This window comes from Nicotiana tomentosiformis, chromosome 2 (genome assembly GCF_000390325.3).
Source record: "Nicotiana tomentosiformis chromosome 2, ASM39032v3, whole genome shotgun sequence".
Classification (NCBI taxonomy): domain Eukaryota; kingdom Viridiplantae; phylum Streptophyta; class Magnoliopsida; order Solanales; family Solanaceae; genus Nicotiana; species Nicotiana tomentosiformis.
Genome location: NC_090813.1, coordinates 23338248 through 23410336, shown reverse-complemented (window position 1 = coordinate 23410336; position 72089 = coordinate 23338248). Strand labels below are relative to the sequence as shown.

Genomic DNA, 72089 nt, shown 5'->3' with positions numbered 1-72089 from the left:
ACATGTTCACCATAACCCTCGAACTACTAGTGGGATAACCACTTCATTGGCTAGAAACCTTTCACTTAGCTCGTTACGTGAGAACCAATGCAACACGTAATTGAATTCTCAACCCATAGAAAATACAAACCTCAAGTCGTGATCTAAGCCGCCATAACTCTTCCGGGATCCATTTACACAACAAAGCCATTCGAATCAAATACCTCCCAAATCAACCAAGTGGCAGTGGTGCTCAAGCCCAAGTGTACAACCACAAACTACATGTATAACTTCACGCTAAAGAAACTGATCATTGCCATAACCATGCTAATTCAACCGTTACTAACTGACCCAGCTTCTTCCAATTTATTCTCTACTTGCCTTAGAAATAATAATAATAATAGCTTCATTCAAACGTAACGAACCAAATCCGCACTCGTCCTGAGTGACCCCATTTCATGAGACCACATTATCTCAAAACCCAGGAACCATCTCATACACTCCTTGTGTGCACGTTCGCATCTTCAGCTGGTACACCTATTTTGATAATTTCTTAATGAATCCGAAGTTATTTTCTCTCATTCCTCTAATGCTACACCACAGACCGAAGATAACATAGAACACTCCAAACCCCTTTCATAATTCGCTGCAAAAGCTCGATACTTAACCATACTACAGACTCAAAATCCTTAGGCACCGCACTTTAACTTTTGAATCCACTAGGACCGTTGTTGAGAGTCACCCACTCCGACCTGGACCCGAATATAATCAACTCTAAAGCTCTACTAGCACATGAACACTCTCTCAAAGAATCACCCGGCTGAATCACTTTCCTTGTACATCACATCTACACGAAGCATAAACTCTAAGTCTTCCCAAAGCCTGAACATGAATTGATAAGGCCAAATATAACATACATTTCCCAAATCCTTTGCTCAAATTACCACTGATGTTTTCTTTCCTTAGTCGTAATAACCCACCAATATGCTGATAACCAGAAACCTTACAAGTAGACAACCATGCAATCCAATCGTAGACGGTGGGGCTCTCCCACTTAGCTTGGAGCTACAATTACATAACCCTGGATACCTCCAAGATTCCTTCTTCCTCATTGACGCGATCTCGCACAATCGACCCGCCAAATTCCTTAAAATCTTCCTGTTAACCATTTCATGAACGCTCTGAATCACTAGCCACATTCATAGGTTCGACCTTTTACTGGATAGCCAATCGAATTCTTCGTAGAAGCTTCGTCAACACCGCGCAATAGCTAACTTGCTCCTAGGAAATAATTCGCCTGTGGAAATTCCATGCCGACACCTTCCAACGACGCTGTGCTGAGTACAATTACTACGAAATCAATAAACCATCCTAGCACGTGTTTATTCACCAGTTGTACAAATCCGTTCACTCCCCATTGACATCAACTACAGGTGCGACAATACATTCCAACCAGAAGTCATATTGCATTCCTCTTCATATCAAGCAACTCATTTCTGTCGTATCCAATCTTCCTTAGTATAGTAGCCAATATTCCAAATTAAGTCCGTAGACCTAGTCACTGTCCACTATGATTCCCAAATTGCCCTAAACTTCTCTTCAGGCATGTAGCTATCCTACCACAGAACCCATATGTTGCTATGCCACTCTCCCACTTTGGTTAAACCCTCTCCTTTAGGCAACTTCCCGACTTCCATTTTTCATACTTAACCTACTAGTAATTCAACCACCGTGAGACTCCCTTTCGCCATGTCCTTCCTCATCCTTCGCTGCCCAATTATTGCCTTAAATCAAAATCCATCTCTGTAGCACTTGGATCAATAGATCGCTACCAACTTTAAACCTCTCCGAAGATCATCTTTCTCGAACTATCAACAATAGGAACATCGATTCGATTCTGAATCACTGCCCCAAAGGCGAATTGAAGAAGACCATAACACCGGTGAACTTAAAACCTTCAACAAGGACAATGACGCCACATTACAGATAAAAATTCCACCATGCTCGAAAATACCAAGTCTCGTTACTCCATCAACCCAAACCTGAACATTCATAGTTCGATTGCCTTTCCTCCGCTGGAAATAAAACACTGAACCTCTGAATCACGCACTGAGAAGAACCTCCTCTCAAGTCAATCACTACCCCGACACATAGGCAAACATCCTACCATTACATCATATTGTGCGATAACAAATTACAAACATCATGACAACCTGTACATAGCCTCAAAACCATCAGAAATACAGCTACTGAGCCGAAATAACAGAACACCCTTTGCAAGGAGACGATAATAACTTGCTCGAATGCGCAGGGAGAAATATCTTGCCCCACTTCTGTAGTACCATTTAAATTCCTCGATTCCCAATTGATGACAAACGCTTCACGTCGCATAAGATTGAGTAAGAAGGAAATCAAGGCATAAGCCTCAAAGGAATCAAATCGCACAATGAGGAATCAAGAAGGGAAGTGCTCCTAACAACCCTGTAGCCTCTCGAAGATAAGTACATACGTCTCCGTACCGATCCGCAAGACTCTACTAGACTTGTTCAGGACTCGTAAGAACTAAGTGAACCTAGTGCTCTGATACCATGTTGTCACGATCCAAAGTCCATTAAAAGTCATGATATCGTCTAACACCGTCGTCAGACAAGCCAACAATAAGTGATTAACTTCATTACTCATTTTAGTATTTTTGAAATAATTTTCTTCAAATAAATAGTATAAAATTTACAGAGTAAATGATAAAATATATATATATATATATATATATATATATATATATATATATATATATATATAAAACTTCATTACTGAACAACCCAAAATCACCCCCAAAACCTGGTGTCACGAGTGTATGAGCATCAACTAGAAAATACAGTAAAATACTACATATGTCTAGGATACAATTAGACAAGAGTGTATAAATAACTCGGATGGAGACTCTGTGCGTGTTGCGGACTCGTAACGTGGAATGCAGCTCACCTAAGTCCCCTCAATAACCGCGCCTATGCGCCCACAAGTACACTACACATATATAGCAAGTGTAGTATGAGTACGTAAATCAACGCGTACCCAGTAAGTATCCAGTCTAACTTCGAAGAAGTAGTGACGAGGAGTCGACTCCAATACTTACTATGGGCTAACAATAAAATACCGATAATATAATTAAGCATGGATTGTATAGAACGACTGTAAACTCAATAACATGAAGTAAGTAAACAATTCTTTTGTTAATAGGAAATTTTTAAATTTATCTTTCGTCATTTAACATTTCGTATCTGAGGCCAAAGAAGCAATAACAATTATTATTAATTCCAAAGATTTATCATGCGCAAATCATGCCCAGGTCATACGAACCGATCCAACATAAATATTTAAACTGTGCATTGCCGAGGGTCGAACGACGTGAACCATAAATGCATCTATATTCTACTGAGGCATTCGGCCCGCTCCACAAAAGAAAAATACTTTAAGAAACACAAATTCTCAATAACAGTCAAGTGTCTCATTCACAACTTCAAGTAAGTGAAATTTAACCCTTTGTGATTCTTTTATCAAATTTCAATATGACTTAAGCAATTAAGTTACCAAGTAGGGGCAAACATTGTAAGTATAACATGATATGAGTCCTAGACTACCCGGACAATAGCATAATTAGTAGCTACGTACGGACTCTCGTCACCTCGTGCGTACGTAGCCCCACAAAATAGTAGCACATATTAATCAAGTCACCTATGGGGTTAATTCCCTCTTACAAGGTTAGAAAAGAGACTTACCTCGCTCCGAAATTCCATAACTGGCTCCCAAGCCTTTCCAACACCTCAAACCGATGCCCAACACTCCAAAACTAGTCAATAAATGTGCAAATCCATAAATATATACTCTAATACTCATTACAATCCAATTTACAGCCATTTTCAACTCCGCTTGAAAAGTCGATAAAAATCACCCCGGGCCCACATGCCCGGATTCCGAAAATTTTTCGAAGGTAAACATTACCCATAACACCACGAACTTAAATATATAATTTATTCTTAATTTCATTTCCAAAATCGTGGTCAAAATCCAAAAATGCTAATTTTCTAGATTTATTACCAATAATCCTAATTTCTACAAATTTAAATGCTTAAATCCTTACAGAGTCTATGTATTTAACTTACAATAGGTGGGAATAACTTACCTTGCCATAGATGACGAAAACCTCCACTTGAAGCTCCTCAAAATCTCCCAACCAAGAAAGAATGAAAGAAAATGGGCCAAATCCCGTTCTTAAAGAAGCCTTTTGCTTAGCGACATCTCGCACCTGCGGTCACTTGATCGCTTCTGCTATTCCGTAGGTGCGGCCAAAATACTGCTTCTGCGGTCCTCCTTCATTCCCCTCATTTCCCGCATCTGCGGCCCGGCAGCGCTTCTGCGCTTTCGCTTCTGCATCTCTTCGTGCGCAGGTGCGGTCCCGCTTCTACGAAACTTGACCGTATCTACGGTCCCAGCCTCCCCCACCGAATTTCGCTTATGTGCCCCCTCTTGGCTGCTTTTGCGGCTTCGCACCTGCGGCCAAAACCTCATAGGTGTGGTTACATAAGATACCAACTGCCTCAGCATTTTCTTAGTCCAAAAATTGATCTGTTTACTATCCGAAAATTCACTCGAGGTCCTCGGAACCTCAACCAATTATACCAACACGTCCCAAAATATATTACGAACTTAGTCGAGCCTTCAAATCACATCAAACAACGCTAAAACCATGAATCGCACCCCAATTAGAGCTTAATGAACTTTGGAACTTCAAATTTCTACATCCGATACCAAAACTTATCAAATCACGTCTGATTGACCTCAAATTTTGCATACAAGTCGCATTTGACATTTCGGACCTACTCCAACTTCTGAAATCGGTATCCGAACTCGATATATAAAAAAATCCACTCTATTCAAACTTCCCAAAAACCTTCAAATTCCAACTTCCGCCAAATGACCCCCATAATGACCTACGGACTTCCAAATCCACATCCGGACGTGCTCCTAAGAGTAGAATCACCGTACGAAACTATTCCCAGGTTCAAAATCCAAAACGGACACCGATAGCATTAAGATACACTACAACCCAAATTTATGAAATCCTTCCAAAATGCCAACTTCCCACAATAGGCACCGAAATGCTCTCGGGTCATCCAAAACCCGATCCGGACATACGCCCAAGTCCAAAATCATCATACGAACCTATTGGAACCTTTAAATCCCGATTTCGAGGTCGTTTACCCAAAAGTCAAACATTAGTTAATTCCTCCAACTTAAAGCTTCTGAATTTAGAATTTTCGTTCCAAATCAACTCCAACTTTCCGAAATTCAATTCCGACTACACGTACAAGTCATAATACCTGAAGTGAAGCTACTCATAGCCTCAGACCACTGAACGACGCGCTAGAGCTCAAAACGACCGGTCGGATCGTTACAAGTATAGTCATATAGTTGGTGGGAATTAACGAATAAAACTGTATACCATGTTGGTATAGTTATATGCCATATTGGTATCATATGGTAGTTTGAACATGTTTTTGGTTGTTTTAGCTGCATTTTTAAGTGAATTCTATTATGAAATTATTTATATGAACATGATTTGCAGTGCTGAAATTTTTTTGTGCCGATGGACATAGATTATGTGTATTATGTAATAGTTTTTATAGTTATAGACAATTGTTGGAACGATCTCATACAAATATATACCCTATTAGTATACAGAATGAGCAAGTTGCTTTGCGAATATCTAGCTTGCAATATGAGCATGTAATTTTCTCATACTTTTATTGCATCCTTTTATGTTTTGGTACAGTAGTATAGTCGCATATAGTTGTAGCAATATTCTAGAGTAATCATATACTCTGTTGGTATACATGTATACCATATTGGTATCATATGGTACTACAAGTCTTTTTTGCTACAAGTATCATAAAAGTATACACGTATACTTTTATTGTATTTTTTAATATTTTATTATCATTTCTATTCTAACTAGTATATATATAGAGATTTGGTGGCCGTAGATTATGTTTTCTTGCTCCATAACTGGTTGTGTTACTACTAATGGTAGAGTGTGTACTGATATTTGTAGGGAAGGAGATCAAGGTTTGCATGAAAATCACGTGTTGATTCTTAGAATATGATTATGTAATTTATGGTGCTCAACATCAGTCAATGTGATATTCAGTGAATTAGATCAAGTGACAACTGATATTATTTCAGCTTAATAATTGAATTAAAAAATGAGAAAAATGACAAAAGGTATATTATACTAGTTATATTTTTTTTAAAAAGGTGAACAAATATTACTAATCAGTTATTTTTTATTATTGTATAAAAATAAGAATAATAAAAAATAGTGAAAACAGTAAATGAAATTAGATTATGAAGAGAAAAGGAATATAAAAAAAAGAAGTTGAATAAAATTAGAAAAGAAACAAGAAATAAAGAAAATAAAAGAAAAAAGGAGTTAAATTGAATTAGAAAAGGAACAGGAAAAAAAGAAAATAAAAAAAATAAAAAATTAAGGTGTCAAAATTGAGTGTGAAATAAGTTATAGTAAAAATAACAATAATACGATTTGGGAAAAAATAAATGAATAGAAAAAGAGAAAAAAGAAAAAAATAAGAAGAAAACAAGAAAAAAGAAAAGGAGAAAAGAAAGAAAAGAAGCATAGAAATAAAAAAGAATTGGAGAAAAAAGAGAAAATTCCCCACAAAAACTACTATGGGTAGGAAATATAATTAGTTTGATGGGTAGAAAAATAAATGAGTAGATAAAGGTAAATAGTTTTATTTTTGTGGGTAACCGTGTCATTCACCCTTTATTCTGAGCGAGATAAAAATGTTGATCTATGTAATATGACCAAACCTATACATTAAAATTGAAATAATTTATCATACATTCGCATAAATATTTTATTAAACTTTTCTTAAAAATTTCTATATGCCCCACAATTATCTCTTAATCCTTAATTTGGTGTAGATTAAGATCATTTGTTCAATAAGTTATCAAAGGACTTCTTAAATGAGTCAAATCGTAAATTTCTTGTTTTGTTACATCTATGACTTTATTAACTCTGGCTTGCGAAATGTTGTTCCTATGAATCAAGAGATAATCAAGAAATTATTTCTCTACTCATCAATTGTCGAGTTTGGACTTCTTAACCAGGGGCAAATTTAGGGGGCGGAAGGGGTCGAACCCCATTCGCTGAAAACTTATACTGTATATATAAGGCAAAATCTGTTTTTTACCTCTACATATTAAGTTTTGAATCCCCTTGACACAACCCAAAAGTGTAGCTTAGTGGTCAAGGGGGTTCAAAATCTTTGTAAGGTGTTCAATTCCCACTAGCTATAATTTTTTTAAAACTTTTTTCTTTTTGAACCCCCTTCACGGAGATCCTGTCATTGTTCTTAACAACAACACGAAAGGGGCTTCTCAACGTGTATCGTTCACTCGGAGTAGTATTACAGTTTGGCCCACCAAACTTCGGCCGAGTGCGTTCACTGTTTACTTTTTGGCCCTATATTTGAAAAATAGTTACTATCCTAAAGTTTTATTTCTCCAAATGAAACTCTAGAAAAACCCTAGAATATTATACTAAAATTTCACTAGCGGATCGTGGCAATTTTTCAATTTCAGAGGCTGAAAAATGGCTATTTGTGAATGTTTCCCCCAAACATCCGCAAGTCCTAGTTAGACAAGTCTTTTATGAGGTGCAATTTGCAGTGACAAGAAAGACGTTATAGTACAAAACACAGTGACTATACTAGGAATCTCAACGGCCTTCTTCGTTGATCAATAAGGTAGACTCTTGAGCTTAATTTAGGAGATCCATATGTGATATAATGCGATCTCTAACCCTTGCTTTCATTTTCTCCTCTAAATTAGAGTAAATTTTAAAATGGGGTAAAGTTACTCCAACCATTACTTCATTTTTTACTCCAGAAAAGAATATTCTATTTTATATTCTTCTCTTTCTTCAATATTATTGTATACGGGTAGAACCGAGCTCTATACTTGATTGAGGTATCTGGAACAATAGGTCAAGGCTCGGCACCTGCGTAAGAGATCGAAGTTACAGATGTGACTGAGCTCGATATCGAGGATCGAATTTCGAACGAGACCATCATATTTGCCCTCGAATTTATCGGGGCACGATCGACCCCGCTTCTAACGGCCTCGAACAAAATCTTTACCCACTCACACGACAAGTATCAGTGATTCTCGCCATGACCAATCATTATGGCGGAAATTATGGGATTAAGTCAAAAAGAGAGCCATCGGTCTACATAATTCCTTATAAAATAATGGCTTAAAGGTTTCATCTCCCAGTATATATATCTCTCCTAAATTCGAAGGAAGTTAATCCTACGAGGCTTAAGTTATTCAATCTGCATGGTTTGTGTTTATTTTTCTGTTTAGTTTTCCGTATTAAACCCGATTTTCTTTGTATCAAATTGGATCACGTATCCTTAAAACCCCATATAAATTCAATTATTATCTGATTTTTTGGGTAAAACAGTTTGGCGCCCACCGTGGGACTGAGGATAATAGTGGTTATTTGATAAAAATATTCATAACACACAGTACTTTACACTTGCTCTTTGAAGTATCTTTATTTTCAAGCCAAAAATGACAAACTCTCTATTAACGCCTCTACATATCGAAAACGAAGCCGGTCATCAAGGTGAGAATAACAACATGGCGTCCACTAATATGGGGCAACCCGCTGATATTGTTGGAATTCAGACTGCGGTTCCAGTTGATATAAATTCACATGTGGGCGTCGACACAAACTTGCGTATCGACCCTGAAAATAACGTACGTGGTGGAGCCCGATATACAGTTCGAAACATGCAAGACATTGAAGAATACGGGATTAGCCTACGCATGGTCTTCGAAATGCTGCAAGCTCAACAGGTGGCGATAACGCAATTGCAGAGCCAAACCCAGGCACCGAGCAGGGTTGAACCCGATCCGCCCCAAGAAGTCACCCCCAGGACAGAACCGGCCGTGGTAAGGTTGAATGAGCAAGAGCCGGGGACTAACTCCGAAATTATAAAAATGCTCGAGGATCTGACAAAGCGAATAAAGTCAGGGAAAAAGAAGATGGAAGCGAACGATAAAAAGGTCGAAACCTATCATTCCAGGGTAGATCAAATCCCAGGAGCACCCCCGATATTGAAAGGGTTGGATTCCAAGAAGTTCGTGCAAAGACCTTTTCCTCCAAGCGCGGCCCCAAAACCGATCCCCAAGAAATTTCGTATGCCTGAAATACCTAAATACAATGGAACGACCGACCCAAACGAGCATGTAACCTCTTATACATGTGCCATCAAAGGGAATGACTTAGAAGACGATGAAATCGAGTCTGTTTTGCTGAAAACATTTGGGGAGACGTTGTCAAAGGGAACCATGATATGGTATTGCAACTTAACTCCTAATTCTATTGATTCATTTTTTATGCTTGCAGACTCTTTCGTAAAAGTACATGCTGGTGCCATCAAGGTCGAAACTAGGAAATCAGACCTTTTCTAAGTCAAACAGAAGGAGAACGAGATGCTCAGGGAATTCGTGTCCCGTTTTCAGATGGAACAAATGGATCTTCTGTCGGTCGCTAATGATTGGGCTGTTCAAGCTTTCACTCAGGGACTTAATACTCGAAACTCGGTGGCTTCATAGCAATTAAAGCAAAGCCTGATAGAATACACTGTCGTTACCAGGACCGATGTACACAATCGGTATCAATCGAAAATCAGAGTCGAATATGATCAACTAAGGGCACCTTTGAAGCCCATATATCCAACCAAGACTCTCGATAGAGCCAAGAGGGACATCGATCGTGAACCAGGATCAAACGGGGATTGATATCGACCCTATAATGGAGATCGAAGAAGCAGTGGGTCGGGGCGGAACCCCGTAAAAAATGACAGGAGAAGTGTTCAAGGTCGAAGCAACCGGGGACTCATGGTCAAAAATAGCTTCGACACGTCTATCGGGCCTAAAGAAACACCGAGACTCTTAGAATACAACTTTAATATCGATGTTTCCACCATCGTATATGCTATCGGGCGCATAAGTGATACCGGATGGCCTAGACCTTTACAATCCGATCGATGTCAAAGGGAACCTAACCAGATGTGCAAATATCATGGCACCCACGGTCATAGAACGGAAGAAGATTATCGACAGCTGAGGGAAGAAGTAGCCCGTTTATTCAACAATGGGCACCTTCGAGAATTCAAGGAAGAGAGATGAGAAGTCATATGTAACGACCCGACTTGTTGTTTTAAGAATTTACATCCCGTTCAACGACTTAAGGTCTTGAGAAGCTTCGTAATATATATTATGACCCGTGTGTATGGTCGAGTTTGGTTTTCGGAAGATTCAAAATTTAATTTAAAGAACAATTCTCATTTTTTAAGCTTAAATGGAAAGAGTTGACTAGAGAGTTGACTATCGAGCAAACAACCCCGGAATGGAATTTTGATGATATCAATAGCTTCGTATGGTGATTTCGGACTTAGGCATATGTCTGGATTTGGATTTGGAAGTCCGTTGAACAATTCGACGCATTTTGGCGAAAATTGGAAAATTGAAGATTTTTTTAGAGTTCACCCGAAGGTTGAATTTTTGATAACGAGGTCGGATTTCAATTCCGAAAATTGGAACAGCTCCATTATGTCATTTATGACTCGTGTGAAAAAATTTGAAGTCATTCCTGATTGATTTGATATGTTTCAGCGTAAAATATAGAAGTTGGAAGATTTAAAAACTAATAATTCGAATCGATGCGCGATTTGTAATTTCGATGGTTTGACGTGGTTTGAAGCCTTGACTAAGTTCGTATTGTATTTTGGGACATGTTGGTATAATTGGTTAAGGTCCCAAGGGTCTCGGGTGGATTCCGGATGGTTAACAGATGGATTTGAACTTGAAAAAAGCTGCTGGAATTTTGCTGTTCTGGACAGCAACTGATGCAACCGCTTCTGCGAGAAGTTAATCGTAGAAGCGACCTCGCAAAAGCGAGCTTATTGTCGCAAAAGCGATGTGAATGAATTTGAGAAACGTTGATCGCAGAAGTAGAGTAGTGGAGCGTATCTGCGACATCGCAGGTGCGATGTTGGCAGCGCAGAAGCGAACAGCATCGCAGAAGCGCAACACTGGACGCACTTGCGGTTGCGCAGAAGCGAAGCTAGTGTCCGCAGGTGCGAGCCTAGGTTAAGTATATGTATTAAAAGTTCTTAGGGAGGTGTAGTTACTCTTATATCTAAATGTATCCTACCCGTCCCGTATCTTACATTACAACCAATTAAAATCCTACTTGATTCTTGACTGAATGAGCTCGATTAGTTGAGTAATACAATATGGGCAAGCCTATGGTTCATCTTTTATGGTATATGAATATTTTTCCGAGAGTGAGTGAATTCTTTCTATATTGAGTTCCTAGTTGTTCTTGATGTATATTGTGTGTGGAACTATTCTCGATTGTTGTGTGAGGGCACTTGATTCATGAATAAAAGGTAATGTCTTGGACCTCTATATTAGAGTAAGTGAGTAAGTTGTGAATAATGCGTGGTACTTGTGAGTCAATTCTTGAGGTGAAAATGTTACACTATTGTGCTTAGTCTATTTTAAATATTCTTGGTGTAATGAGTTAGGGGAGTTGTTTAAAAAAGGTCATGTCTATATAAAGTGTGGTTTGATTGATCGAGGATGAGGAATGGTTTAAGTATGGGGTATTGATGGTAGGCTATAATCTTGTGTTTTAATCACTTATTGCACTCTAATTTACTGCACTTTAATTGAGTTGGAGTTTTAATCGCTAGTGTTTTGCACTAATTGTGTGTTTTATACCTTGTAGGAGTGATTCCGATCTATGTAGATGTTGTGGAATGAATTCATGCTATTTTGGAGCTTTGAAGTCTGAGTAAAAGCCCAAGGATTAAGTTGGGATCATGTTCGGGGATCAACGGATGATAGTGCACTTTAAGAACGCAACGAAGAATCGAGCAGGCATACCGCGCATTGTTCGGTAAAATATACATAACTATTAGCTCCGAAATCCGTTAGGGCTCCACAATATATCGTTGGAAAGCTATTTAAACGGACTACAACTTTCATGTTTTACCCTTTTCCAAATTCCCAATGATATAATCCAGGTGCGCAACCAAGTGCGCGATCGCACACTTGGTTGCGCACGCACTTGGGGCAGAACGGTGTGCAAAATGCGCGACCAAGTGCGCGAGAAAGTCCCCAGGTGCGCGACCGTGCATTTCCTATCCGGGAAGAGTCCTATTTCTCTAAGAAAAGGTTAGTTTCATCCGTGTTTGTTTTGGGGGCGGATTAAATACCCTAAAATACCATTTTGAAGCACTTTTGGACAGATTTCGACCTAGGGAGGCCAAGGAGGCTAAGGAGGAGTTTGAAGAACACAAGCATAAGGATTTCATCATTCCTTCCTCACTCAAGATCCAGCTCTACTTTTATTTCATTTGTGAAGAACTTCTCCATGTCTATGGAGTAGAATCTTTTGGATTTTGATGGATTTGGTGTATTGATGGTTGTTTGTGGATTATAACTCTATTTTTATGTATTTGAATCATTTTTGGAAGATTTAATTGTTGCATCTATATTCACTTGTTCTTGTAATCGAAAGAGGCATAACTTATGATATCTTTGCATTATATTGTAGTTGAATTCATAGATTCTTCTAAGTAATCGAAAGATGCTAGTTGAATCCTTGATTAAACCTAGTTAGGAGGATAATCGAAAGAGGTTCTTCTAAAGACCAATCCATTACGAATTCTTGCATATCTTCACCGAGCTTGAATTGGTTCATATTGTGAGGTTGAGACTTAATCGAGAGAAGAGTTTCTACTAAACAATTGTGCTAATAATTAAGTGAATTCGAGAGACTCACTTGAACATTGGAAGTGAATTATCTAGAGTTAGATCCCGAATAATTATCTTGCACCTATCTTATCAACCCATATTTTCTCCCATTGATAACTCCCTTTCTTACCTTTGTTACGATTGTCATTAGTCAATAGCTGTAGATTTTAGATTATTAATTATATAAACCTCAACTGTTGATCTTCCTTTATAGCAATCTAGCTACAAACTACGATAATACTGTTTAAATTCAATCCTTGTGGACACGATATTATACTATACTATCTTTGACTAGCGAGCAAAATTTAAGTGTGTGTTTTGCGCTCGTCAATTACAAAGCAAAAAACACACAACAATATCATGGCAGTAGTCCTAAACAAGTGTTGGGCAGCAACAATAAAACAGGTATTTGATCAATTTTAACCAATTTGATGACATATCTTACATAGGTTAAACAAATTACTAAATTATCAACAAATAATCTACATTATACTTACAATTTTGTTTTAGATACAAGACACATGTCTGACATACAAAAAGAGGAGAATGTTCCTATATCATGTCCAGTTGGTGTTGACTTATCTTTCCAATTTCAAGAGGCATTCAAGAAAGAAACTGCAGGTATAATTTAGTACATTTTTCTACATAATTCACAATACATATTACATTCTGGATACAAGACAACATTTTAACAAATTAACTACAATTTAATAATAATTTATCTATATTTTCTTTCTGTTTATTATAAATGATCTACAATTCTCTTTCATTGTACACATTAGTTGTCACAGAGAAGGAAATTATGTATGTGCACTCTCCAAATCAAGATGCAAATGTTTCCATACAAGGAGAACATTTCAATGAGGTGAAAGAGCTTATGCATTTGCAATCTCCAATTTAAGAAGCAAATGTTTCACAACAAGGAGAGGATTGTAACGAAGATTTCGGTGGTATTAATTATTACAATATAATTGTAGATAAAAACAACAGATTTCGTATAATTTACAGTTTTCCTAACATTTCTGATGCAAGCAACATACAATGTTATTCTTTATTTTTAACTTTGTAGGTGAAACAATCGACTTCATCAACATAGCTAACTCGATCAATGATTTCAAGTCTGGAGAAAGGGCAATAACACTTGATGATTTTGAGCTGCCCGAGAACTTCTCACAGATAGTTAAGTTCGGCGAGGTTAATGAAGATGAAATAACCCATATGCAACAAGGAAGAACAAGGGTTCTTGGAAAGTATCCTAGATCCCCCTTTCTCCCTTATTTTAGTTCTGGTGGAAGCACTTCTATTGGACCTCCTCCAATATTTAACATCAAGCACCCATTTACTGGGGTTATTGGCTTGGTGATGATGTTGATCCTGATTTGTTGGAAGAATTCAATAAGTGATTATATTTAGGTACCGACAAGGTTTCAAAGAGCTTAAATTCTACACTTTTCATATAATCGAGTGCATAGAATTTATAAATTTTCAATTATAACTATATTTTAATATTATTTTCTATGTCTTTTAATATGAAGAAGGCGCCTTATACTATAAAAGATAACCAGGTCAACCCATGGTTTGATCTTGGAGTGGAGAAAGTTGATAAAAATGACTGGTTTTATACTTTAACACATCCGAGGCAAATCCTGAACAACACGGTACACTCATACCCCTGGCCGAATTTAATAATTAGTTGAAGTATTCTATTATTTTAGATATCTGTAGATTTTTTATTAAAAAAATTGTAGTTAAATTGAATATTGCATTGAGAAATTATGTAATTTGTTTTTTTGCAACACATTGATGTTATTTTATACTATTTGGGGAAGAGAGAAAAGTATGGTACTGAAAAAAGAACAAGGTTTACAACCATTGATTGTATATTCAATACTAGAATAGAACAAATTTGTAAGAGGTACAGTAATGCCCCTGCCGAAAGGAAGCTTATTGTTGTCAAATCCCAGGACATCGTATCGGAATACATATTGGGGTACCGATTACTTGCAAATGTTGCATGAGACAAAATTAATTTTGTGATTATGCCCATAAATATTGTTTAGAAATTTCATTAGTTGTTGGCTGTATTTGACATTACCGATAGGGTTCCATATGTTTATGATTCTATGGTCTCTTCACGTAATCACAAATTATTGAATATGTTGTCGACAAGTTTGCTATTATGATCCCCCTCTATTTATCATCCACCGGCTTCTATGGTAAGCATCTAGATATCAACTACAAGAACACAAAGGCATACATTGAAAAAGGTGTTGCTGACCTTCTTGATATTCAGTGGTTGATCGGTGAGATACCCCTGCAAAAAAAGGGATCATTGTATGTGTTGCTTTTCCTTCAATTTAACCAATTTAATTTTACATTGAATGCTAAAGTTTTTTCCCTAATATTTATTGCAGTGATTGCGGTGTATACATGGCGGTATTTGCAGAATATGTCAGCATTGGACAGCTCTCAATTTCAAAGGAAGACCTTTGTGATATTGATCAACACCGTAGACGCTATAGAGCGCTCCTTTGGGATTATGCTACGAAAAAGTAAGAGTTTGGTATAATTAGTAAAAGTGAGGTGACTCGGAGATTATCAAGAAGAAAAGGTGCACCAGCTGTAAGGGAGAGAACAAGAGTCCGGACAAAAAATAATTAGTTACCCTTTTAAGTAGCTAAATTATAGTGAAAGTATTTAGTTGTAGCTGGATTATATTAAAGTTGTAGAAAAATTATTTACTAAGAACAATTCATCTACGATTTATTTGTAGCAGATTTGTGCTAAAGTTGTTTTAGCTTTTGTTTTGTTATTTTGTCCAGAATTCTACTACTTACAAATGAAAATATCTGTAGCATGTTTTTTTGTTGAAAGTTGTTAGTACTTAATCTCCATATTAGTACTCTATAATATATATTTTTTGTTATCCTCTTTTACCATATTATGTGAACATATGTTACTCTAAATGTAAGGTATCAAACGTTTAGCTTTACAATTAAAGGAAATTTCAAGCAATAATACACTAATACTCTCATATAATAGTTTCTTTACATCATAACTGCAATTATGTCTACAGCTACTATACAAAAATACAGAATCTATTCAAGTTTAGCAGTATTATTAGAAAAAGCTTAAAATTAATAAAGAAACCCAGTTATTTGAACAAAACAACTACAAACCAATGTCATTAAGAGTTAAAATATGTGTACCAAACATTCATTATAGGAGATAATCTTTATTCAAATTAGCAACACAATTATACCATAACTATAATTGTCCAGAACATAACAAATACAACTGAATATGTCTTAAGGGACAGATTATCATCAACAATACTCAGTAAAAAAAAATTCTTTATACTATATCAATTCTTATTTCCTTTTGGGAGCATTCCTATAAGATCTTTTGTTATGCCCTTCTTGTCCGCAGTTTCCACATGAAACCTTGTACCTTTTTGCATTTATTTCATCATTTGGTTTGTATCTTTGTTTTTGAGGTCTCCTTGACTGCCTTTTCCCAGTAGGTGGCAGCACAACTTCTTCTGCTATATGTTGTGGCACATCCCATTTGCTTTCATCAGGTAGAGGGTCTACTGGTATTTCATAAGTCTGCAGAAGGCTTTCCCTCGTGTAATAAGGAGAACAATAGTTTTCATAAGACTCGTTCCTGTGCCTCAAAGCCGCCAAAGCATGTGAAAAAGGAAGTTTATCAAGATGGAATTGTCCACAACTATATCTCTTATTTTAAAGGCAAATAATGAAGCGCTTTACACCATCTATCACAGTATGGATATAATCTGTTGATGCCCTATCCTACATTTTCATTACAACCATACAACAAATTGCCAGCACTTGATAAAAGACAAAATAACTACAATTGTACAACAACATATATACAATTATCAGTATATATTTATTTTGATAAAATCAATTATCTAATGTTATGGACCATAACTAACTCTCATCTTCTGCGATAATGTCCTGTTATCCTCCAACTCTTTGTTGTATTTTTTCCCAAGATATGTGAACGTGCTCTTTGTGTTCAATAACTTTTCATTAGTCCAACGTTCAAGAAGAGTTCTCATGTACTCTAGTAGTTGAACTACGGGCAGCTCTCTTGCATCTTTGGTTACCGCATTCAAGGACTCTACAATATTTGATGTCATCGTCCATGTTCTGTTCGCCGTAGCATGTACCAAAGACCATTTATGATAACCAATATTGTATAGGTATGCTTTAACACGCATGTCGATCTCTTCAATTTTTAAAATTCTTTCATTAAATTCATCAAGCGTGTATGATCGTGTCGTAGCAAAGTACAATTCGCTTAACTTTAGATACCATTCTTGAACTTTGACCTTATATTTTTCCAAATATGCCACATGCAAGCATAATATGGCATGCCGGTATAAACCGTAGATGTTGCCTTCAATATACTCTCATTTCGGTTCGAAACAACACACATATTTGATTTTTCACCATGTGCATGTTTGAATTGCTCAAAAAACCACCTCCATGATGTGTAATTTTCTGAATCAACAATGGCATATGCTAGTGGTAACATGCTACCTATCACATATGTAGCAAAAAGAAATTCAATTTCAGTAATAAAACTTGAAAATATCAAAAATACATTTTCAGAAACAAATTTAATACAATATTTTTATAATTAATCTACAATACCTATTGCATCCATTGTGCTTGTTGTTAGCATGATTTCCCTATATACCGACTTCAAGAAGGTACCATCGACTACTACAACTGGCCTACAATGCTCCCAACTCTTGATGGACGTACTAAGAGTAACAAATGCATACAAGAAACAGTCATCTTCAGTCTTCTACAATTTGACTACGACCCCAGATAAGTCTTCTTCAAAATATACAAATAACTCGGCAATTAACTGTAGGAATCAGTAGGATGACCTCTCAAAAATTCCAAAGCCTTTTCCTTTGCTCTCCAAGCTTGCATGTATGTTAAGTTCACACCATGTTCTGATAACATGTCAGTTTGTATGTCTTTTGGTGTGTATATTGTCTTAGGATCTGCATATTTTGGCATGACCATGCTGCCAACTACCATGCTAGTAACTTTGCATTGTATATATGTGTTGTCCATTAATGAGTATGTATACAAGCTGTTGAATTTTCGAACCTTGAACAATGTTGATTCATTTATGCTTGTGGACTTGAAGTGTTACGTACAATTATCACCAACACATACGAGGCAATAGCTATAGAATAAAAATAATGATAAAAATGTTAGGCAAATTGTAGTTAATTTGTTGATATCAGGATGTTTATGCACAATAAATTATTCTAAACAATTTATATACAATCTATATACATAAAAACTGCAACTTATACACAATATGATTTTGACAAATAAAATATTCTTACCTTCTTGCGCTAGACCTTTTCACCATAAATTAAAATTTATTCATGTCAGCATTGTGTTTCATTGCACTGACAATTATTTGCTTGTCTTGGTAAATTTGGCCTACTTCAATTACTTTTGGCGCATGTTATGTTATAATTATACTTTCATATTCCACAATTGCTGGAGATGTTGGCATATTGATCAATTTCATTGTTCCTGATACTTCTCCAAATGTGTTACAATTGCTTCACAATTGTACCACGTTAGTATTATGATAATCAGACGTGCCTGCACTCATTTAAAAGTATAGTAATTCAGACCTCTGTATATTCATATGTTCAGTATTTGACAGAAATTAAATTTGTATTATACTTGTAGATACTTTGTTATGTGATCATAATTTACTTTTTTCAAACCTTAGTTACTATGTAATAATTACACTTCAATTATTTTTAGAGACATAACAGTTGAACTATATTTGTTATGTAGTATAGTTGTAGATAATATATAATAAAATTATAGAACACTTGGAATTGCAAAACATGAGGACTAAGAAAACAGAGCAAACCTGCAATTGTACTCGCATTAGACATACTGCATTCCAAATCGAAATCACTTACTGTTATACACAGTAGATACATTCCTAAGTTTTTGTTTTCCTTTTTCATCTCCATATACACTCGAACTCCCATATCGTTTCGAATTTTCATTGGAGGATAACGTTCATTGACAGTGTATTTGATCTCGATGATTTTTACAGAAGTATCGATCATTAAATGTTCTGCAATTGCGGTATTCAATTGACTATAATTTGAATCTTCATTGATTACAATTCTGCTAATATCAAAATCTATGTATCTTCCAAAGCTATCCCATCGACCATTGAGCTGAAGCATTATCGCCAAATTCAATTCAATTGTAGAGAAAACAATTATGCAATGCTATGAAAATTTTAGAATATAGCTATATGTTCAGAGTTGATTGTCAATTCTTCACGTTAATCTGCAATTGTTTTCTTCATAAGCTTTTTTTTTTTTGAATTTGTTGCCTTGTTTATAGAAAACCAGAGGAAATCTGCGTAAAAGAAGGATTCTTCAGATTTGTTGCTTTGTTTATGGGGCGATGATTGCGTCTAAATTTTGTAACTGAAATATACGTTGTCCCAAAATCGCACATCTAAAACAGGAAGTCTACAGAAGAAAGGAGTCTATTTTAAACGAATGTATATTTTTTGTAGCTAAAACGTATTTAGGTCGAGTAAATTCCAAAACTGGAACAATTTTGATAATAAGGTTTCATATAGTGTATATGAAAGAAAAAATCCCCTTAACTTAAATAGTTGCTCACACAACCGCTTAAAATTAAAAATAATTGACAGATATATAATGTATGTATATTTGTATTTGATAACCACATTGCTTAAATTCACAAAGAGGGCAGCGTTCTCTTCATTATTTGTGGACAGCCAACTTATTTCTGAGCCCGTCTATGTCGAAATTTTGATGTCAACCCATTTATAAGAACATTTCTCAAGATATATTCTAAATATAGAAAACTAAAAAGTTAGAGATTATGCTTTTGCCGATAGAAGTTGTTACAAACGTCAAATACCATTGCATTGCAAATGCAAGGTCAAAATCAACAAATCGTATCAATATTGTTACAAGAAAGAGAGATAACACACAACGTTAGTAAGGTAAATATTTACGGCACCGAATTAATCTACTAATAAATAGACCCAGTACGAATAAACTTTTACCATTGGTAATTGTCAGCATAGTGCTGTGACAATGAGTCAATGAGAAGGACTAGGTAACAGTATAATCATATTCAGCATTCGCCAATCACCACTTCTAAGTCTTTAAATTAATGATGATTAGGATGACATATGGCGGCTTAAGCGACTGCTCGTTAATTAATTATTCAAAAGAATTTTGGATTACGACATTCCTCTGATAATTATACCAGTATTATTTCTTAAAAATATTTTATTGGTGAGTTTGTCCATAATTAAATTATATTCACGTACAAGAAAATGAAGCCAATCCTATTTATTTTTATTCTCATTTTGGTAATTGAGAATTTTCTTTGTCCATAACATGATATTTTCCTGTGACTTTAACATGATATTCTGGCTTTTCTCTGTTTTCCCCGACTTAACTTAACCACGTACTTGTGTTTTTGTTTTGTCTCATACAGATACTCTTCCCTAGATCTAGGAAGCCAACAAAAATATGTAGATATTTATATACATTATGACAAATAAAAAATGTAATTATTGTTCCCTAACTGCTTATAAATCCCAGATTACGGGATCGCATATTGTTTATGGTAGTCCATAACCCTTTACAATCATGGTGTTCAACACCACTATTGAAGGATACATGAACTATTTAATTGGACATGTGTCTCTTTAGAACTATTCAAACATGAAATCCAAAATCAGTAGTGGCCATGAATAAGAAGAGAGAGATAGTATTTTCATAATCAAATAAATATTGCAATGACAAGTGGAATGTTTCTAATGTTTATTTCTTGTTAAAACCTACTTTATAACAATTGTTTTCTGACAAATTGGTGTGCCTTCTTCATAACAAATATTACACTCTTTCTCCCTTTTGATATTTAAAAATATTTTACTTTGGACTTCTCTTTTTATCCTTGATAAAAAAACTGCCCAGAGTAGAAGAATAGTTAGGGATGACAGGATTTGAAGATTTAGCCACACAATTGTTATTGTATATTTAAAATTATTTTGTAAATATCTTATAATTATAGAAATGTTACGATATAATTAATACCACAAGTTTCAAAAAGTTTAATTATTCTCTAAATTCTTGATGAGTCACATTATAACACATAAATTTGAAATAGGAAAGTACTATAGTTTATTGAATAACTTTACAGAATAACAAATGAAACCATATAAAATCTCTCACTTTTGCACGTCTCAAGTACTAAAGATTAGTCAAACTAAACAACTTTGATTAGTATATTTCAGTTTATAATTTGTTCAACATAACAAGATTTTAATTTGGTATAAGCCACCTTAAGAGGAGCCTTTCATCAGAATATGCAACTTTTTTGGTCTCGAGATTGAGTTGTCATTACCAAAAGTATTAGAAAATCCAATTCACAACTTAGTTTTCAACTAAACGTCTTGTGTAAAATTTGTTCCCCACTTTCCTATAACACTTGAGTTATCTTTTTTAACAAGTTTTTCATACTATATATGCATATATGGTTGTCCTCTTTTGCAACATCCGGAATTATCAAGTTTGCAAACGTCCAAAATTGCTCAAGCTGTGAATAACATGTTTCCAGGATTTATCTTTAGTTAATAAACAAATAAAGAAACTATAAAGACGTTGAAATAGGAAAACAAGCTTGAAATAAACTCTCTTTTTTTCTTCTTTTTTTTGGCTCTGTCAATACTGTTTTATACGGAATTTGCATTTATATGAAAGAGACATCCTTTAGAAGGGTGAAGATTAGAAAAAATTCATCAGTGATAAAGGTGTCTAAATGCAATCCAATTTTTCCTAATAAAGGAAAAAGGAAATATGATATATCCCCAAAAGAAACGTAGTTGCAAGTTAGCCAATTACAAGTGAAATTTTCCTTTAAAACCCTTAGGAAGGAATTATTATATCTCAAAAATAATGCATTTAAGTTTATTTATGAGTAAATCACTTCGACTGACTTACAACGATCTTAAGTTATATATATTTATCAATATTCAATAATTTATTAATATAGATATACAGTATAAGGAACCCGATCCGCCTCTTATTGTTTGTCAATCCAAAAGGAATAACCAAGAAGGGTAAAGAGTTAGAAATTAAATTACTGGTGGATTCGCACACATGAGATTCCATTTTGTGAAAGGTCGTTTATTCCTTCTTAATATCAACTTTACATATATTTTAATGGAATCCATTTTAATGGTTTGAATCTATCAAACTGGTAAAATAGAAAGTCAGACGGCTATCAAATTCTCTGTATGGTACTATTTTTAACACTAGTGGATGAAAAAAATATTCATTGTTAATCCTTTCTTTCAAGTCAATAAGAATTCCAAGTCCTAACAATGCATTATTGCTTATGTGAAATCAAAACAATATATGTGGCATACATTGCTGTACCTTTTTTGTAGACATAAATTTCTTCAACTTATTATCCAAAAAATGTACTAACTGCCAGTGGCAATATACATGTGAATCTCCTCAATATATGAAAGAACAAATTTTTGGTAGACATTCAAAGTAACCTCTCTTATCACCTCCAACAAGCAATCATTTTCCTCCTAAATTATACAAAAGCTAGAACTCAAGAACCACCCTGCACGTTTCCCTTGCTTAGTATAAATTTTATATTTTATAGTATATAGTAATTTTAAAATTAAAAAAAAAGAAGAAGCTAAAAGTTAAATCTTTATACGTCACTTCAACCAACGTTTTAATCTCAGTGGAGAAATTAAAGTAGATACTATCGCATTCATTTTCAAAAAGGTCCATTTTCAGACAAACCATTTCATCAGGATTTTAACGTTTACAATGTAACTTTTCTTAAACGAGACAAACCGTACTTAGCCCAATGATTCCAACACTCACTTGATTGCCTCATAGGATAAAAACAAGTGCTACTTCCTCACAAACTACTATTCCCGTGAGATTAAAACGTTGGTTGAAGTGACGTCTGGTGATTTAATTCTTTGTCTTTTTTGTTTCTATCTACACTTATATTACTCCTTCCGTCTAAATTTAAGCGTATACTTTTTTAGTTTATTTCAAAAAAATATTTTACTCTTTTAATAAAAATAATTTAATTTAAACTTCTCATTTTATACATCAACAATTTATAGTGAATCAAAATTTCATGACTTATTTTATATTATAAATTTCGAAAGATTTTTCTTCTTCTTATGATCACTCCATATCTTGTCAAACTAAACTGAGACAGAAGGAATTTCAACATAATTTCTTATTTTTGAGAACTTTTTTACTCCTTGTTCGTTTTTTTTACTCCATGTTCTACTCAATATGACGTTTTTACTTTTGGTTTGTTTAAAGGAATACTAACGTTTTCTTATATGTGAAAAATCATTAATTTTAAATATTTTTATTTTATCCATATTAATATATTCTTATATCCATAAAAATATCATGACATATTTACTCTATAAATTCTAGTAAGATGTTGACATGATCTATCCCTTTTTTTTTTTTTGACAATTTGTACATATTTTGGTCTATATTTAAAGAGTCCTATTATATTTTTTCTTTTAAATTTGTGTTTTGTCAAACAAAAACTACAAACAAAAGCGTTATAACTTGAACCACTTCCACAATCGGCAACACCTCCCCTCCCCTTGCGAAAATCTTCCTCTCGTAAATCGTACGACGCCACTATATACACAAACAAACCTATGGTTCACAAACTGGGAAAACTTCTCCGGTCCCCTCCCTCTCTCTGGACCCATAATTCTCTCTTTTGACTTTCTTCGGTTCTGTGTTTAGACTACTTATAAAATGTCAACCGGTGGCACCGCCACCAATTCCGCCAGCGGTAGTCCCCGAGTGGGCGGCGGACCCACCACCCACCACCGCCGCCGTGTCGCCGACACCATGAACGACCCCGAAAAATTATCAGATCATTTACAAATCGGGCTTGATTATTATGGTGATAATAATACAAATATCAACGCCGGTGGAAACGTTCATCATCACCATTATCACCATCACCATCATAATTCGATAATACGTTACTTATTAGCGTGTAAATGGGTGCCAGAAAATATTGTATTTAGAGTAGAAGAATGTTTATTAAGTATTGGTACAATTATGGCATATTTAGGATCAAGAAAGAATATGGTTCGTACCATATTTGGGTTGTTATTGGTTTTGGTGGTTTTATCTGTATTTCTCAAGTTTTCTATTATGATGAATGGTAATGTTGAGGATGTAAATAATGGGAATCTCATGAGGAGAGATAATGGACTTTTTGTTCTTCAGAATTTAAAGAATGATTGGATTAATGCTCAAAGAGTTGTTTCTGAAACAGAGACCACTGCCTTTTCTGCTTCTGAGGTTGTGCAAAAACGTCAGATGAAGGAGTTACCTGTAAGTTGTGCAAAATCACTTCTTTCTCTCTTTAGTTTTACCTTTTTCTTTTTCGCACAGTTTTACTTTTTTTTTTAGCTTTACCTTTTTCCTTCTAAGTTAGAATAGTGAAAATATTACCTATTTTTGGTGTTCATGTAAAATATTACCCGGTATATGTGCTGGAGTTATCTGGTACCCGGTGCGATAGTTGAGGTGCGCGCTAGTTGGTTTGAACACCACCGTCATGGAAAAAAACCAGCTTTTACTCTGCATTTTAGTCCAAAGCTTGACATACTTCTTAAAAAGGTGAATTTTTAGAAATAATAATTTTCAGGATGAAACTTATGTAACAATTTTATTTTTCATATTTTTAACTTTTATGGATAAAATTAGGTTTGGCACATTTTCTGATAATTGTTTTACCTGGAAGGATGGACGTAGTAGGCAGCAATAAAGCTAAAGGTTGTATGTGGGCAATGGCTAACTGGCTTTAGGGAATGATTAGGTGACCGTTCTGGACCAAGTATGTTGGATATTCTGTTTATTTTTTGGCTAATTAAATGAGATATTGACTTTCTCTAGTTCAAGTTACTGTTCTCTGTTTAGCTTTTTCAGTAAATCTCCTGAATTAGAACCTTCATTACTACTCTATTTCCAGTTGATTGCTTATGGAAGATGTTTTGCATTGAGCAAGATATGGTTTCTCGTTTCGATTACTCGCAATTTTTAGGCTTGATTGACATATCTAAAGCACTTGTTCAATACTTGATTGTTTTGGACAGGTACCAGAAATATGGATGAAGCCATCTAGTGATAATTACTACAAATGCATTGCTCGGCCTAGGAATCGAATAAGTATGTCAAGCTTTTAGATCTTGAATCCTCAATATTCACTTTGTTCCAAATGGATCAGTTTCATTCCTACTTTGTGTATGCTTACATTTGGAATATTTTAGGAACTGGCTCTTCGACCAATGGATATATCTTGGTTCATGCCAATGGAGGATTAAACCAAATGAGAACAGGGGTGAGTGAAGCTTCAAGCTGTTTATTCCATATTTCAAGCTAATGTGGAGATGTAATTTATTAAGCCTTATAACAATTGTTGTTGGATTACTGCAGATATGTGATATGGTGGCTATTGCAAAGATTTTGAATGCCACTCTGGTTCTTCCTTCCCTTGATCATGAATCCTTTTGGACAGATCCCAGGTTCAATTCTTTAGTTCTTCTGATCAGTTTAGATTCGAGCATGACACGTCTCGGAACCTTTTTGTTTTAGTTCTAATCCCTTTCCATTTGTTGCAGTGATTTTAAAGATATTTTTGACTGGAGACGCTTCATTGACGTTTTAAGAGAAGACATTGAGATTGTTGAATCTTTGCCACCAAAATATGCAGCTGTGACCCCCCTTCAGAAAGCACCTGTGTCTTGGTCAAAGGTCTGTAAAAAGAACTGCAGTTAGAATGCTAAAACTTTTTGCTTGTTGGAACTAAAATTTGATGCTTTTCTGCAGGCTAGTTACTATAGAAGAGAGATTCTTTCTTTACTAAAGAAGCATAAGGTGATACAATTTACCCACACAGATTCAAGGCTTGCTAACAATGGCCTGGCGTCCTCTATTCAGAGGCTTCGCTGTCGAGCAAATTATGAGGCTCTACGGTACACAAATGAGATTGAGGAGCTTGGAAAGAAGTTGCTCGATAGACTTAGAGATAATGGTGAACCATACATTGCTCTCCACTTAAGGTAATCTCTCTAACATGGCGTCCCTTCGTCAGTTTCTCAACAATTCCATCTTTGGATAAGTTACTTAGCATGTATGCAGATATGAAAAAGACATGCTAGCCTTTACTGGCTGCAGCAACAATTTGACTGCTGAAGAGGCTGAGGAACTTCGTATTATGAGGTATCAAGTGAAGCACTGGAAAGAGAAAGAGATAGACGGCAATGAGAAGCGACTGCAAGGGGGCTGCCCTATGTCTCCTAGGGAGGCTGCATTGTTTCTTAAAGCAATGGGCTATCCTTCCATGACTAGAATATATATCGTCGCTGGGGAAATTTATGGCAACAACAGTATGGATGCGTTTCGGAAAGAGTATCCCAATGTTTTCTCTCACTCAACTCTTACAACAAAGGAAGAACTTGAGGCTTTCAGGCATTATCAAAACCGTCTTGCTGCCCTAGATTATCTCGTAGCCCTTGAAAGTGACGTCTTTGTTTATACATATGATGGTAATATGGCAAAGGCCGTACAAGGGCATAGAAGGTTTGAAGGATTTCGAAAGACCATAAACCCCGACAGGTTACTATTATATTAAGATTTTCATACTTCCTTTGTCATTACTTAAATTATCTAGGATTTGACCAAACTCACAATTTTCTTTTGGTATTTCTCTTCATTTCAGACACAATGTTGTAAGATTGGTTGATTTGTTGGATAAGGGTGCGATCTCTTGGGAAGAGTTTGCTTCAGAGATCAAGGCGTTACATTCCAACAGATTAGGAGCTCCTTACCTTAGACAAGCTGGAGAATTACCAAGATTAGAAGAAAACTTTTATGCTAATCCTTTTCCAGGTTGTATCTGTGATAGATCTTTGATGGAAGTGAACAAGCAGAAAATTAACAAGAGACCGAGTTTGAAAGCTGCTACACAAAGATAAAGGTTTATATTCAAGTTGGTAATAGGTTGTAGATTAGACAAATGCCAGCATATGATCTTACAATATATTCAAGGGGCTGCCAAAATTTTGGCCTTTTATGCATTTTAGTATATTAGGCAGCAAGCAGAATCAAAGAGGAATTTCACCATATGAATTACTTTGATTAACAAATCTTAAGCCAGCAAGCAACTTTGGAAGCAGAGACGGTGGCTAGTAAAAGAGGCAGATACAATACAGGTACTCAAATCATTCTTTACTGTGCAGTATAGAATTTTATTCATTTTCTTAGTATTTATTATGATTTGGTTTTTGTAATTAGTTTATTTATTAGGTTTTCCACAGATTCATATGTAACAATTTACGAAAATTATTATACACGTCTTTGTACACGGTTGCTGAGTTCTTCATCTTCATATTTGTCTGTCTTTTCCTTCTCATTCCATTATGGATTGAAAGATTTACTTAGTAACTGTTTGCATTACTCCAGCTGCTATGATTATGCATAGATAATATTTCTTATTCCGAAATTCTATATAATGTCAAGAAACTCTTTATATTATTAACTCTTCACGCTACGAACCAAAACCAAGCAAACCTAAATACAGATGATTAGTTGTTTCCTTTTTGCTGATATGTTAAGGACCATATAAGTAGTAGAGAAGAATGAAAGAAATATAAGCTTCAGCACATCTCTATTAGCGTCTATTTTGGAAACGTTAAGGAAACAGGTAGATTACCGTAGACTTGTGCTTGAAAATACGTTAAGAAAGACAAAATTTTGAAAGGTTATATAAGATGCACAAAACTTGTGTTCCATTTGTTGAATTGTGTGATCATCTTATCTAAAAACTTAAAGGAGACTACACTTCACTTACTTTATTATAACCTGCTCTGCTACTACGTTGAATACTGTGATTCTATCATCTAGAAACATAAGTTGTTTCAGACAATACAGTTTTAGTTAGTCATTATTTCTCATTTCTCATTTTCTTGCACTATAGAAGTGAAGTTGGATATGAACCTGCTAGATTTGTAATACATAGAAACGTAACCAGACATCATCTGTTGATTTTGATATAGACAGAAAGCTAATAAAGCAGATGCGGGACCATAATTCAGAGTTTGGATTTGCTCTGGTTCCTTTATAACGTACTCAAAATACATAAAGCAACATTATGCTATTACTAAGAATAGCAGTGACGACAACTGGAGGCAAGCCCGACATTTACTTTAGTCTGATAATGCTTTCTTATCGTTGAACCTGCATCCTTATCTTGAGCCCAACAGATTCTGGTCCTAAACAAAACTTATTCATCAAGTAAGGTACTGGTTAAATTTGGAAAGATTCATACGCCATTATGTTTCCAGTTTTGTGCTATGATGTCAATCAAATCTACTTTAAATAGGATTGTGATCATTGCGTTGATGTTGGATAGGATAGTGAATTTAAACAAGTCACATGATTATGTTATGACGTTTACTAAAGATTCAAGTTCTCCAGTAAGTTAAGCAGTTTCTGGTTAGGAGAAAGAAAAATAACCAAGAAAAAACATTGGTACTAACGGAGATTGTTTTCTTGAAAGAAGTCACTCATACGAATGTGGCATTGAGAGGTCCGCGGACCTGCAAAATCCCCTTATTTACGGAGTACTAAGTTTTAGTACTAAGTTTACGCAGAGTGCGAGGCAGCATCAGTGGTTGATTCCACGGCTCGAACCCGTGGCCTATAGGTCACATGAAGACAACTTTGCCGTTGCTATACAGTCATTTACATTTTGCTAAAAGGAGACTTGAGAGCATGTTTATTATAACACAATCAACAAGTGGCTGAATCTAACAAGTTACTATTAATGTGGAAACTTGACAGTGTTTTAACTTCATATCTTGCCGTTCCAGCTTGAAGTGAGACTATCAATAATATGGTGCTGCAACAAAAGAATATAAAGAGGGAAGAACAATAATGAAAACTAATTAAGTGTTCATCCATACAATCAAAATCATAGATGGAGATGTCAAAACTTAAGAATTGAAATGGACTAATTTAGGCTGCAAGAATAAGGCCAAAATATCTTAAAATTTGTTACAATAAGGTACTCTCAGTTCCCAAAAGGATAAAACTAACAGAACACTTGTCTTTTTCCTATTGTTTTAACTCGGGAACGCGATTAAAACAACATTCTAACGTGTGATATGAAACTTGTCATGATATCTTGCATTGTATCTGCTTCACAAGCAACTAGGTCAATATACATCTATGTAATTAACATTTATACAGTGTTTTGTATGATAATTACGCTTGGATGAAGTGGTGAACCAAATGGTTGAACTGCTTGAGATGGGGAAGCGAACTGAGAGTTCTGAGAAAGAAAGAATCTCATATCATATGCTACACAGGCTTTCCATATTGGAATTTTTCTTTTTCCCATAATTGGCAAATGAATAACTAACGCTCAATTGGACAACAGTATATTTTAACTTGTGAAGGGGACGTTGGCCCCTAACTCGTGGGCAACACCAACACCGGGGCTGAAATAGACCGAACCTCTCCTCAAAGCGACAATAGTAGTCTGGCCTCATACACATGGGAAAAACATCTCACGCCACATCTCTATCATCATCACAACTCACCGGTGCCCAACTAATATCAAGTACTTAACATCACATACGAAAGAATGGAAAAAACTGAACATCACATACGAAAGAATGGAAAAAACTGAAGATACAGGCTTCAAGTTGAGATAAAGTCGCACGACAAATAATTAAGAAAGGAAAAGTTGAGGAAAGGTAAAGTTATCTCCGTGTGACCTATAGGTTCGAGTCGTGAAAGCAGTCACTAATGCTGAGATTAGGATAGACTATCTACATCACACCTTTGAGGTGCGGCCCTTACCCGACCCTGCGTGAATACAAAATATTTTGTGCATCACTTCACACTGGTGAGCGGAGTTTGAAGTGAAAATATAGATCAGAATAAGGACTTACCACATTAGATGCTTGCAAAACTGCATCAGTTTTACTGCTTTACTATGGCAAAGTATAAAAATAAGACAAAATATGTGCTAATTATAACTATGAATAATTGACACTAGTGTATGCAAAGACATTGTCAACAGCGTAAACATATAAACAAGAAATACACAATTCAATAATAAACACCAGATAAAGTAGGTTCATGTCACGAGCTAGCTTCACAGCAGTCTCATGTTTTTCTTTACTACACCATTTTCAGCTCACTCAACTGGAATCATAACTTCATTGGTCTTAAATGGAGGAATTGTCCAAGGAGGATTATACCTAGCCAACTCATAATCACCAATTATCTTATACCCATCTCTCTCTAAACATTTCCTTAAATTCTCCACTTTCTCTTTTACCACTTTATCACTTGCAGTCCCACTAAACTGCACCACACCAAACTTCCTTTCACCTTCTTCTTTAATCATCACTCTCTCATCCAACGGCTTAGGTGCCTCTTCAGCTTTTGTATACTTTGCAGGTAAAATAAACTGCATCGTCACCATATTGCTCTCTCCGTCACCATTCTTAGTCACTACTGGTGCAGTCATCGCGATTTTTTCGGACGATTTGGTGATTACAGGAGCTGTCATGGCGATTGTTTCAGGCTTAGCGTTTTGAGGATTGCCCAGTGCGCCGATGTAATTGGCTAATAGCATAAACCCACCGTCTTTGTTTCCTTTGAACTGGGTTGGATCATATGTGACTTGTGCTATAACAGATGCTGGGTATTTGCGGATTTCGTAGTCAGCTGTAGATTGAATCAACTCGTATTTTGGTGTTTCCACACAGATCTTACCCAAAATCATGCCCATTTTTGTGATGGAATGGGAAATTAGTTATTGAAAATGGAATTTGAGAATGTTTTGATAGTAAATGGGGGCTGTGAATTGTTACATATAAGGGAAGAAAAGAGGAAGCTTCATGTGGGAATTCGGAAAGAGACGATCAGAAGACTTGGGAAAGGGGTTTTGTTTGCTGCAAAATGAGTGGCGGCAGATCAGGGAAGTATGCTGTGGAGTTTGTTTTGCCACGTTTACACCATAAGCTGGTGGAGATAAACCTATACAGGAATAGTTTGTGCACTATTTGTGCACACAGTAATTTTAGTATCGCCGTTAAAATTGACTTGCTCTGTAAAAGGTTAAACCAATCTGCATTACGAAATCAGGTGCTACATCTCCAAAACTTTAAATTATCAATACTTCTTAAAATTATGATTAGATGTTCTATATGTCGGGGCAAATGGTCTTATGGACCGTTATAAATTTATTTTTAGTTTTTGTTACTCCATTGTAATGTTCGGGGCAACTTATTTTTTGTTTTTTTAAAATCATAATTTCCCTAATTATTATTCATAGTAATTATTCAATTATTACTAATTTATATCGCTTGTATTCAAACGTGCAACGAATATAACTTGTGTCAATTGTATTACGAATACAACATGTATCAACTATATTCGTTCGCGCAACAAACATAACATGTATCAAGTGTAACATCGACTGTATACAAGGGTGTATACAAAGGATACAACCCGTATCGACTGTATTCAAACACGCAACGAATACAACTAAAACGAAATACAAAAATATAGAAACTCAAGACATCCGCTAACTAAGCGGACGCTCTAACCAACTAAGCTACGAGAGCTTGTTGCTCTCTTATTTCAGTTCAAAATAATTAATCTCTCGTTTGATGAATTTGTTATAAAATTCAAATATAACTATGAATGGTAAATTTGCTGAAAGTATAGCTACGGATAGTAAATATAGTGTATATGTTTGACGTGTCGCGTAATTTTCACTTTTACACATGAAAATTTTAATTTTACACATAAGAGATCTTAAAAAACAATTTCTTAGAGCCTGTTTGGATTGGCTTAAAAAAGTAGTTTTTAAGAACAAGTGCTTAAAAGCACTTTTGCTTGTTTTCTAAGAGCCCGTTTGGATTAGCTGATTGTAAATAGCTGATAAGCTTGAAGTGCTGAAAATTATTTTTAAGTGTTGAAACTGATTTTTTTAAATAAGTATTTACGTGTTTGGATAGACGTGCTGAAACTAATAATAGTTGATGTGTTTGGTAGAAAAGTGTTGATAAGTTGTTCTTTTATTAAAATGACTAAAATATCCTTAAAAACTTTACAAAAGGTTATAAATTAAAATATTTCTTTGTAAAGAAAAAGATGAACAATGAATATGGAATGAAAAGAAAGTTAGAAAATTGATTTTGTAAAAAATATTTTGTAAATTAGAAAATATTATTAAGGATAAACTAGTAAAAGCCTTGGTCAAACAGTCAATCTAAAAGTGTTTATAAGCTAAAAAGCCATAAGTTGGGGGTGACCAACTTATGACTTATGGCTGATTTTAACTTATAAGCACTTGGCTTATAAGCATTTTGGGTATTTATCAAATGCGTAGGTAAGCCAAAAAGTGCTTATAAATTAGTTTAACCAGCTTATAAGCTTAGCCAAACACCCTCTAAATAAGTAATTATGTGTTTGGATAATAGTGCTGAAGCTGAAAAAAGTTGTTGAAATGTTTGATAAACAAGTGCAAGTAAACACTTTTTCTGTTAAAATGACCGAAATATTCGTAAAGCTGTTAACACTAAAAATAAGCTTATTACTACGACATCCTTAATGTAAAATTAACTCAAATACGAACTAATTTATGTCTTAATAACTCTAAATTAAATTAATCAAATAAGATTATTTTTAATAAATATAAACTGAATTCCAATAGAATTGTAACATGCTTTAGTTCTGAATATTCAACTAAAAAATAAAACTATTTATTTCTAGAGTGAAATGAAAAAAATGAATTAATGCCAATAAAACTAATGCCTCAGCCTTTTGCATCGTTTCTTTCTTTTTTCCTCGACTAGTTCTCACATTTGTCTAATGTCAGGTAATTAAGGGTCTTATTAATTACTTATAACAGAAAAAATAAAGCTACTTATTTATTATAATAATATGAAGAAAGATACCTGCAACCTCAGAATGGGAGATGGGAAAAAAATGACGTTATGACTTAATTAGTAAAGTAAGGGTATTTTGTAATTTATATAAAAAAAAAGGATGGATAATAAGGTTAATTATTTGGTTAAGTGAAAAAGCAATAAGTTGGATATACCAAGCTTGTGGCTTTTGGCTTAATTCAGCTTAAAAGTATTTGGCTTAAAAGTTATTTTTAGGTTTGCCAAACACTGGAACAAGACAAAATGTGCTTTTAAGCTGGTTTGACCAGCTTTGAAGCCAATCCAAACACCTCTTAATTTCAACATTATAAAAATCCATAGGGCTTATTTCCCTAAAGGTTCTCGATGTAATCGCTTAAATTTGTAAGGCTTAGGCCATCTCCAACGGTGCTGCATTTTGCCATAATGGAATCAGTTTTTGGAGAAATTTGGCTCCAATGCTCTCCGATTCTTGGCTGCAAAATGGGGGATGAATAGTGTCACTCCAAATCCTCCATTACTATTCCCTGTTAATTTATTATTATTTTTATTATTTAACTCTTTTAATTTTTCTCTTTATATATACCTAATTATGTTTATGTAATATATTTATATTATTAATTTTACATCTTAACTTTGGCGTATCATTTTGATAAATTAATTTTCATGCATTTATTATTTTTATGTAAAATTGTAAGTTAATTTTATTATAAGTTATAATTGTACACAAAATATATAATCATCTCAAAAAATAAATGGTGCAAATATAAAATATTAGATGTTGCTAAAATTGAAAGGTACGAATATAAAATATTATATTTTGTTAAAATTGAAAAGTAAAAATTGAAAATACATTAAATAAAAATACATTAAAATTGAAAATACATTAAATTAAAATACATAAAAATTGAAACTACGGTAAATATCATAATAACTTAGTGGGGTTCTATGTCATTTCGAGATACACCAAAGATTTCACTTTTATTTGAATTATCTGTTACTATATATAATTTATAATATTTATTTACAAATTATATTATTTAAAAATTTATGGTATAAAATAATTTTATATTAAATGGTTATATAAGAAAGGAATATCAATTATATGTGATGAATATATAAAAAAGAAAAAAAGATAGAATTTCTTTAATAGAAATAAGAAAATAATATTTACATAAAAGATAATAATATAATTATTTTACTCAAAAAATCGGATAACAATTGAATTTATACGCGGTTTTAAGGATACGTGATCCAATTTGATACAAAGCGGAAAACCAGGGTTAATACGGAAAACTAAGCAGAAAAATAAACTCAAACCATGCAGATTGAATAACTTAAGCCTCGTAGGATTAACTTCATTCGAATTTAGGAGAGATATTTCCGGAATATTATTGAAGCCAAAACAATATGAACAAAGCTGAGAAGATAGTATGTTGTTCTTTTAAGTATGTTACCATGTCCTATGAATTACTCTATTTTCTTTATATATACCGGGAGATGAAACCTTTAAGACATTATTTTATAAGGAATTATGTAGACCTTGGCTCCCTTTTTTACTTAATCCCATAATTTTCCTCATAATGATTGGTCATGGCGAGAATCACAGATACTTGTCGTGTGAGTGGGTAAAGCTTTTGTTCGAGGCCGTTAGAAGCGGGGTCGGTCGTGCCCCGATAAATTCGAGGGCAAATCTGATGGTCTCGTTCGAACTTTGATCCTCGATATCGAGCTCAGTCACATCTGTAACTTCGATCTCTTACGCAGGTGCCGAGCCTTGACCTATTGTTCTAGATACCTCGATCAAGCATAGAGCTTGGTTCTACCCGCATACAGATAGTCCCCTCATTTTTCGGAGAGTAAGCGATTAAAAACGATATGAACCCTTGGTCCTTACTTCGATAAATCTTGATGTCGAGTACATGACATAAGGATATTGAAAACGTCCCGTCACTCCAGTCTTCGAGGCATTAAATGTATGTCAATTGACGGTCGGCTACCTTGGGAGATGAGCCGCCGCTTAAGGAACCTATAAATACCCTTTAATCCTTTTGTTTAGAACTTTTACGCTCACATCATTCTTGCGTTCTAAGAACTTCAACTTCTTCATCTTATGGTTTTCTCATTTCCAACCTCAAAGCTTCCCCTTATCAACAATCTATTTCCTTCATTTTTTATAAAAATGGCAAAAACTTCCAAGTCTGTTCCTAAAAAATAAGCACATTCTTCTTCAAATCCTTCTGAAAACGCTTCTCATGCTGCTACTAAGGAACTCCCTCTGAGATCATACATCCCTACTGGGGCTGATTTCAAAATTGAGAACACGCCCATGGTACCAGGTCGATGCGAACCAGTCCTTCGGTACATATGTACAATCACGGACAGTATCCTTGATAAGGTTAAAGAGGATTGCAACTGGGTAGGCAAACACATAGTGGTCCCTACCCCTGAAGAATCAATTACCACATACGTGGAGGGTTTCTTGAGTGTTTACACTTACCATTTCACGTTAGGTCTTCTAGACCCGATTATCATAGCCTTTTGCAAAAGGTATGATGTGATGCTCGGGCATATACATCCTTTATTTTGGAGGACCGTTATTTTGCTTCCATTCTTCGTGAGCAAGGTCTAGGGATGTCCATTCACCATCGATCATCTCATGCGCCTATACAGCCCTCGACTTTACCGATGAGGGTTAATTAAGCTTGTACGCCGAGCCACCAAGACCTTGTTTTGAGTATCGACGAGGATCGAGACAGGGCTATTTAGGTAGATTTGTTCAAGTGAGAACCTAGGAATTAATCTCGGCTGCGGACATGTCGTTCCCTGAGAAATGGAACATGAAACATAAGTTTAGCTTTGCCTTCGGTATTCCTTTTATTTCTTTTCATTCTGTTTGGTTTCTCATCGATGTTATGTGATGCAGTTGTTGCCCAAATGCCGAACCCCGTTCCTGAACTTAAAGAGTGGGTCGAGGGCATCGCGACATAGAGACCTTACTCTGAGCGTTTATGGCGTGAGCTATCGAAGGGCCGATAAAAGGCTTGTAATCATGGTAAGGGTTTTTTCCCTAATAATATATCTGATCTCATTTTTTCATCATCAGTCTCTGATCCATTATATTTCCATTTTGCAGGTTTACCAAAGGATGTCGAGATGAGGCCTCCATCGACTGATAACGATATACACACTGATCTCCCTGCTTTGAAACAGGGTAAAGAGAAGAAGAAAAGGAAAGCTTTGAGCCCCCCGACTTCTAAAAGTAAAAGGTCGAGGAAGCGATCTTTTCCCAAACCTAAGAAAACCAGCGCTCGAGAACTTTCATCAGACTTACTAAATCATTTGAGGGATGAGTCCGAGGAAGAAGAGGATTCTGAGTTAGTAGCCCGCGTGAGAAGTGGATCCGAAATTCCTCGAGCCGTGGAGGCCGTAGTAGATGAAACAGTGGCCGAAGTCTCCGAGAGGGTCAAGATCAATTTGGCCCGAGCCAGTGGGGTCAAAAAATAAAATGTGACAGGCACATCCCGGTCAGAAGATAACATACCCAAAGAGGCGCTTGGGGTGATGGACCTTTCTGGGTCGCCTTCTTTACAACTTCTATGATAAACGAGGCCCAAGGAGTAGCCGATTCTTTACATAATTTTTTCGACGACCTAGATTCCATTACTTCAGAGGATGTTACCAGTTTGGGCGACTTATCGGTACCAAAAAAGACATCATCCTTAGAAGCCGTCAGTCCTTCTTCAAGCCCACGATTAGTGAACCAGTTCCCAGCTCCCAGTATTGATCCTACTCGGAGACGGGCAATTTATATGTCTATCCCGGAGGATGCCCGGGTTCTTTCTTCTCCGGTGGGGATTGCCAGTTATCTTTGGTGCCTGGTAACCGAAGAGGATCAAACTAAAATGAACAAGGTAGAGGTGCCCTACCTATTCAACGAAGCTTAACATGGGCTGAATCGGGTAATTTCGAATGTCTCTTTATTATGTACCTAGCTTTCATCATGAATGATTATAACTTTTTTTCTTTGTGTTTGTAGGCCTCGGTGCTTCATCACGAGGCTTTCCTTCGATGTCGGGAGGAGTCAAAATGTTTTGAGTCCGAGACCCGGGAGCTCGCCGAAAAGAGGGATGCTTATAAGCTCCTTAATGAAAAATCCCAGGTTGAGTTGGAGGCGGCTCGTAGGGAATATTCTAACCTGGTCGAGCAGGTAAGAATAGTTTTTGAAGTTAGTGACGATGAGCCGAACTTGGTAGCTAACGATCCTTGCCCGCAGGTTCAGAAAAAACTCGACATGGTCAAGCAGCTCCGAGGGGAGGTGGATACGGTCAAAGGCGAGATCGAAGAATGGAGGAAAAATATGGATCTCTTAGCCTTGGGGAAAGAGACTGCCCGGACACAGTTGGCTTCTGTTGAGGTTCAGCTTCGGGCTATAAAAGAGAAGAACTTGGCTCAGGCCAAAATGATCGAGGTACTCCAATCTCAGTTGAGCTTGGTTGTTTTTAGTCAAGAGAATCTGGCCAAGGAACCCGAGGCTGCTAAATCAGAAGTTATCACGGCCCGGAACAAAGCTTATAAAAAAGTGGCCCAGTTCAAAGTTGATGTCGAGGCTATCTAGGAGCAGGCAAAAAACATGGTGAAGAATGCGAGGTGGGAATCCCGAAGGGAGACCTTCGAGGGAGTTTCGACATATTTACTAAAATCGAGAATGCCAAGATATGCAAAACCAATGCTCGGAGATTAGCTTTTCCCGAGGAGGATTCTAAGGCGTCTGAAAGGTCGGATGAGTCTGGTAGTGAGGGAGACTCCGAAGGTGATGAAGCAGCCCCCGGTGAAGACTAGGCCATTCAAATTTTGTACTCTTTCTTTTGTTTAGGCAATTTGGCCTTTGTATATGATATGTAACGGTGCTATTCCGCCTTTGTAAAAACAAAACTGAGATATATATAAGGTTTTCATAGCTTTCAAATTTCTTCTTTGATTTATTATTTATTTTCACAAAGGTCGAAATGCCTTAGCATGTAATAATTAGGTTGTGTTCGAAGGTTCGAACAAACCTTGCCCTTATCGCCCTTTTGGGTTAAGGCTTTATAGGGGTTCGGTGTTATCGATAATTTTTCCTCGAAATATTTTAAGTTTATATCCTTGCCGAGGGTAATCTTTAGAACCGGGCAATGCTAAATAAGCTTTATGCCCTCGAGTGTTTTTAACTCGTAATGGCCCTAGCCTTTAATTCGGGCAATGCCAAATAAGCTTGATGGCCTCGAGTTTTATTAACTCGGACTCAAGACATTTAGCAAAGCGAGTGCCAATTTTTTCAGGTGGGGATATCTAGTTTCGACCTCACCCAAGGTCCAGCTAACATAATAAATCGGAAATTGCGTACCTTGTTCTTTCCGGACTAGGACTCCACTTACTGCTATCTCCGATACTACCAAATACAAGTACAATTGTTCGTTTGTCCTCGGTGTGTGGAGAAGTGGCGGGCTCGATAAATACCGCTTAAGTTCTTCCAAGACCCGTTGGCATTCCAGGGTCCATGTGAAGTTGTTTTTCTTCTTCAACAACGAGAAATATTGGTGACTCTTATCGGAGGATCTCGAGATGAATCGCCCCAGGGCGGCAATGCGCCTGGTTAGCCTTTACATGACCTTCACGTTGTCTACTACCGTGATATCTTCAATAGCTTTGATCTTGTTTTGGTTGATCTCGATTCTAGGTTGGATACCATGAATCCGAGAAATTTACCCTATCCGACTCCAAACGCGCATTTTTCGGATTCAGCTTCATGTTTTATTTCTTCAATATACTGAAGGTTTCCTGTAGATGCTTTAAATGGTCCTCTGCTCGCAGGGATTTAACCAACATATCATCAATATAAACTTCAATTGATTTTTCTATTTGTTCTTCAAACATCCGATTTACTAGGCGTTGGTATATGACACCGACGTTTTTTAATCCAAACGACGTTATATTATAACAGTATGTGCCATTTTTAGTGATGAAAAAGGTTTTTTTCTGATCATCCGGGTCTATCCATATTTGGTTGTACCCGAAATAGGCATCGAGAAAACTGAGGATCTCCTGGCCGGAAATGGCATCGATCATACGATCGATTTTGGGCAAAGGAAAAGAGTCTTTGGGGGACACTTTATTCAAATCTTTGTAATCTACACACATTCTTAGTTTATTCTCTTTTTTTTAGGGACTACCACTACGTGTACTAGCCAATCCGGGTATTTAACCTCTCGAATGGACCCTATTTTTAGGAGTTTAGATACCTTGTCCTTGATGAAAGCATTTTTGACCTCGGACTGGGACCTCCTCTTCTATTTGACCGAATTAATTTTTGGGTCCATGCTTAATTTGTGAATGGTTACTTCTAGTGGGATCTCTGTCATATCAAGATGGGACCAAGAAAAATATTCTATGTTAACTATAAGAAATTAAATAAGTTTTTTCCTAAGCTTGGGAGTTAGTCCCGTGCCCAGGCATACCTTTCGATCGGGCAAATGCTTTATTAATACAACCCGTTCCAGATCTTCAACCGTCGATTTGGTGGCATCAGAATCATCGGGGACTATAAAAGATCAAAAAACCCCATAATCATCGTCTTTGTAGGTCCTTTGCTTATCTGAGTGGATCGTTACCGGGATCGGTAATTCCTATTTGGCCTCAGCATTGATTTGGTTCCTTCGGTGTTGTGAGCGTCGATATCGGAACCACTTCTTTGATGGCAAACATCTCTTTTGCGGACGGTTGTTCCCCGTAGATTGTCTTGACCCCCCCTGGGAATAGAAATGTTAACACTTGGTGAAGATTTGAAGGTACTGCCCTAATGTGGTGGATCCATGGCCTTCCGAGAAGGGCATTGTACCTCATGTCCCCTCGATTACATAAAACTTGGCCTTCCGTATGATCTGGTAGTGTTGACTGGTAATGTTATCTCTCCTACTGTAGTTCACATGCAATATTGAACCCATGTAGAACTCAGACTGCATGCGTGATGTCACGCGGCGCCTTCCTAAAGTTCTTGGGAAGGGCGACGTAAGGCTAAGCAACTGATGTCAGTGCGGTTGCTATGCGCCAACCGAGGTCCTCGCCGTACGCTAGACTAGATTGTTAGTGCCGTACGGGAAAACCAATGTCGTGAGCAATTGAGCAGCGGAAAATGAGCAATTGATGATGAAAGCTGGTGATTGTATTGATGATGATGAAAGCTATTATAAGATGCAATGCGGTGTCGGGGGGGAGAGACACCAGTACAGAGAATTGTTTGAATGCTTTGGTCCCCCTTAATAATGCTTAAAGAAATAAACCAAAGTTACATGAGTTGACCTAAGAAAGCCGTAGAAGCACACTGAAAATGAATGAAGTAAAACTACTCTATAATTATAATGAAAAGGACTTAGTCTTCTATGGAAGCAAGTCCGATGGCAGCAACTTTGTCTTGAGCATCAGGGTTTGCGCGCGCATTGCTGTGGGCGCGCGCGACACTATTTGGATCTGCCAGCGGCAGGGCGCTGGTGCTTGGCATTGGGTCTGCGCGCGCGGCATTATCGGCGCGCGGCGCTGATGGCATTCGCTAGCCGCTGGGCACTGGCACTAATTATCGGTGGGGCAACAGAGGCGCATGCTCGCTTGTCACTTGGCGCTGCCGAGACCACGGGGCCGACCGTGGTGCTAGGCGTTGGGAGGCTTGCCGGTACGCCACGGGGCGCGTCCAAGGGGTCATGGGTCGATGATGGAAAGCAGCCCATGACATTCTCCCCCACCTGAGTTGGCGACGTCCTCGGAGCCTTACCTGCCGAATGATGATGATTGGTCAGGCTCTTGTTGGCTGGGAGGTCTGTTCCCCTCGGTGTTGTGAGATGTCTTTCTGAATGATCTTCCATGCATTTTTGAAATAGCCCGAGGCGGCTGATATGGAAGACTGGATGGATTTTCCACCAGGCTGGTGTGTTCAGCTTGTATGTGGATTTCCTGATGCGCCTTTCAATAGAAAAAGGCCCGATGTAGTTTTGCAATAGGCGAGGATCTTGGGTCCTCTTTGCAAACAAGTTCCGCCTCGGGGTTCTTACCATCACTTTGTCCCCTGCTTGATGCTGGGCAAAGAGACGGTTTTGTTCGGCATACCTCGTTGCCCTCTCTTGGGATTTGACAAGATAGCTCCGTACTATCTTCAAAGTTTGCTCCCATTCTGTCGAGAAACTGGCAGCTCGATGAGATGATGGCATGTCTGGTGCATTCACATTTTGTGGGAGTAGCGGTTGCTGTCCGGTAACAATTTCAAAAGCGCTTTTGTTTGTATGGGCGCACTTTTGTGAATTGAAACACAGCTGAGCAGCATCCAGAAGCTTCACCCAATGTGTTTGTGACCCGGTTGCAAATTGGCGGAGATATTCCTCCAGCATGTCATTGAACCGGTCTGTTTGATCATATGTTTGCTGATGATGATGATTTGAGTTGTAACTCAATTTGGATCCGAGGCAACTGAAGAGTTGGGTCCAAAACTTGCTAGTGAAGCGTGGGTCGCAGTCACTAATGATGTTGCTGGGCATACCCCAATGTTTGACAACATGAGAGAAGAAGAGTCGAGCTGTATCTTCTGCTGATATGTTCTGTGGGGCTGCGATGAAGGTAGCATACTTGGAAAATTGGTCTACTACCACCATGATGGTTGCATGATTTCCGACCTTGGGTAATCCTGAGATGAAATTCAGGGAAATGCTTTCCCAAGGTCTCTGTGGGACAGGTAGCGGCTCCAAGAGTTCCGCTTGTGCTGAGTGATCCGACTTGTCCTTTTGGAATGCTTGACAAGTCTTCACAAAATGAGGGGCGCCATGAGCTGTTGGACCCCGATGATGTGATGTCTGTTTGATGATGTTGAGGGCAGCCAGAACTGTGGGTTCAGGTCTATTGGTTCCCTCCTTAAACTGCATGGCCGTGATGTTTCCAGCAGCCATCTTCTTGGATATGCACGGTATAGTGTGGGGTCTGGCCCCGTTGTCTCCCATTATTAGGAGCATGTTGGCATATGGTACCAGGATGGTGTTGGTCTGCCTGAGGAATTCCAATCCCACTATCAGTTCGAAGCCATCGATGATAGCTATGTGTAGGTCGAATATTCCCTTGTATGGGCCAAGCCTGATTGGCACTTCTTTGGCTATTCCACTCACTTGGTGAGATGGAGAGTTGATAGCCTTGACACGACCCTTGCATTTTTGCACTACTAGAACGAGGCGTTGCACCTGAGTTGAGGCCAGGTAGTTGTGGCTAGCACCCATGTCTATCAATGCCCGAATAGGTCTGCCATTTACTTTCATGTCAACGAACATTAAGGTCCTCTTTTTTGATGTGGGAGGCCTCTCGTCCGCCTTTCCTTTCCCTTTCTTATCGATTGGGAATGCCTTCTTCTTGGGGTTGCCAGCACTAGTTCCCGCCAAGGTATCATGAATGGAGCTAACAAATGCGTTGAAGGCCCCTGCCTGTTCTTCGCCGACTGAGTCATCCTGATCTGACTCATCATCGTCAACAGTTTGTTGAGCATTGATTTGTGTATTGGGGCATTGATTGTTCCAATGTTCCCCGCCGCAATGACGGCATTCTGATGGGGGCTTTCTCCCCTGATTGTTGTTGACTGATGCAACATTGTTGCTGCTTGAGGAAGGAGTCTTAGATTTGGATGCACCTCGATCTCCTCCGTTTCTATTGGGGCCACCGTTGCTAGGTTGGCTCCCGTTGTATCCACCTCGGATAGGCGGCTGGGGCCTATCCTTCTGAGTTTCCAACTGGTAATCCCCAAGGCACTCTGCAGCTTGAATGGCCTTGGGCAGGGTATCTACCCGTTGTCTTTGCAGCTCCATATGAGCATGAGGTTTCAAACCTTCTATGAATGCAAACAGTTTGTCTTTGTCCCCCATATCCCGTATGTTTAGCATGAGTACGGAGAATTCACGCACGTAGTCCCGCACCGACCTGGTGTGAGGGAGTTCACGCAACTTTCTCCGTGCATTGTATTCCATGTTTTCGGGAAAGAACTGTAGGCGTATGGCGGACTTCAGTTCTGCCCATGTCTGGAGAGTATCTTCACCAGCCCTGATGGCTTCATATTTGACTCGCCACCAGAGTTTTGCATCGCCTTGAAGATACATGGCAGCAGTTGCTACCTTCTTGGATTCCTCCAACTGTCCAACGGCATCGAAGTATTGTTCGATGTCGAAGATGAAGTTTTCCACTTCTTTAGCGTCCCGGGCTCCGTTGTATGGCTTGGGCTCCAGAATTTTCAGCTTTTGTGGCATGGGGGCAATGTTCATGGCACCCCTGATGTGGTTTTCGCCTCCTTTGAGCAGGCTTTGAAGGGCAGCATTGACAACATTGAGGTGGCCTTTCAAGTTGTCTATGGTTTGCTGCATGACGGTCAGTCTGTCTGCCTCTAGTTCCCGATGGGCTAAATCCTCGGCACGCTCCTGTTGGAGGTCCTCAAATTTGCCATGAATTTTGGTTGCCTCGACGGCAGCCGTTTCCCGGTCTTCCTCAGAGTCTTGACTGATGTTTGCTATGTCAATTTCTGCCTGCCGCATTCTGCGGTCCAAGTCATCCTGCACTAGGCTGGTTTTTAGATCAGGAAACGTATCCACGATGGGCCGTAGTGCGTCAACCATCTCTTCTAGGGTCGTGATGCGATCCCCGTAATTCACCATGGTCAGAAATGGTGATGATGATGGCAACGAGTTCCCTCGTCCGATGTCGAGCCTAGGCTCTGATACCAACTGTCACGCGGCGCCTTCCTGAAGTTCCTGGGAAGGGCGACGTAAGGCTAAGCAACCGATGTCAGTGCGGTTGCTTGTCACTTGGCGCTGCCGAGACCATGGGGCTGACCATGGCGCTAGGTGTTGGGAGGCTTACCGGGACGCCACGGGGTGCGTCCAAGGGGTCATGGGTTGATGATGGAAAGTAGCCCATGACAGTGATCATGTTTTGTAGACCGAGCTGTTCTACAACCTTCGATCAAATAATGTTGGCCGATATACCCGGATCAATTAACACATATTTTATTCTAGTGATATTTATGAGTACAAATATTACCAGAGCATCATTGTAAGGTTGTATGATCCCTTTCGCATCCTCATCGCTGGAGGATAAGGTTCCTTCAGGTATGTAGTCTCGAGTTCGTTTCTCCCTGGTGACAGAAATTCTGGTGTGTTTCATCATTGGCCCTTGTGGGATGTCGACTCCACCAATGATCATATTTATGACGTGTTGAGGTTCGGTATCTTCTTGACCTATTTGTTTGTTAGAATCCCTGTTTCTAAAGTGGTTCTTGGCTCGTTGAATTTAACTCTAGTTTGGGGGACCAAAAGGATGACAAAATCCGGAAAGAATTGCAATTTGGAGGCTTGATGTTACATTCCAAGCATTTCTCAATATTGAAATTGTGTGGTGATATGAGAATTGAACTACACGAGTCAACGAGGGATTGAGAAGAGGAGAGGTAATGTCTATACATCTTACAATTTGAAGGTACAAGAAGGCAAAATGACATTCCTCATGTGAAAGCCAATAAATGCAAAATGAAGCAAATGGCATTTGTCTTGATCATCAACTTACCACCCACTGCTGCTCGTGGTCACAAGGTTGATTCCAAGTTAGGTGCCCAATTCATATCTTCCAAGTGGAGAAAAAAGTGGTAAAGTTGATTCGCGTCGTACCACGACGTAAAATGCAGCGTTTGGTGGGAAGCAACCCATCGTTTTCAATTGTTGTTGTTAGATATTTATTTTTGTAGGTTAGTTATTTTTGTTGAACATTTTGTTGTGTGTGGGTGTGTCTTAGAGTGCAGGGAAAGTGATGAAAAAATGGCTAAGCTTGCTTTTCTGCGGCAAAATAATGCGATCGCATTGTGGTTATGCAGACCGCATATTGGTCGCGGAATGAGTTAAAAGTTCGTTAGCTATGGTCGCTCAAAAAGGCGGTGGAATGCCAATTCTACAGACTGCATAACGGTTATGCGACTAAAAATGCGGTCGTACATTGGCCAAGCACACACCTATCATTTTCAAATATTTTAGTCATTTTTGACATTTTCTTTTATAGAATAGCTTAGTTTATTGTTTTTGACTAATCTGCCATGTTTTAGAATTTTTGGAGTTGATTTGAGCAGGTCTAAGTGCCCGGAAAGCCTAAAACCAGTAGCTGAGGAAAATTGCAGAGAACCGCGATCGCGTGAAAGCAAAGTGTTCGCGTAGAACAATTATTTCTCTTACCTTATTCGATCGCAGAAGAGGAAACACGATCGCGACTGTGAGGGAAATTTTTGTTCTTCGCGAAATCTGGACCATTATGCGATCACATTTCACCAGGTAATTGCCCGTCTAATTAAAATACTGGAACTAAAGAACAAAACCACTTCTGCCCAAACAATAGAAGCAACTCTTTCCTACTTCCACATTTCTCAAAATCATCTCAAAACTTCCTCTCTTTTCAATTCAATATTAATATTCAAGGTTTAATCTCAGAGGTATGTGCTTCGTCACTCTACTCGTCTCAACCCAAAAGTTCAGCCTCTCGCCCTTCATCTCTGCTGTGAAAAAATCAGACTCGGATGTGTTCAATTCATACTTCATCAAAAAGGTGAATTGCCTGATTTTGGATATATATTTTGGGCATGCGAAGAAAGTGCCCAAAACATGTCTTCTTAAATACTTTTAGCCCATTAGACAGGAACAGCATGGTCGGATAATGTTTGAAACCTAAGGATACCATAATCAAAATCATGTGGTGCAAAAAAATGTCCGATTTTGTACCAAATGAATAAAAAAGTTAATAAAACATGTTTAAAGACAAAAAATAAAATAATAATAATTCTGCTATATTTTATCTATAGCTAGAAAATAGTAATACATTGCAGACAAATAAATTACAAAATTAATAAACAATAACAACAACTGAACTACAGTGAAGCTATAAATGAACTGACAATTTTATGTTTAGAGCAAGAAACTAGAAAGTAACCTATATTTAAAAATTGGGGGAAAAACAAATAACTAGACATAATATATACAATTTGTTTATAGAAAATGAAATTAACATCTACAAATAGAGCAAAAATTAACCAATAAAACCAACTAAATCATGTAATACATACCTTAACAAAATTAGTTTAAATAATATACAACAAATCTACAATTTCCTGAAATATGTATAAAAATTGATAAACAACAAGAAATATACACAATGTAGACAAAATTTCTAAAATTACAGAACAAAAAAATATAGATACCAGGATGAGAATGAAAACAACTTTCTAGAAGATTTTTTAACCTTCTTCTTTTTTGAAGGTTTGCCAGTAGGAGAAACTTTGAATTTTTTTTTTGCAGGTTTCAGAATAACTTCTTTTTTGACGAAATTATCATCACGAGCAATTTCTTTACCCTTCCGTTTTACTGATTTAGCAGATGTCAAAGTTTCAGCAGCATCCATGTCATGCTTGAGTTTTGTTCGAGCCTCTGCCCTAGCTTCACGGAGGGAAATCTTAGACTTTCTATCTGGTGTTGCATGTCTGGATTTCACCATTTTTTGGGTAATTCCTGTGAGAAAGCACCCAAATTAAAAGTAGGAATATCACAATCAGTAGCTTTTTTAGGGCTTTTTCTCGGAGTTCTTTTCTTCTTCATCGTAAGGGAAAGAAAATTAGAAGCAATAACGATTTCGTTGGGATTTTGAGAGAGAAATCAGAAAATTTGAGAGAGATATTGCAAGAGATTTTTGAACAAAAATGGAAGAAAGTGTTAATGGAGGAAGAGGATATCAGAATCGTGGGGGTGTGGGCAGAGAAACGTGTGTGTGGGGGGAGGGGGGGAGGGTATGTGCGTTAGCGTGATTAAAGGAATTAATTGATATCTCATTTAATTCCTAAAATGTATATAATTGGTAAATTGTATATGCTCATGTAATTAAATTGAAACTTGAGTAGGGAGGATAATAATGTTTCATATAGTGTATATAGGAAGGTAAAAATCCCTTCAAGTTATGATTTGTTATAAGAGTGATTATGGGCTTCAAACTATTTTATTTGTATGGCCCATTTCGTATCTGATAACAGGATATAGAGGTCCTTTGACATTTTGTTTTAATGGACCACGGTCCAATCACATACTCAGTCCAATATGTCTTAAATTTGTCTAAATGGCATGGCGTAGCCATTTTTACAGGTGTTTATTGAAAAGTAGCCAGTATTTATAAATTTATTGAAAAATAGCCACTATTTAATACGAAATAAAATCTGGACAAAAGTATCCCTAGTTGAAACAATGAAAGTTTCAGCGTAATATGATGGATTATGGAACTCATGCACATTATGTTAGAATTTCAGCACATTATGAATTCCAGCACATTATGTTAGAGTCTTATATATAAAAAATTTAAGCTCCAACATATTATGTCAGATTTATTTTTTGGATTTTTTATGGTATTTTGTTCATATTTTATTTTCACATGAAAAAATGATTAAATTTTGATTAATTCTGAAATTATAATTAATTTTCAATTAACATTTGTAAATTCGACTATTTTTTATTTTTTTCCTCTTAAATTTTGGTGCTAACATAACTATTGTTATGTTTTCAAGAATAAAGGGCAGCCCGGTGCACTAAGTTTCGGCTATGCGCAGGGTCTGGGGAAAGGGTCGGACCACAAAGGTATATTGTATACAGCCTTACTCAATATTTTTGCAAGAGACTATTTACACGGCTTGACCCGTGACCTCCTATTGTATGTTTTCAAGAATACCACTAACAATTGACCAAAACGAAAATGAAGACATCACAGAATCTGGAATGAGACATTTCCCAAATAATTAGGATAGATAAATTCATTTTTAATACAAAGTCATAAGCACCACGTGTTTAAAAATAAGTTGCAAAATCTAGATAAATAAAACAACCATCCTTGTCTTTTAGTGTTGAAATAATACTTCTTACGTAAGTTGCTATCTCGCTCTGATTTTAAAGAAATTGCTAACAAAATTGGAAAGAAAAAAAACAGAAAAAAAAAGGAGCTGTCTCTTTCTACGAGCAAACGTAATTGAAATCTGAGAGAAAATTTACCTCGTCCCTTGTCACTTGAAATGTCTTATTACTAGGATTGCTTCACATTAAACAGATAAGAATATGATTTGCCAATGTCATAGAAGATCTTTAACAAGGAAAAAGATAAAATGTCTAAAAGTTTTAATATGACATGGAAGACATGCCTATATAATTAATGGTTTTTCTCTCTACTTTTGTATCTACACTCTACACTCTACAGAAACATTTCTAATTATCTTTTTTCTTTTTTTTTTGTTACAGTCTGCATTTGATCTAGAAGTAAGTTTTTCACTTTGACAGGATTCTATTATGGGACTTGGTTCCTATTATCCTATAGTCTGGAAAACGTACACGTTTGACTATAATTTCGCTATCGATCATTAGCTTCAATTTATGAAAATAAAAATATTTGCCTCCACTTACAGGTTACGTGTTCAAGCCGTATAACTAACCGTTGATCAAGAATCAGGGTAGGCTGTGGCTAAGACAACCCTTCTACAAGGGTGTTACCCGACTCCATACTTCATCAAACATTCACCCAAAATATAAGTAAATAATAGTACTTTCTTTTTTGGAAAATAATACGTATATATACTATACACCGGCAATGTTTTTAAAAATAAAGTAAAGCAAAACATTTTTGGACATGAAGTAACGTTGTAATAACCACACAATCGAACCTCATTTCGTATGTAAATTGAGTAGTGAGAGTAGACCAACGTACAACTTGCATGTCCAAACTCCTGCAAATTCTTGTCATCAGTCCATATATCGAACTTATAAGTTCTTCCTTTAACTATGAAACTTTATAGCTTGATTATGATAAGAAACATATCATGACTTAAGGACATACATTTATGACACATCTCCTATATATACTCTCATTTCCATGTTTTCATATATCCTAGCTTAATTTATAGGCCTAAGAAACCCTATTCTATTCATTTCTTTCTTGACCAACTCTCAACTGGATCCAAGGTGTTTCCCAACTTAAACCTCCGAGTCAATTGTTATTAGGAACATGGAACTTAGTTTTCTGAAGAATTTGCATTCATTTATTCTTATTTCACTTATATAAATTTGAAAGTTCGAAGATTTATTCAGCGGAAGAACTTGGGAATCTTTGGCAGAACAATTCTTGATGTATTGATAGTACCCAATATTAAAGAAGTAATATATATTATTCTGACAAAGATAAAAGATAATTTGCAAATATCACAAAGCTCTTATTGCCATTATAAACGAGTTTTGCATGTCTGTCCATACTTTTGAACCCCTACACTATTTGTCCATATTTTTCCCTTTTTAAAAGCGATGATCTAATCTTGAGGAAGCAATAAATAATCTTGAGAGAGTATTACATTTCGTCGTTTTTAGGATTTTATATGGAGTTGTATATTTAGCAAAATGTTTGCTGAGTTTTCCTTTTTTCCGCTTTAATCGGATACTATATTTAATACAGTAGTATTTAGTTCCTCTAGTCTAGGAGAGGGCATGCTTGACCAAATACTATAATTTAATTGCCTACCATTTATTTTCTAAGTCAAGAAAATACTGTACGTACTTTCTTTGTTAATAACGTCTCTGCCGAGGTCGTTCGACTGTTCGACACTTATATCGGATGCAATCCAATTAATAGTATTGAAGCACATCCAGATTAATATTTATGAAAATTTAACATGAAAATTTACAAAACTAGCTAGTTTAATCTCATATTTACAAAACATGAAAATTTCTAGCGTGCCTGAAAACAATTGGAATTTATGAAAGATTAAAAAAGACATACAGACACTCATTTTTTGCATGAGTTCAAAATTAATTAAATTAAGAAAATGGTTTGTTCAGTTGTATAGCGTGTTTACTGAAGTTCTCAGTCATTTTATTAATTGTTGAAGTTTAACAAGAAGAGGCCAGCTGATTATCATCAGCAAATTAAGAGTCTATTCCACTCTTGCATTAGTTAAATTACTTTTTAAGGCTTATTAGGGAGAAATTAAAACACGTTTGTGAGAGAGCTAGGATTATTATTTAATGCACACAATGGTTCCTCTAGCTAGTATAAATGAGAAGAAAAAAAAACAAACAACGGATGACATCATAACTAGTAGATCCTAATCTCAAAGAAAAAGAAAGGGGATGTGGCGTTTTGCTAATTTCACAACATCGCATTTAATCTTTAAATTAGAAGAGCCAAGTCATATACTGTCTAACAAATGTACTTATTTGCCCTACCTTCATGCCTTCTGATTTCTTGAACCAAAAAAATTCAAAATCATGCAATGAATTTTGTTGTCATTAAATCATTTTCCTACCAATTTGTGGCTCTTTGCCTTGTAAGTTTTGTTTGGTAATATTTGGCCAAATATATAGACGGCCCTTAAACTTAGCTTCAATTTCCATTTTGACATCTATTCTTTGCTTAGTACCTATTGAACACTTCATGTTACTCAAAACTGTATCTATTAAACACATTCTCAGCATCTCTAAACATTTTAAGGAGCATGTTGTTAATCGCCTATGACATGGACAAGGGAACAAATTAGGGGAAGACACGTGGCTCTCTAAACCACAACCTTATTCATTTTTTCTTCTCTTTTTTTCCCTTTCTACTTATCTATTATGAAATTTAGCTTGCTAAACTCCATGTTGCTTCGCCGGAACTTACTGAACCCTTTTTCAACCCCTAATCTCACATCTGTTATTTTCTTCGCTCTTTTCACTAAATAAATTAATCTAGATCAGAAAAGAAAGTGTTGGCTGGAAAAAGATCCAAATGACAAATATTAATCGATAAAAAAAAATTTCCGACAACCCCATTATTTCCGATCAAAAAAATTCCGGCAAGTTTTCTACAACCAAACAAATTGCCTTTTAGAGTTTCATGACAACTTTGTATATGTCTGTCTCAAAAAAATAATTGTGATGTCGGAGATCCTTAAACCCGACGTTATTGGAGCCGGTTGGACCGGATCCATTATGCCAACCGACTTGGAAATTAACCAAAGAAGAGTGGAATCTAACATTATATCTGCGATATCAAATTGTCCCTCGTGACAACAGCTTACAACGTTGACAACTCCAACAAACCTTTACAAATCTTGCGACGGAAAAGAATTTAGTCTGGTCTCGTGAGTCTGGCACGTGGATTCGAACAAAGCACTTCATCTGAATCTAGTTTATATGATATCGAACACGAAGGATTGAGTGAATTTCCTATGCACCATTGGTTATAACCCTATTAGAATATCACTGTTTATGAGCTACAGCTAGTTTGGGGAGTTGCCTAGGAGATCTGAACTATCTATCGCTCAAAGAAAATGTTGGAGATTGGAAGAACAATCTGGAGGTGCCCAAGTTAGAGAAGAAAGAGAGGCCCACTTACTTTTATCAAACTTATAAGACATTAACTTATAAGACATTAAGTATCTTTAAGTCATTTTTACGTGCCTAATTTAAAGTAAGAAACACGTACTATTCCATGTCACCTAATGTGTTTAATAGGCAAAGTTTTAAATAACATAAAGTGTTCAATAGGTACTAGGCAAAGAATAAGTGTCAAAATGAAAACTGGAGCCAGATTTAAGGGGGATGTGTATGTATTTGGCCGTAATATTTCCTAAGAATCAAACTTATGAAATTGACAAATAAAAAATCATTTATAAGAATAAAATAAGTTGTTGAGGTTAGCGCACCATCAAATAACAACCACTTAGACCACCCATCAGTTTATTCACCTCAAAAGGAGAAGAATAAATTAACAAATTAAAGTTAACTAATGTAAGGATTATTCAAAAGAAAGCGTGAGAGGTCAAAGAAAGGAAGAGTTGACCATGAATGGTCTTGAGAAAGGACGACGAATATTGATTTTGCTTCTACTCCTCAAAGTGAAGGAACCAAAGCTAATATACATGTACTTGTATCAATATGAGGAGTCTCGTAATATTATTTTTTTTGGTAAAGTTAGATCACCATCCTAATTAATTAGTAGTAGCAAAGACGAAAGGCAGAATACCTCATTCCTTCTCTAAGTTAGACACGACTTATTCAGTATACATATGAACTTTTAGTAATTAATTATCCCAATAACATCTTAACTATTTGATAGTCTTTATCCCCTAAACGTTGATATGATAAAGAGCATGGATGTCACTTTGAGTCGGAGCCAGGATTTAAAGCATAGAGTTCTAAATTTACTTTCGAACTCATAACTCGTCTTAGTTACTGTTTTCATTATATATATATATATATATATATATATATATATATATATATATATATATATATAATGGATTTCGTAATACAACTTATCTAGCCCAGCCTCTAAATACCCTTTCTTTTAGGCGTCTCTGAGTAAAGAAAAAAAAAAATCAAAAAGTCAAGCTTCCATCGGGTAGTTTTCAATCGTTAATTGCCACATAAACATATACAATAGTTTATTTGTTTCTCTTGCTTCTTGTTAAAATAAAATGCATATTAGTTTTCCACTTTGTATTTTTTTAAATTATTTTTTTTACATGCCATGACTATTTATTTCAACTGCATCTTTCATTTATTCAGACCAATTCTGTAAAAAAATGGCTGGAACTTCAGTTTTTTCTTTAGCCAAAATAAGAAAATTTTAAACAAAACAACAAAGTTCTAACGATGTGTTTCTTTTTATTTCTACTTTATACGCAATAATTTTTATTTTAGTTGTGCATTTCTTATTTTCGAGGCCAAATTTGTAAGAAGTTTGGCTGAATTTTTTTATTTTTTGTCAAATAAAAAGTTTTTTAGTCTAAATTGTGGAGTTCCAAACGAATCTTTTATAATATTTGGCCTGAAATAGATGATCGAAAAAATATTGAACTTAACAAGTTAAAAGATACATATTATTTTGATTAAATGCCACGGAGACAAAATAATCTACCTAGCAGGACGTGGTTCTCACCTCCATCAGGTGAGACTGGTCAGTGGTGTCAAAGCTATTAAGGACCCGTTTGACCATAGATTTTGCCAAAATAAATTTGGGTTTTATTTGGCAAACACATATTTGGCCATAGATTTTGCCTACATTTTGACAAAATCCCAAATCCCAAAACCAGTGCTGGTTTTGGGCCAAAATATCACTATTATATTTTTTAAAAATTGCCCCAAACTTTTGTATTTTATAAAAGAGCCCACAATTTATTATTTTGTAACAATGTTGCTTCGTCTTCTCGGTCACCTGATAGTGTATCATGTAGTTCATTATAAAAATGATAATTTTGTATCAAATTTATTTATGTTCATGACTATGGTTTGCGATAATATAATAAATGTTATTGATAATGGTACTGTTGGGTATTTGTGATAGTTTTTAGAACTTGTGAGTATAAGTCATGTTTCATGTTTTTCCAAAATAAATTTGAGAAATATGTTTTGAAAACTGATGTCCAAACACATTTTCAACTTCAAACCAAATTTCACCAAAATCAAATTTTTCAGAACAAATTTGAAAATTTATTGCCAAACGCTAGCTAAATAGTCACGTATGCTCCTTACATGTGTTCTTATTGCTCAAATGAAAATGGTTCAAAATTGCCCATTGATTATTTGAAATGGGACACATTTATCTTCCATTAACCGTTGGCATTATTTGTGTCCTTGTCCTGACCTAAAAGGACCAATTTTTGAATTTTTTATTCAAAAACGTTATTTTCTCTTTTTTAAAACCCACCTGGCATACCCCACCTTACCCCTCCCCTTTTCTAGAATGGATCAAAAATTGCCCTTGAAATATATAAAATGGAACAATTATACCCCTCCCCAACCCCTTATTTTAGTTTTATTTTTTTTTCACCCCTACATTTTCTTTCTATTTCTTCTCCATAGAAGAATCCATATCCACCCCCCTCCCCCCCCCCCCAAAAAAAGTTTCCCAAACAAAGTAATACACGCTAATAAAAATACACTTACGCCCAACCATAAATGTACAAACATAACACAGCATCATGAAACTTTCATACTCAAATGAACCTTTAGTAGAATTGTACTTACGTATTATGTGTGCTTTAGGCGATTTATTTTTCTACTAATTTACCTTTTTCCTCTTGGTATGTTTTTCTTCTGGTGAATGGATGCATTAACCGATATATACTCCACATGTTACGATTAGTTATATAGGAAGAAAGTAACTCAAACTAAAGAAAACTTCAGACATAACATTAATGGGAGTTAAAACGTGATTCTTGGTAGATAGGAGTCACGACCCAAACCCATGACACGTATTGTCCACTTTGGGCTTAGGCACGCACGAGTTTGTCTTTCAGGCATCACCACCTCGAGCTCTAAAAGTGCGCGTACTATGTGAACTTATGCCATGCCTTGTATATGTAGCTCTTCATTTTCCTCTCCCATTCCGATGTGGAATTTGCCTAAGGTGACATGTGCACCCCTTCTTGAGAAGCTTGCCAGCCTAGAAGCCTGTCAGTCCTGCTTGACCCGCCCTTGTCAGCCTATCCTCTGTCATGGGCATCGCATTTCACCCCCGGGAGGCCGGGACGCAGTGCCCTCGCTGAGATTTGCTCCACCGTCATCGTACTGAGAGAGATTCGGCTTTGATATCATATTTGCCATGCCCACGACACGTATTGTCCGCTTTAGGCCTAGACCCACACATATTTGTCTTTCGGGCTATGCAATCTCAAGCCCTAAAAGCGCGCATAGCATGTGAACTTATATCATGCCTTATATAACTCTTTATTTTTTTCTCCCATTCCGATGTGGGATTCGCCTAAGGTGACATATGCACCCCTTCTTTAGAAGCTTGCCAGCCTAGAAACATGTCATCTTGCTTGACCCGCCCTCATCAGCCCACCCTCCATCATGGGTATTCTAATAGGGCCTCTTCGACGATATTTTTATATAAATATTAAATTAAATATTAAATTTTTTAACATAAAACATTCAAGGCAAGATCACTCGTTACGAAAATTTTGATTTTTTTCTTTTTATTTTAAAAAACTATTTAGTTACATAAATGTTAGAGGGTTCTGTGATCATTTACCGCTTTGATATTATTTGAACTATATAAACTGCCTTCTTACGCCTCCTTTTTGAGTCTTTTGAATTTATGGGGTACATGTGCGCATGGCCCACTTTTCTGTTAGAGGTCATACCAAATAGAACGAGGCTGGATCAGTAACTAGGCCGGGTAGACTTTCTTGCTCCCGGTATGTTGCCTCCACCTCGGCTCGAGCTGTCCGCTTGAGTAAGCCAGGTATAAAACACTTCGCCCAAGATTTTAAACCTACAATAACATATCCTCATGTTGGATCCCTAGTAGGAACGTTTGTTTGCATCATGTGCATTTGACTTTAGAGACTCAACACAGGGGTTGGGTCCGTCTAGGACAGGTGTACCTGAAAATTACAAGACTATCCTGATGCATCTTATGTGCTACATGTACATTATGTTTGATTCGGTTTGTTCATGTTGACCGACTTCTAAAAAATAATAATAAGAATTGAGAGAAAACCATAAGAAAGAAAAAAGGAGAGAAAATTTACCCGTTTTGTTTTTTTTTTTAAAAATCTCGGTATTTAAAAATCCAAAAACCTTGTCAAAAGTTTACCCCAAAACGATTATTACAAAATAAGATTGAAATTTTCCAAAAAAAAAAAGAGAGAGAGAGAAGGTGTCATCCCATTCCCGAAATATTTACGAACTACGCGGGTCTGATTCTCACCGGATGTGAGATAGATAGGCAACCTTCATAGGGTTCGGCCCCATTTTTGCAAAAATAACCAAAAGAAAGAAATGTGTCTAGTGTTTTCTTTTGTTTTGTCCAAATAAGCCAACCCAACTTCGGTTAATCCCGAGCCGTTTCTGTCAGAATAGCCTTAGAACATATTCAAAATTGTCAAAGGGCTGAACTAGCAAGAACGGACGTGTCTGTTAATTGGCATCACTTTTACCATAATGTCCTTCCCTTGGTCCTAAAGTTTTCCTTAGAAGTATGAAGGGGCATAGTTGCAAAAATAGCCACCCTCTCTTTGACCTTTTTTTTTCTTTTTTAAATTAGGTTATTTACAAAAGATTATTTTACAAAAAGAGTGCATTGGTTTTGTCTTTTGAACTAGCGTCAACCCTTACCTTAACCACACACAGGTTCAAAATGAGCATTATTCAGAACGCGCATTTGAAGGTTGTAGACGAAGCTCCACTTCAGCTTCAGATGTGGTGGTATGACTTGGGAAAAGATGGTCAGAAATGGGTCACCAAACACCTAGGAGCCCTCACAGATATTATGAAAGTTAAACCACAGAACGATTTGATTGAGGCACTAGTGACTTTTTGGGACCCCGTTCATAATGTCTTCCGCTTCTCCGATTTTGAGCTTACTCCCACTTTAGAAAACATAGCTGGATATTCCGGGTTTGACAGAGATTTGAGAAACCAGAAGCTCATATTCCGAGGGCTCTCTCTGTACACCGATTCTTCGATCTTCTGAACATCAGTAAGAAAATCAGAAAGACCAACGTAGTCGAAGGGTGTTGTTATTTATACTTCCTGTACTCCAGGTTCGGGCAGCCAAATGGGTTTGAAATACATGAAAAAGGGCCTTAACAATAAGCAGAACAAGGACACATGAAAGATTCATCGTCGCTTCGCCTTCATGGTGGCGTTTCTGGGAATTATGGTCTTCCCAAATGAGGAGCGGACAATTGATATCTGCACAGCCAGAGTTGTACAAGTCCTCACTACCAAACAACATCACACTCTTGCCCCGATCATTCTATCAGAAATTTATCGGGCATTGACTTTGTGTAAGTCTGGGGAAATATTCTTCGAAAGGTGCAATATTTTGTTGCAAATGTGGTTGATTGAGCATCTCCGACATCACCCCAAGTTCATGAGCTATGGTTTGAGCACGAACAATTTTATTGAGAGCTACAATGAAAGAGTACAAGATTACAACTCTCCAGAAGGGGTGGAAGCTTGTATATCCCACCTAAGATCTTTAAACGCAAGTCAAATTGAGTAGACTTTAGGATGGCTCTCGGTAAGAGAGGTGATACACATGTCGGCCTTAAGAAGTTATTTGCTGCTGTTGGGTTTGAGAAGTGTCCAGCCGTATGCGCCACAGAGAATTCTAAGACAACTAGGAAGGTACCAGATAGTGCCTGAGGATGAAGATTTGAGCGTGCAAGTGATTGAGCTACATCCCGAAGCCCCACTCCCCGAGGTTTAATCCAACAAATTTGGAATGGTTGTCGCTACTTGAAAGATGATACCCAGGTACCAGATACTGCGAGAGATGAGGTAGATCCGGGTTATTCTAAGTGGTTTGAGAAGAGGTCCTGCGTAAATGATGAACCAGATCCCGAGCCCGAAAGGCCCGTAAAAAGGCCACATGTTCAAGCCTTTAATGATAAGATCAATGAACGGTTAGCTTGGGGTGAAAAGGAAAAGGGATACCAAGCAACTATCCATACTTTGGAAGAAAAGTTGAGGAACCTCCATTTTGAGAAAGACTTGCAAGCACAAGAATCTGAAGGGGAAAAGAAGAGTCTGATCCCCAAAAATGAAGCCATTCGTGTCCAATTTCAATAGATGAAGAAAGCCTCCAAGGTACCGGTCAGAAGTTGGAAAGACCAGAAAACCATTGCCAATTTGATGGGAAGGTGCAAGATTATGACGCCATCTTGGCAAAAACTGAAAAGGAGTTGGACAAAGCCAAGGAAAAAATTATACAATTAAATGATGAGGCCAAATCTAGAAAGGATCGCCAAGCAACAGAATTTGAAGAAGAGAGGGCTCAATTCAAGAGAGAGAGGGTCCATTGGGTACGTTTGGAAGCTCAACTCTAGGCAGAATTGAAAGAAATGATAAGGTACAATAGAGACTGCCAACATGCAAATTTTGATAGGGAGAGGGCTCAGGTAACACTCGAGCAGGATAGACTTCGGGCTCAGTTGGAGTCAGCTTTAGATCGCGAGGGACACATAAGAGAGATAGCCACTACTCGCCAGCAACAGTTACAAGATCGAGACCAGAACTTTCAGTACTTCAAAGAGCAAGTCCATGATTTGGCTGTTTATACCGCTCAAAGCTATATGAACTGCCAAGGGATGAATTATGAGAAGTTTTTGGATCATGCACCTACCTTTGCCCGTCATCTTGCAGCAGAGTTAGAGAGGATGTACCCTACATTTGGGGGTCAGCCAGGGCAAGTGCCACCATGAGCAGATGTTTCAGTGGTTGAAAGCAAAGATTGTGGAGTTTGAAACATCGTCGTAGTTGTTAAGACTTTTCAAACCCAACAATATTTTAGTTTGAGTCATCGTTGAGTTTTTTTTAATCATGGTATTTTATTCTTGTTAGAGTCTGTTTAGTCATTTTCAATGTAATTTCTTTTCTGTCATTGTATTTAGAATTGATTTGAAAATAAATAAATAAATAAATAATGGAAAAAACAAGACTATTACTATTTTCCCTTAACTACGTAATGATCTGATTCATGCAGCGACATGATACATAGGCAACCCCCAAAAGGTTCGATCAAAATATTTTTTAATGATTCTAAGATTAGGGATAAAAATGAGGCGCGAGTAAAAAAGAAAAAAAAATGGAGAGAAGAAAATAAGAGTGTCAATAAAAAATAACATGGTAAGCCGGAATGAAACATGAAGCATTCCAAAAGCATGTTAGAAATTGTGATGATGTTAGGAGCATGGCATATTATGTGTGATTCATATCAATAAAATATCTAACCCTAACACATTTGGTGTATCTTATAAAGTAAGCTTAAGGTGGTTGGTTTGTGGTGAAACTGGCAACACATCATTACTTCACCAGATCAAAGGGAGCGGTAGTAATGGATAACAGTGATGAAATCGAGTTGGTCAGTGACAATCCCCACGGTCAGTCAGTTGAGCGGAGGAAATAAGAAAATTGAGACAACAACTGTCTGATGTATATCAAGCTTGGGTTTCCGGTTAGCCTCCACCCCAGGGTCCCTTAGAGGGAACTTCCATTGTACCACGGTCTACTCAACCACCGCTCCATGCAGTGAGTGATCACATTCTACCACCAGGGTATGTGCCAAACTACAGCCTCCATGCTGCCCCTGGTACCTCTAATGCGCGACCTCTAGTCGCACCAGTCAGGAACACTCCTCTCGTCGTGTCTAGCGCACCGGTATATGCAATCCCGCCACCACCTCCTGTGACGAGGACAAACAACGAGCCAGCATCTCATGCTTATGATGGCCAATACTACTCTCCAAATATGGCTTTCAAGGTCTCTGCTCCACACAATCTGACTCCTCAATACGAGTCACTAGTGGAAAATGAAAAGCATGCCAAGTCGGTTGAGCCGGATGAAATGGCCAGGAAAATGAAAAGTCTTGAATAGAACATAAAGAACATACAAGGACTAGGTGGTCACAAAAGTTTTTCGTTCAGCGATTTATGCATGTTCCCTCACATCCATTTGCCACCAGGGTTCAAGAACCCAAAATTCGAGAAGTATGATGGACATGGCGACCCTATCGCCCACTTGAAAAGATATTGCAATTAGCTGAGGGGTGCAGGTGGAAGAGAAGAATTGTTGATGGCTTGTTTTGGGGAAAGTCTTATGGGGGTAGCCTCCGAATGGTTCATTGACCAAGATATCTCTCACTGGCATGTCTGGGATGACATGGCCCGAGCCTTTGTTAAACAATTCCAATACAATATTGATATTGCACCAGATCGCAATTCCTTGTCCAATATGAAGAAAAAGCCGACTGAAAGCTTTAGGGAATATGCCATAAAGTGGAGGGAGCAAGCGGCTAGGGTTAAGCCACCCATGGATTACCACGAGTTGATCACTATTTTTCCGGAGGCTCAAGAGCCTGATTACTTTCAGAACATGATGTCCGTGATGGGTAGACCTTTTGCAGAAGCAATTAAGATAGGTGAGATGGTTGAAAATGGCCTCAGGACTTGCAGAATTGTAAGTCAAGCTGCTCTCAAAGCCACCACCCAAGCTATCCAAAATGGGTCGGGAAGTTTGGTAAATAGAAAGAAGAGAGATGAAGGGTCCATGATGACTTCAGGATCCAGGGAAGTTCAAAGAGGGGCATCGCACCCTTATGTGCAAGTTCAACATGGGCAATCCAGTTACCCTCAACATTACTATTCCCCGCCAATTCCTCAGTACTCTGTGGGCCCGCCACAGTATACAGTGTTTAATGCTCAATCCTATGCTCGGCCTCCTAATCAACAGGTACGAGCAACAGCTCCAAGATTTCCCCGACCTCAGCAGCAAAATTTTCGGGCACCCTATAATACTCGTCCTAGGCAGGATTATGGTCGAGACAAGAGGCTAGTGGAAAAATTTACTCCATTAGCTGAATCATACTCTAGTTTGTTCCAGAAGTTGAAGTAGATAGGAGTGATTGGACCCATCGCTCCCCGCCATATGCATCCCGATTCACATGGATTTCAAGCAAATGCTAGATGTGAATATCATTCAGGTGCTCCGGGGCATAGCACTGATGACTGTTGGACCCTGAAAAGAGCCATAGAAAGACTCATTACTGAAAAATTGATTGTAGTCACGAACTCTGTTTTAAAAGGCGTTTCTGGGGCGAGCCCCGGGGCGAGGCGTACCAAAAACGCCCCGGGGCGATGGTGTGGGGCGAAAGTCTCAAGAGCCGTACGCCCCGCAATTTGGGGCGTACGTCCGGGCTTTTGGGGCGTACACCCGGGCATTCGGGGCACTTTTTTTAGTAAGGAGTAAGCCCTAGAGAATTTTTTCAAATTAAAATAAAATTTGTTGAATTAGTCCTTCATATAATACCCAAATTCTCAAAAGTCAGTTTGGTAATTACTCAAAAGGTTAAAAAAAGGAACTCAAAAGTATTTAATTCAAAAGTAAAGAACTTTTTTATTGATTTAAGCCCTAATTCATGATTTTTTCAAATTTGTATCTTGTCCGCTAGTCTGCTAATATCTCCCAAAAGCAACAAATGTTTAATTTTTTTAAAAAATACAAAGAGAACTACATTTTTCTTCATAGCAGCAAATTCAAAGTTCAAATTGCAGGTTAATCATCCTTTTTGTTCCTTCATATAGTAAACTTTATTCTTTTAGACTCAAGTTACTTGTTCTTGTAAGTAACGTATATATAATAGATTGTTTTGATTAGTTTTTTTGGGGGATGGAGCACGTATAATAGATTGTTTGATAGTTTTTTGTGGGGATGGAGCACACATATATATAGTTTTCTTCAATTTTTATGCAATTTTATCTGTTTATAAATATTAACTGTCATTATATTATTTTATAAAATATTAAAAATTAAATACCTATGGGGCTTACGCCCCGCACCTCGGGGCTTATGCCCCGTTGAGGCATATGTAAAACGCCCCGCCTTATGCCCACGACTTTTAAAACACTGGTCACGAATGGCGAGGACCCTCCTAATGTGACCAATAACCTGTTGCCAGTACACAATGATGTTCATTTTGTGGGAATGATTGGCCGAGATCAAGAATACAAGCCAGTTGGTCAAGCAGAAATGATAGAGGGAACAATTCAAGAGAGAACCAAACTGGAAGTAAGTCCAAGACAAGATGTGCCGTTGATTGTGAAAGGTGCCCCGAGCTTAGAAAAGGCAACTTTATTTTTTCCCAATGTCTCAAGGTTGGAAGTTCACTCCAATGTTCCAAGTCCAAGGTTGTATGTCCTTAGAGGCCACCTCATCACAAGGTAGAATCAGGATGGTACGAGCAGTATAATAGAGCCGATCATAATCAAGCCTGCCATACAACCCCCTGTGACAAACACGAAAACCATTCCCTGGAACTACAACAAAATTGTGGTGACCTACAAAGGCAAGGAAATCATAGAAGAAGTGGAGAAAACTGGAGGTTTGACTCGATCAGGGAGGTGTTACTCTCCAGAAGAATTGAGGAAGGCCAAGCAAATCAGAGAAGCCAAATGCTAATAAAGAAACCAGTCACTGAAGAAGAGGCGGAAGAGGTTTTGAAAAAGATAAAAGTTCAGGATTACTCAATCATTGACCAGTTGAGAAAGACTCCTGCTCAAATCTCTCTGTTATCTCTGCTCATACACTCAGAAGAGCATGCCTGTGTACTAATCAAGATCCTGAACGAGGCACATGTCTCAGAGAAAACCACCGTAAATCAGTTAGAAAAGGTGGCCAATAGATTTTTCGAGGTGAACAGAATCTCCTTTACTGATGATGAACTTCCAGAGGAGGGAGCCGGGCACAATAGGGCTTTGCACCTAATTGTCAAATGTGAGGGTCATTATGTAAAGCGAGTCATAGTTGATGGAGGCTCGAGTGTAGATGTATGCCCTCTTTCTACCTTGCAAAGCATGAAGATCAATACAAACAGAATCCGACCCAACAATATTCGCATCCGGGCTTTTGATGGCTCAGTGAGAGATACTATTGGGAGATCAACCTCACCATGACGATTGGGCCGGTCGATTTTGAAATTGTCTTCCAAGTAGTGGACATGGAAACTTCTTATAACTTTCTTCTTGGAAGGCCATGGATCCATACGGCTCAAGCTGTTCCATCCACCTTGCATCAGATGCTCAAGTTCGAACATGACAGGCAAGAGATCATTGTTCACGGAGAAGACAAATTATCCATTTATAAAGATCCGTTAATTCCGTATATTGAGGCCAAGGAAGGTTGCGAGTCCATTATCTATCAGGCTTTCGAAGTGGTTGTTGTGGACCACGTTGAGGAAGGAAAGCCCATTTTGCATCCTCGTCTTTCCGCCATATCTGTAATGGTGGCTGCACTTATGCTGAGATAAGGTTATGAGCCAGGAAAAGGCTTGGGGGCATCATTGCAAGGAACTTCGGAACCCATCTCTCCCTTTAGAAACAAGGGTACTTTTGGCTTAGGTTTCAGGCCAACACAAGTAGATGAAGATAAAGCTAAGCACCGCAAAAAGCATGGTTGGGTCTTACAGCAGCCCATCCCTCACATTTTGTACACTTTTGTTAAGCCACGACTCCAAGAGGGTCAAAATTCCTCGGCACAGGCAAACAGCCAAACATTGATGAAATTTGCCATGACCTCTGCCAGATGTTTTCTGAAGTGAATATGATCCAGGCTGGTGAAGGCACTAGCTGTGCCGATGTGAAACTAATTGGCACAGACACCATGCTCAACAACTGGAAAGCAACTCCTCTCCCCACAAGGAAAGAGTCTTGGTAGTTTGCTTTTGCAGCTTCTTTTTATAATTTGGGTTACTTTCAGGGTTGTAATCCTAACATCTCAGTATGATTATTTTGTTTTGATGTTAACCCTTCTATCCTTTCAAATTCAATTAAATGCAGTTCAATTTTGTATGGTATCTATTCCTTTTCCTAAATCTTGTCATTATGTTTCCATTTCAGTTTTGTTAATGTCGGCTTTAATAACATGACATGCATGCGGAATTCACGCCCAGATCTTAAAAAGGTGTCTAATTTTGAAATAATGCATCAAGAGGTCGAATATGATGAAAATGAGGCTGTTAAGGAAATAAAAATAGAGTTGGAACAATTTGAAAACAAGCCTAGGCCCAACCTCAATGAAACTGAGCCAATTAATATCGGAGGTCATGAAAAAGTCAGAGAAACAAAGATAAGCATTCATGCTGAACAAGAAACTAGAGATGCCTTGATTCAAATTTTATTTGAATACAAAGATGTGTTTTCTTAGTCTTATGATGATATGCCGGGTTTAAATTCCGATTTAGTGGTTCATAAGCTTCCCACGTATCTTGATTTTCCACCAGTCCAACAGAAGCAACGAAAATTTAAAACGGACATGAGTGATAAAATCAAAGAGGAAATAATGAAGCAACTGGGCGCCTATGTAGTTAGAGCCGTACGATACACCACCTGGGTGGAAAATGTTATGCCTGTGCCAAAGAAGGATGGAAAACCAGAGTCTGTGTTGACTACAGGGACCTGAACAAAGCAAGTCCAAAGAATAATGTTCCCTTACCAAACATCCACATACTTGTAGATAACTACGCTAAGAATGAGATACAATCTTTTGTGGATTGTTATCCCGGATACCACCAGATTCTAATGGATGAGGATGATGTAGAAAAGACCGCTTTCACCACTCCATGGGGTACCTATTGTTACAGGGTTATGCCATTCGGTTTAAAGAATGCGGGGGCAACTTACATGAGGGCCATGACCAGCATTTTTCATGACATGATGCACAAAGAGATTAAAGTATATGTTGGTGATGTCATCATAAAATCAAAGACACAGGCTGATCACGTGCGCGATTTGAAAAAGTATTTCAAGCAGCTCCGAAGGTATGACCTTAAGCTCAATCCATCCAAGTGTGAATTTGGGGTGCCATCTGGGAAACTCCTTGGTTTTATAGTCAGTCGGAGAGGCATTGAATTGGATCCATCTAAGATAAAGTCCATTCGAGATCTGCCACCCCCGAAGAACAAAACTGAAGTTATGAGTTTGCTCGGGAGATTGAACTACATCAGTAGGTTCATTTCTCAGCTCAAAAACACATGCGAGACCATCTTTAAGTTGCTAAAAAAAGACGTTGGTATCAAGTGGACGGGCGATTGCCAAAAAACTTTTGACATGATCAAAGATTATCTGTCAAAACCCCCTGTATTGGTCCCACCAGAACCTGGTAGGCCTTTGTTTTTATATCTATTCGTGATGGATAATTCCTTTGGATGTGTTCTGGGGAAACATGATGCAATAGGCAAAAAGGAACAGGCAATCTATTATTTGAGCAAGAAGTTCACCAATTATGAGGTTAAGTATACCATTTTAGAAAGAACATGTTGTGCTTTGACTTGGGTTGCTCAGAAGCTGAGGCATTATCTCCTGGCCTACACTACTTACCTCATATCCAGAATGGATCCTTTGAAGTACATCTTTCAAAATCCAATGCCCACTGGAAGGCCCGCAAAATGGCAAATTTTGCTCACAGAGTTTGACATCGTCTATGTCACTCGCACCGCAATGAAAGCACATGCTTTGGTAGATCATTTGGTAGATAATCCAGTTGATGATGATTACAAGCCACTGAGCACATACTTCCCAGTCGAAGAGGTCAACTTAATAGAGAAAGTAGTTTCGGATGACATCCGTATATGGAAAATATATTTTGATGGAGCTGTCAATATCAAAGGAGTTGGGATAGGGGCAATCCTTATCTCACCTATTCGACAACATTACCCTGCAGCGGCCCGACTTCATTTATTCTATACCAATAATACAGCGGAATATGAGGCTTGTATAATGGGTCTAAAAATGGCCCTTGATCTGGATGTGCATGAACTATTGGTTATGAGAGATTCCGACTTGCTTATCAGGCAAGCCCAAGGTGAATGGGATACTCGAGACATCAAGCTTATTCCATACAGACAATGTGTATAAGACCTGAGCAAGAGATTCAAATCCATCGAATTCAGGTACATTCCCAGGTTTCACAATGAGCTAGCCGACGCCTTGGCTACCTTAGCCTCGATGCTCCCTTATCCATGCAATACCCATATTGATCCACTGCATATCCAAATTCAGATTCAACACGGCTACTGCAATACTATTGAGATAGAACCAGATGGTGAACCTTGGTACCATGACATAAAATGATTCCTGAAAACAAGGGAATACCCAGAGCATGCCAAGGGAGATCAAAAAAGAACTATAAGGCGGCTCGCCAATAGTTTCTTCCTGAATGGGGAAATTTTGTACAAAAGGACCCCAGATTTGAACTTATTGAGATGCATAGATGCCACAAAAGCTGAGTGGATCATGAGTGAAGTACATTCGGGGGTATGTGTACCTCACATGAATGGGTATATTTTGGCAAAGAAGATTCTATGGGCAAGGTATTATTGGCTTACTATGGAGTGAGATTGCTTTAGTTTCGTTCTCAAGTGTCACCAATGCCAGATTCATGGCGACCTGATTCACTAGCCTCCTTCGGATTTGCATCCCATGTCCTCTCCTTGGCCTTTCGTTGTTTGGGGAATGGATGTTATTGGGCCAATCGAGCCAAAGGCTTCAAATGGGCATAGATTCATTCTGGTCGCCATTGATTACTTCACCAAGTGGGTGAAGGCAGTTACTTTCAAGGCAGTCACCAAGAAAGAAGTGGTAGATTTTGTTCATTCCAACATCATATGTCGCTTTGGTATCCCAAAGACCATTATCACTGATAATGCAGCCAATCTAAATAGTCATATGATGAAGGAGGTATGCGAGCAATTTAAAATTGTGCATCGCCATTCTACACCCTATCGGCCTAAAGCTAATGGAGCCGTTGAAGCAGCTAACAAGAAAATCAAGAAGATCCTTAGGAAGATGATCCAAGGATCCAGGCAATGGCATGAAAAGTTGCCTTTTGCTCTTTTGGGATACCGCACGACTGCTCGCACATCTACGGGTACAACTCCTTATCTGTTGGTTTATGGAACTGGAGTTGTAATACCGGCTGAAGTTGAAATTCCCTCTCTCCGAATCATTGTGGAATCAGAGATTGAAGACACCGAGTGGGTCAAGACCAGATTAGAACAACTAATGATGATTGATGAAAAATGGCTAGCAGCAATATGTTTTGGCCAGTTATACCAGCAAAGAATAGCACTCACTTATAATAAGAAAGTGCGTCCGAAGCACTTTGAGGTAGGCCAGCTCGTTTTAAAATGCATCCTTCCGCACCAGGTAGAAGCTAAAGGAAAGTTCACCCCGAACTGGAAAGGACCCTACATCATCAAGAAAGTGTTACCAAAAGGGGCTTTGCACTTGGTAGATTAAGAAGGACTGGTACCAGACATGATAATTAACGCAGATGCAGTCAAAAAATATTATGTTTGATACATACCCGCTGAAGAATTTCCATGCATCAATTTTCTCAGATCGAGATAACGAAGGCTATCTTTGTTCACCACCCCAAATAAGTGTCACCCTTTTGTTAAACCTTTTGAGCCATATTTGTCTTCTTGGGTTTCCCTCCTTTTAGAACCCGCGTACTTGTAAAAAAAAAAAAAATAATAATAATAATAAAATCTTCTGAGTCATTGAACTACGTTTGACTTGATTCCAAAAGGATACGTAGGCAGCCTCTCTCTGGGGTTCAGTCACACCAAAAGAAAAATCCACATTCTCCCAAAAGTTGAAACTGGGGCATATGTTACAATGGTTCGGTGATGGTTTCACCTGAAAGGTTCCGAAGTTGTAATTCAATCCAAATTCTTTTTACCCAAATCCTTTTCAAGTCCTTCCTATTAATCAACGAGAATGTTCGAGAATTGGAGGATACAATCATTTGGATTTGATGCAACCAAAATGAGAGAAATAAAATGAGAGAGTCTTATTGGTGAAAACCCTCACGGGCACCATAGGGCGATGACGAGCAGAGAAAATGAAAATGAGAGAGTCTTGTAGTGAAAACTCGCAAAGAGCACTATAAGGCGATGGTGAGAAAAGAAATGAGAGAGGCCAGTTAACGAAAACCCGCAAAGGGCGCTACTAGCCGAATGGGGGCCTTTGATACTCCGATATGAGCACAACTAAGGCAGTTTCAAGATGAACATTTGCGACAGATTTTTGAGAATTAGACAGCTCAGACGGATCAAGCGTCTAGTCCAAAATACATGTCATGATTCATTGAAGTTGGCACATACCTCTAGATAAGTCTCCCTATTCCCCTCCCCCGAAAGGGGCACCTTTTTTTTAGACACAATTCCTTTTTTTTCTCACTTTCAATTGCTTTTCTATTTTAACCCATAATTTTTCTTTGATTCATTTTTCGGTCTAATCTTGCATCAAAATCAAAGAAAGGAAATGGCTGCAAAATTGACTACAGTTTCCCTGTAATACCAAGCATAATTTGGGGCATATACGGCATTGATGAAGGCACGAATCTATTTATGATCTCTTTTGATAAGACGAACAAAACGTCTCAAAGAAATTGAAAAGGTCGCCTAAGCAAGACTTGCTTCGTGGGGAAAGTTGATAAGCACTACAGACACGAACCGGTACTAGTTGTAAGACAACTAAGTTCTGTTTTAAAGGAAATTTGCCTTGCCTTAGGGACTAGGGTTAGCGATACCATGGACATCCGAATATGAAACAGTCGGGGGGCAACATCAGAGAGCCAAAGTCTCGAAGAAGCTATACAAAGTATCCAAGCATCTCAGTACCATACTGGAAGAATCAGCTCTTCTACAACAATGACCGCGATTTCAAGATACTTAGGGTATCAAGGACGCAAACCAACCACCACTTTGAAAACTCACAGTTTTTCTTTGTTTAAAGTAGGAACAAAGCAATGCAGAATGGCGATTCTCAAAGGACGAATATCACCAAAGGTAAGTCCCTCAAAATCTCCATTTTATTTTATTTTTCAGCATGTATCACTACTGTCTATACCTCTCATTTTCATAGCTTAACCCAGGTAGAACATTTCGTCTAGGGGGATCCAGCTCATAGTTCCGGGTAGAAGTACTCTTCGCTCAGGTTGTTTTACGTAGCTTAACCCAGGTAGAATTTTTTCGCCTAGGGGGATCCAGCTCATAGTTCCGGGTAGAAGTACTCTTCGCTCAGGTTGTTTTATGTAGCTTAACCCAGGTAGAACATTTTCGCGTAGGGTGATCCAGCTCATAGTTCCGAGTAGAAGTACTCTTCTCTCAGGTTGTTTTTCGTAGCTTAACCAAGGTAAAATCTTTTCGCCTAGGGGGATCCAGCTCACAGTTCTAGGTAGAAGTACTCTTCGCTCAGGTTGTTTTACGTAGCTTAACCCAGGTAGAACATTTTTGCCTAGGGGGATCCAGCTTATAGTTCCGAGTAGAAGTACTCTTCGCTCAGGTTATTTTTCGTAGCTTAATCCAGGTAGAATCTTTTCGCCTGGGGGGATCCAGCTCATAGTTCCGGGTAGAAGTACTATTCGCTCAGGTTGTTTTACGTAGCTTAACCCAGGTAGAACCTTTTTTGCCTTGGGGGATCCAGCTCATAGTTCTGGGTAGAAGTACTCTTCGCTCAGGTTGTTTTACGTAGCTTAACCCAGGTAGAACCTTTTCACATAGGGGGATCTAGCTCATAGTTCTGGGTAGAAGTACTCTTCGCTCAGGTTGTTTTACGCAGCTTAACCCAGGTAGAACCTTTTCGCCTAGGGGATCCAGCTCATAGTTCCGGGTTGAAGTACTCTTCGCTCAGGTTATTTTACGTAGCTTAACCCAGGTAGAACATTTCACCTAAGGGGATCCAACTCATAGTTCCGGGTAGAAGTACTCTTCGCTCAGGTTGTTTTATGTAGCTTAACCCAGGTAGAATCTTTTTGCCTAGGGGGATCCAGCTCATAGTTTCGGGTAGAAGTACTCTTCGCTCAGGTTGTTTTACGTAGCTTAACCCAAGTAGAACATTTTTGCCTAGGGGGATCCTTCTCATAGTTCCGAGTAGAAGTACTCTTCGCTCAGGTTATTTTTCGTAGCTTAATCCAAGTAGAATCTTTTCGCCTAGGGGGATCCAGCTCATATTTCCGGGTAGAAGTACTCTTCGCTCAGGTTGTTTTACGTAGCTTAACCCAGGTAGAACTTTTTCACCTAGCGGGATCCAGCTCATAGTTCCGGGTAGAAATACTCTTCGCTCAGGTTGTTTTACGTAGTTTAACCCAGGTAGAAACTTTTCCCCTAGGGAGATCCAGCTCATATTCCGGGTAGAACTACTCTTCGCCCAAGCTCGTTTTTCGCAATTTAACCCAGGTAGAACCTTTTCGCCCAGGGGATTCATTTTCATTTCAGTAATACAGGGTGCCATCTTCTGGTTACATTTCCTTTCAGTAATACAGGACGCCATCCCATCATTACATTTTTTTCCCGTAATACAGGGTACCAACCCCTGGTTACATTTCCTTACCAGTATCAGGGTACACCAATCCCTAGTCGCTTTTCCAACACAAGTTGTCCACTCCCTAGTTTCTTTCATTCCCTAGTCTCTATGTTTTTTGGGGTACACCATTCCCGACCGTTTATTGCTTTCAATAAAGATGTAGTTTAGAATTTTATTATAATAACTCGCGAAATTTTTCTAGTGCAAACTGGGGCAAAAAAATTTCGTTTGTTTGTTTGTTTTGGTGACTCAGTAGATTTTACCTAGAGGAACACAGTTCGAGATGACCAAAAGAAGAAGTCTCAATTCAAAATAAAAGAAAATAAAAAATAGGTGAATCTAAAATAGAAAAGCAGTTGAAAAGATATGGAATGCTCAAGACATGACTAAAGCCAGTAGCATTGGAGTCCCGTTTTGATTAGAAGAAGCTATAAAACAATGAACTAGCACCTACAGCTAGCGAGCATCAAGGTTTAGATCAGAGTCTGCATGAAAAACCAGTCAAGACTCAAGATCAAGTTTCGGAAGACTCATAGATATGAATCTTGTAACTCATAGTTGATAGGCTTGTTGAGTTTCTTTTTTATTTTGATATAATAGCAGGACCGCGGACTGGAGCCTCGACGGAACCTTACTCGACTCCTCAACTCATCATTCCACCATTCTCCTTGAACTACACGTGACCTGATTTCCCTATAACCCGGGATATGTAGGCTGTCCAAATTCAGAACTCGGTTGCACCCTATCTTTTATTTCTTTTCCTTTTGAATAACGGTTTGGTCAAAAATTAGTCGCATGGCTCACCTAGTCTTTGCCTGAAAACTCTTCATGTTTTCAAGCAAAGAGGGGCAGCTGTGAACACCTAATTTTTGACTATATTTAAACTTTTACCATCTTCTACTATGTAATTACTTTTAGAAATTTAATATATATTTTTTTAGCTTTGTTACATTTTTTATATAGGGTAAGAATTAAAAATAATTTAAAAGGTCAAATTATTACTATTAGTATTATTTTTATTTTTTATCTTTATGTTTAAATAAAAAAAATTTAAAAAAAACCGAAAAAATTAAATATTTTTTTTTAAAATTTTTGGATGGGAATAAAATAATAGAAAATTTAAAGTATGGAATATAAAAAGTAAAAGTAAAAGTAGGTGGAAATGTTTTTTTAAAAAACAATAAAAGAAAGTAGAAAATTAAAAAAAAGAAAAGTAAAATAAGTGGAAAATTAAAAAAAAGTAAAGTAAAAAAAGTGGGAAATTAAAAAATAAAATTAAAGAAAAGTGGGGAATTATTTTCTTTTTTAAAAAGAAGAAAAATAGGAAGTGGGAATTCATTTTAATTAAAAATTAATAAAATAATAATAAAATAAAAAAATAAATCTGAAAAAATTCCGAATTGTTTTCCTATAAATAGAAGAGAAATGTGAGGAGAAAAGGGGAGAGAGAAGGAAAAAATAGTGGAGAGAATTGAGAGGAAAAAAATTCTTCTTCTGCGCTAAGGGAATTTCTACTCATTTCATTCTTTTTTCCTCTTTCTTTCGAAAATTCAAGCAATTTATCACCTTGTTTAAGACCCAAAAAAGCCTCAAATTCAAGCCTAAAAACACCTTATGAAGCTTCATTGATAGTCACCTCTCTCACGCCAAAAATCAGCAGCCTCACGAGGTACAATCGAGTTTCGGTCCGGGCTCTAATTTTAGAAGGTTCGTCGCTAGATTTTCTGCTTATCTGCCGATTTGCCCTTGGTTTGGTGTATTTGGTTGGCTCATAATTATTTTTGCATTAATCAAGTTTTGAAGGAATTTTTTTTGCTTAAAGGTTCATTGCTTATCCTCTGTTAATTATTTTATTATTTTGTGTGATGTTCTTATAGAGGTTCATGTGATAATTTTTTGTGTTATTTTATTTATACACATTATCATGTTGTAGTTTCTTTTTACATGTTTCAAGCGATTTGTCAACATATTATTTGAATAGGATTTCATCTTAATGAGATTTGCTATTTAGAATTAAGAATGAAGATCTTGCCATATTAATAGGCCATGCGTTGGAGTTCAAGTAAGTGAACCAGAAATGAATTACCACATTTAATAGGAAAGAAAGAATTAGACA

At 37.4% G+C, this 72089-nt stretch overlaps 3 protein-coding genes across 4 annotated transcripts; 1 reads left to right on the top strand and 2 right to left on the bottom strand.

Annotated features, from left to right (window-relative positions):
* Positions 1-16268: 16268 nt before the first annotated feature.
* On the bottom strand, positions 16269-19171 carry LOC138904482 (uncharacterized). Its single transcript, XM_070192979.1, has 4 exons — positions 18844-19171; positions 17238-17465; positions 16856-17151; positions 16269-16634 (listed from the first exon to the last, which is right to left on the bottom strand). Exons 1-4 carry the CDS (start codon positions 19169-19171, stop codon positions 16269-16271), a joined length of 1218 nt encoding a protein of 405 aa, XP_070049080.1.
* A 4425-nt stretch (positions 19172-23596) lies between these two features.
* Positions 23597-27431, top strand: LOC104119287 (O-fucosyltransferase 19). 2 transcript variants are annotated; one of them, XM_009630743.4, is made up of 9 exons: positions 24271-24397; positions 24810-24902; positions 25162-25234; positions 25336-25406; positions 25502-25590; positions 25687-25819; positions 25895-26127; positions 26207-26683; positions 26787-27431. In XM_009630743.4, the coding sequence occupies exons 3-9, from the start codon at positions 25177-25179 to the stop codon at positions 27040-27042; spliced, it is 1317 nt and encodes a 438-aa protein (XP_009629038.1). In that variant the 5' UTR covers positions 24271-24397; positions 24810-24902; positions 25162-25176; the 3' UTR covers positions 27043-27431. The 2 variants fall into 2 exon arrangements, with proteins under 2 accessions (XP_009629037.1, XP_009629038.1); XM_009630742.4 differs by lacking the exon at positions 24810-24902 and having other exon boundaries at positions 23597-24397.
* Positions 27432-30133: 2702 nt separating this feature from the next.
* On the bottom strand, positions 30134-31400 carry LOC104119288 (heme-binding-like protein At3g10130, chloroplastic). The gene has a single exon (XM_009630745.3). The coding sequence runs from the start codon at positions 30870-30872 to the stop codon at positions 30273-30275; it is 600 nt and encodes a 199-aa protein (XP_009629040.1). The 5' UTR covers positions 30873-31400; the 3' UTR covers positions 30134-30272.
* Between the last annotated feature and the right edge of the window lie 40689 nt (positions 31401-72089).

What these genes read in the sequence shown, in the direction of transcription:
- LOC138904482 (XM_070192979.1), bottom strand. Translation starts at nt 19,171, where the DNA reads ATGCTTCAGCTCAATGGTCGATGGGATAGCTTTGGAAGATACATAGAT. An exon ending in TAATGCGAGTACAATTGCAG is followed by an intron (nt 17,466 to 18,843) that starts GTTTGCTCTGTT and finishes CATATGTGATAG; the next exon opens with GTAGCATGTTACCACTAGCA. An exon ending in CATTATCGCAGAAGATGAGA is followed by an intron (nt 16,635 to 16,855) that starts GTTAGTTATGGT and finishes CTTTAAAATAAG; the next exon opens with AGATATAGTTGTGGACAATT.
- LOC104119288 (XM_009630745.3), bottom strand. Translation starts at nt 30,872, where the DNA reads ATGGGCATGATTTTGGGTAAGATCTGTGTGGAAACACCAAAATACGAG.
- LOC104119287 (XM_009630742.4), top strand. Translation starts at nt 23,807, where the DNA reads ATGTCAACCGGTGGCACCGCCACCAATTCCGCCAGCGGTAGTCCCCGA. An exon ending in TCGGCCTAGGAATCGAATAA is followed by an intron (nt 25,235 to 25,335) that starts GTATGTCAAGCT and finishes GGAATATTTTAG; the next exon opens with GAACTGGCTCTTCGACCAAT. An exon ending in AAGACCATAAACCCCGACAG is followed by an intron (nt 26,684 to 26,786) that starts GTTACTATTATA and finishes TCTTCATTTCAG; the next exon opens with ACACAATGTTGTAAGATTGG.